At 39.6% G+C, this 71886-nt stretch overlaps 4 protein-coding genes and 1 long non-coding RNA gene across 7 annotated transcripts in view; 2 read left to right on the plus strand and 3 right to left on the minus strand.

The window, feature by feature from the left end:
* Nucleotides 1-1355: 1355 nt before the first annotated feature.
* LOC104107381 (beta-galactosidase 3-like) lies at nucleotides 1356-7447 on the plus strand. The gene is made up of 18 exons (XM_009616169.4): nucleotides 1356-1894; nucleotides 1979-2074; nucleotides 2156-2268; nucleotides 2387-2453; nucleotides 2747-2839; nucleotides 3049-3192; nucleotides 3423-3511; nucleotides 3599-3704; nucleotides 4192-4279; nucleotides 4377-4495; nucleotides 4857-5021; nucleotides 5392-5570; nucleotides 5646-5755; nucleotides 5856-5965; nucleotides 6196-6306; nucleotides 6382-6495; nucleotides 6797-6999; nucleotides 7092-7447. Exons 1-18 carry the CDS (start codon nucleotides 1736-1738, stop codon nucleotides 7207-7209), a joined length of 2184 nt encoding a protein of 727 aa, XP_009614464.1. The 5' UTR covers nucleotides 1356-1735; the 3' UTR covers nucleotides 7210-7447.
* A 12429-nt stretch (nucleotides 7448-19876) lies between these two features.
* Nucleotides 19877-26766, plus strand: LOC104107380 (chromatin remodeling protein EBS-like). 2 transcript variants are annotated; one of them, XM_009616167.4, is made up of 5 exons: nucleotides 19877-20222; nucleotides 20322-20667; nucleotides 21247-21315; nucleotides 25601-25736; nucleotides 26342-26766. In XM_009616167.4, the coding sequence occupies exons 1-5, from the start codon at nucleotides 20150-20152 to the stop codon at nucleotides 26366-26368; spliced, it is 651 nt and encodes a 216-aa protein (XP_009614462.1). In that variant the 5' UTR covers nucleotides 19877-20149; the 3' UTR covers nucleotides 26369-26766. The 2 variants fall into 2 exon arrangements, with proteins under 2 accessions (XP_009614462.1, XP_009614463.1); XM_009616168.4 differs by having other exon boundaries at nucleotides 19920-20222; nucleotides 26321-26766.
* A 220-nt stretch (nucleotides 26767-26986) lies between these two features.
* LOC104107378 (uncharacterized) lies at nucleotides 26987-36023 on the minus strand. Its single transcript, XM_009616166.4, has 12 exons — nucleotides 35663-36023; nucleotides 35211-35320; nucleotides 34007-34076; nucleotides 33585-33741; nucleotides 33366-33503; nucleotides 30911-31050; nucleotides 30459-30506; nucleotides 29275-29385; nucleotides 29004-29185; nucleotides 28789-28910; nucleotides 27460-27536; nucleotides 26987-27362 (listed from the first exon to the last, which is right to left on the minus strand). The coding sequence occupies exons 1-12, from the start codon at nucleotides 35870-35872 to the stop codon at nucleotides 27252-27254; spliced, it is 1476 nt and encodes a 491-aa protein (XP_009614461.1). The 5' UTR covers nucleotides 35873-36023; the 3' UTR covers nucleotides 26987-27251.
* A 1047-nt stretch (nucleotides 36024-37070) lies between these two features.
* LOC104107377 (purple acid phosphatase 2) lies at nucleotides 37071-41224 on the minus strand. Its single transcript, XM_009616165.4, has 9 exons — nucleotides 40980-41224; nucleotides 40161-40361; nucleotides 39911-40022; nucleotides 39229-39458; nucleotides 38453-38591; nucleotides 37843-38063; nucleotides 37590-37711; nucleotides 37311-37494; nucleotides 37071-37204 (listed from the first exon to the last, which is right to left on the minus strand). Exons 1-9 carry the CDS (start codon nucleotides 41151-41153, stop codon nucleotides 37187-37189), a joined length of 1401 nt encoding a protein of 466 aa, XP_009614460.1. The 5' UTR covers nucleotides 41154-41224; the 3' UTR covers nucleotides 37071-37186.
* A 26098-nt stretch (nucleotides 41225-67322) lies between these two features.
* The window catches only part of LOC104102483 (uncharacterized), a 7864-nt gene continuing 3300 nt past the window's right edge, over nucleotides 67323-71886 (minus strand). For both annotated transcript variants that reach the window (XR_001970497.2, XR_687710.3), the window contains one exon: nucleotides 67323-67708. This is a non-coding gene — a long non-coding RNA (uncharacterized lncRNA). The remainder of the gene's footprint in view (nucleotides 67709-71886) is intronic.

Here is a 71886-nt window from a genome sequence, read left to right on the forward strand (position 1 = left end):
CCAAAGTGTATAATGCAATAAATAGTGGTAAAGCATTCATGAAAGGACATACTCAAAGTAGAAGTGCTATTAATTTGGAATTGGAACTTTTTAAATACTTCCTCTCGTTCATTTTAAGTGATTTTTTTGGCTATTTTTACATATATTAAGAAATTCACCTTTTAACAATAATTAACAATAAAATTGACCATATTAACCTTAATTTGCTCATTAGAAATATAACAAACTACTCATAGGCTCTTTACTCCAAGGATAACTTTGAAAAGAAGAAATTAATTCCTTTTTGATATATAAAAAAGTCAAATATTGTGGACCATAAAAAAAAATCAAAAATTCACTTAGAGTGAACCGAAAAAAAATATACATTTTATTATTTTTTCTTTGAAAGCAGAGAAGGAAGATAAGAGGAAAAAAAGCTGGAATATAACTTCGGCACTACCCAAATGGCATAGCAGACTTAGAATAATAGGAGTGGATTGTATTGATCCAACAATTATATGTGTATGCGTGTGAAAATACTCTTACAAATAATGTAAATATTAAATTTTGAATTCACACTTTGGATGAACTCAAAACTTTAAATTTATCCAATTTAAATTCTAAATTCACCTATTTCGAAGGATAATATAGGATGGCTCTGAGCCCCTCTCTCTTTATCAAGCTCACTATAGAACACGCCTTTACACTTTTGAAAAGGGAGCATTTGCGTCTTTAATATGCCAATCAACACAAATTTGAATTATCTGATAATGAGTTCTAAATATTAAATGATTTATCAGCGGATTGAAGGCAAAAACATTTGACGGTTTCTTTCTATTTGTCCAAGTTTTGACGGACAAAATTATGAGATATTTATTGCTAGTTGGAGGTGTCAAATATCTCGTAGAATTAATCTATGTACACCAAGGTTATCAAAGAAAAAACTAAATGATTTATGCTAAAAGGACATTAAACTCAACTTTGAATTTATAGTACTCCTAAGCGACCTTAGTCTATGAGCTAGGATTCTTGCTTGTTATAATTTATGCTAAGTTAAATTGCCTGAATAATTTTACTTGAAAATTTTAAAATACAACAACAACTCAGTATAATCCCACTAGTGGGATCTGGGGAGGGTAGTGTGTACGCAGACCTTACCCTACCCTGGAATAGATAGACTGTTTCCGATAGACCCTCGGCTTCCTCCCTCTAAGAACTTCTCACCTTGCGGTGTTCACCACTAGAGCAACACACTCTTGTCGTTAAAATTTTAAAATGTGAACAATAAATACTTTCATTTTCTTATTTAAGGTCTAGACATTAGTCACTAGACTAGGGACTAAAAAAACTATTTTCGGTTGAAATAATGCGAGGACAGCGAGCGAGGATATTATTTATCGACAAACCAGAAGGGAGAGGTCGGCGCTGGCTGTATCTATAAAAGATGAGAATGCATTTGATACAAAATACAAAAACCCAAACATTCATTAACATTTATGACCCATTGTATTGTTAAATGCAGTAACACAAAATCCAAAATACTGTTACTTTTTTCTGTGTGATTATCTGTCACAGACATTCTTAGCCTTTGAGGAGAGCTCTTGTCAGTACCTCATTGTTTGCACTTTTACAGACTCTCCCTCTCTCTCTCTTTCTTTATTCACATTTCTCATTTTCCACTTTGCTTTTTCCCACCATTGTTGAAGATAAAGCATTTTTTGCATATTCTCTCTTTCCACTTCTCTAAGTAATAATAATGAGTGCCAAATGGTTCTTGTTATGTTCCTTACTGTTGATTTTTGTTACTGAGTTTGGTTATTGCAGCGTGACTTATGACAAGAAGTCTCTCATTATCAATGGCCAAAGAAAAATTCTTTTTTCTGGTTCCATTCATTACCCCAGAAGTACCCCTGATGTATGGAATTTTCGTTCTTATTCTTTTTTCTTATTTTGGTATTTGGTATTTTGGTAAGTTTTGTTGACAATGGATAAAATGCAGATGTGGGAGGGGATTATACAGAAGGCAAAAGATGGAGGATTGGATGTTATAGAAACCTATGTGTTTTGGAATCTTCATGAACCTTCACCTGGCAATGTACTTTGCTCTTTACTCCCTTTTTTATATTTATTAGTTCAAAAATGGGGTATTAATGTCTACATTTTTGTGGGTTTATAGTACAACTTTGAAGGACGTAATGATTTAGTTCGATTCATAAAGCTGGTTCAGAAGGCAGGGCTCTATATGCATCTTCGAATTGGGCCTTATATTTGTGGAGAGTGGAATTTTGGGTAAGTTTGATTCTTTTTTGTTTAAATCAAACGACAATGAGCTTTGATTTCCGATAGTGTTTTCTTTCTAATGCTATATATGCTCTGTATAATTTTCTTTTTTGATTTCTAATTGCAGTGGTTTTCCTGTATGGTTGAAGTACGTTCCTGGTATCAGCTTCAGAACTGATAATGAACCTTTCAAGGTCTCTCTCTCTCTCTCTCTCTCTCTCTCTCTCTCTCTCTCTCTCTCTCTCTCTCTCTCTCTCTCTCTCACACACACACACACACACACACACACACACACACAGAGCCTAATGTGTAGTAGAAATTTGGTCAAAGAAAAAGTAATAATTTTGCTCTATTTGGAAGTTAAATTACAGTAGACTGCCCTTTATCCACGGAGTTTTGAACCGTGCTCAACTGGTTCTGGTTCTGGGGGATTTCTCGTTATATGAAAAGTAAAAAATAAAGCTTACTGCTATTTTTTATCTTGCAGAGGGAAATGCAAAGATTCACACAGAAAATTGTCCAAATGATGAAGAATGAGAAGCTATTTCAGACCCAAGGTGGTCCTATCATTCTCTCACAGGTATGATTTTGTACCATTCATTTCATGAACAAGTAAGTAAAGCTACTTCCTGTGGCATCTAGTGTGTACCTTAAGCAATTTAAAATTAATGATATGTGAGAAAGCTCATAGACTGGATCATCTGTTTTGTGTTCTCAGCCCATGTGCAGTATGGTGCTTTGCAATGATGAAGCATCATAGATACTTATGTTTACAAGTGTTTGATGCAGATTGAGAACGAGTATGGGTTAGAAATAAAAAAATATGGCGCTCCTGGTCATGCGTACATGACTTGGGCGGCTAAAATGGCTGTTGAAATGGGTACTGGGGTTCCGTGGATTATGTGCAAAGAGGATGATGCCCCTGATCCAGTGGTAAGAATTTTTTCGCCACTAGACAAGATAAGCGTATCTTCATTTGTTAAATAAACTGCACACTGAACTCGGTTCTTTTGGCTCCTTATTTCAACTTGTTATTTCCATTGCCCCATAGTTACCAGGATTGGAAAATATTCATATAGAAAGTCAATTATATAGAAAAGCTGATTTTAAGTGCTTGGGATTATCTAACGTTATGCTAAACCTAATATTCATTTTGGTGACAGATAAACACCTGCAATGGTTTTTATTGTGATTACTTTTCCCCTAACAAACCTAACAAGCCAACGATATGGACAGAGGCATGGAGCGGCTGGTAAATTCATGATACTTTGGTATTTGCAGTGTGATTAATACTTTTCCATGTTGGGATGCTTTTGCTTACGTTTCTTGATGTATAAAGGTTTGATGATTTTGGCGGTCCAGTTCATCATCGACCAGTTGAAGATTTGGCCTTTGCAGTTGCACGGTTTGTTCAGAAAGGAGGCTCCTTGGTGAATTATTATATGGTCAGTAACCAGCTTTTAAAAACTTGTTTATAATGGAACTTAACCGATAACTAGCTCTCTGAAGTTCTACATCGGTTGGAGATATGCCTGTTGCTCAAAAGTGCTTATCTACTAATCTGATATATGAATTTTTTTGAATCAAGATTGTTTGAATCTTAAAATTCTGAAATACTCGGTAAGTAATAGGAGTAATGAAAAATCTGGTTGGCTTAGGAAAAAATCTTGTATAACTATTTAAAATTTTCATCTTGACCTGTCACCAAGTCTAAACTGTTAAGTTCAGTGGCTATTTATGTATTTCCCATTCTCCCCAACTTACATATTAAATTTCCGAGGATGCCTGTTTGATGCTTTCTTAGGTAAAAGGACTCTTATCAAATGAATGAAAGGAAATAATATTAAGAGTTTTACCATCTATGGGATCCATCATGCCCAACTTGTAATGCTACTTTGTCCTTAACCGACATTCCTTTTTCTTTTTGAACAGTATCATGGGGGAACCAACTTTGGAAGAACAGCTGGAGGGCCTTTCATCACTACCAGCTACGATTATGATGCTCCTATTGATGAATATGGTCAGAGACTGAGCTACGACCATTTAAAGGAACAACTTATGCATGTAATGCGACTTTCCTCGTATATACTAATTAGCTCTCCATGCTTATTTTATAGGCTTGATTAGGCAGCCAAAGTATGACCATTTGAAGGAGCTTCATAATGCTATCAAGTTATGTGAACCAGCACTTATTTCTGCTGATCCTACCATTACTGCCTTAGGAAACTATGAACAGGTACCTTCCTATTTTTTTCCCTCTTTCCGTAAACTCTTTTAATTATCTTGTTTTGGGGGTAGGGGTGTTACTACGAGTAGACACGGATCCAAAATTTTAAGCCAGTGGTCTGCCAGTGGATGTGAGTACTACTCCTTTGTGGAAGTGGGTGGAATTTAAAGGGAGTGGGTGCAGGCTCACTCCCTATTTTGCATCCACTCTGACAACGAGGACGAGTATTCAAATTAAAGTTAGATTTCTAATGACTATAGATTATCGATAACTCTTTGTTCTTTCTTACACTACATTGATACGTTCTTTTACATATTCGATGCATCATTCTTTGGCCTTATAAAATTCTGAAATCTTCTCCATTTTGCAGGCACATGTATTTTCTTCCGGCTCTGGACATTGTGCTGCTTTTCTTGCAAATTTCCATTTGACTTCACCTGCGAGGGTGACATTTAGGCACAAACATTATGATCTGCCACCTTGGTCAATAAGCATTCTTCCAGACTGTAAAAATGTTGTATATAATACTGCCAGGGTATGTTATATATCAAGATAGTTACTTACTCCTGTTGTATATCTTCTTCTTTTATTCATTGGTGCTGAAGAGTCATTCATACATAAATGTTATCTTTTTTTTATCTCCCCGAATCCTCTTCTACATAGCTAACATTAGGTTGTAATCTTTCTTCACATACCATCCACTCCCTACTTTCTAACCAAATAATTCTATAGAATAAGTTGACAATATTGTGTCTGCTAAACAAGCCCTTGGTTTTTTCTTCCCATTTGACATGATCTACTAAGATGAGAATTGAAGCTAAGCTATGTATGAAATACGCAGTTGCCAACTTGCAATCTATTTACTGAAAATATTTTGTGATGAAGTCTTTTGCTCTTCAAATCAGGTTGGAGTTAAGACATCCAATGCACAAATGCTGCCCACTGACGTACAACTGCGCACTTGGGAAACATTTAGCGAAGATGTATCCACCATTGATGCGGATTCAAAGCTCACTGTTGTTGGTCTCTTGGAGCAATTAAATGTTACCAGGGATAGGAGTGACTACCTTTGGTACACCACTAGGTATGAACAAAAACATTTTTATATTCCTGCTGACAAATGTGTATATTCATTTGACCATTTCGTTAAACTTTTCAGTGCTGAGATAAGTTCAGCCGAATCATTTCTACATCAAGGACAACATCTGACTCTTACTGTGCAGTCAGCAGGCCATGCCTTACATGTGTTTATTAATGGACAACTTTCAGGTGCAAATTGCTTCTCTTTTAGTAAACTCATGGTAACTTTTTAATGTTGAGAAACGTCAAATGTTGGATTCCTTCTAAGAATTCTAGGGTCAAATTACAGGTTCAGTTTATGGAAACCGAGAAAACCGAAGAGTTACCTTCAGGGGAGGTGTTAACCTGCATGCTGGAATAAACAGAATTTCCCTACTCAGTGTAGCTGTTGGATTGCCAGTTAGTCTCTTATTCCGACTCGCGTTATCATTTTAGAACTATCACGTGTGGGGAATGAATGGATTTTTGTTTTACGTATTTTGGAATAAACATTAGTAGCAACAACTTGAGTTGGGGCAGGGGTGGTGGGGAGATATCTCTGGATTTGTGGATCTCATAAATAACTAATCATTTTCTTCCTTGGCAAAAGTGGTATTTTCACCTTTATGTCTTGGTTTTTGTATTTGAAGAACAACGGAGCACGTTATGAGACGTGGAGCACGGGAGTCCTTGGACCAGTCGTTCTTCACGGGCTAGACAAGGGACCAAGGGACTTATCGTGGCAGAAATGGTCATACCAGGTGCATGTCCTAATTTCTTATTCATGCTTTGGCATCTTAGAGGTCCTTACCGCAACTTTGAATGTTTTTACTCAGGTGGGGTTGAGAGGTGAGGCGATGAACTTGGGTTCTCCAAATGCAATTTCTGCCGCTGATTGGGTGGGCGGCTCTTTGATAGCAAGGCAGCAACAACCTCTTACATGGTACAAGGTATATATATTTGCTTCAGTCTATATGGAGGACAGGACAGAAGAATTTTCAATTGAATTGCTTCACATATGATTAGTAACAAGGAAAAATGTAATAGGAAAAGTTACACCCAAACTGATTGAAATCACTTGTATACTATTTGCTGTAACTTTTGAAACATCAGAATTAATGACACTTCTCAATATTAACTCGAAGATAAGATTGATATTGTCGCATGGAGCTGTAATAACTAATAATGAGAAATAAAAAGGTGAAATCTTGATCTTGACCATAAATACTGAAATTTCCATCAAACTTTCAGGTATACTTCAATGCACCAAGAGGAAGTGATCCATTAGCGCTGGACATGGGTAGCATGGGAAAGGGTCAAGTATGGATTAATGGGCAGAGCATCGGACGATACTGGACTGCTTACGCCACTGGTAACTGCAGCCCTTGCACTTATATAGGGACATATCGACAAGGAAAGTGCCAATCCGGTTGTGGCCAGCCAACTCAAAGATGGTATGCACATCACAGTCGTTTTTTTGACCCTTAGTTGATAAATAGGAAGATTAAAATGGTTGCTAACTCTTTAACCTATTGGTTTCTTTTAGGTACCACGTTCCTCGATCTTGGTTGAAACCAACTGGAAACTTGCTGGTAGTTTTTGAGGAGATAGGTGGGGATGCATCAAAGATCTCTCTTGTCAAAAGGTCAATTACATATGTATAGAGATGATATTATTTAAGAGTAAAATTTGGTGTGAGCAGAAAGAAAGGGTTCTATGAAAAGCTCTTATGCTAGTGTTTTTTTGGCCAATAATTAGCTTATTTGCTTTCCTATCATCTTTGTTCAAAATGTGGCTGCAGTGCTACTGCTCGGCTTCCTCATCGATGTATATATCTTAGAAGTTATTTTTGGAAAAGAACTCTATTTGCTTAATTTCAGAAAAGAGAGATCGATTTTTCAATTTCTCTTACGCCCTTTTAATTTCAGAAAAGAGACATCGATAATAAAAGGCCCTATACCTCCCGTCTTTTCAAATTCACGTATAACGCCCTTTTAAAGGACACTATATCTTAACGGGCAAATGGCGTTTAAGGTATAGCGCCCTTTAAAATGACGTTATATATATTTTGATCACTATGTTTTTGTTTCTACACTGTTTACCCGAAAAAAGGGATAGAGTTTAATTTATGTGCAGTTCCGAAAATACATGGTACAACTTAATACAGAATGCTAGGATAAATAAAAGTATGAATATAGATTGGAGAAAAACGTAATCTAGGCCAATCAATTATGAACAGTGAAATTTAGGATTTAACAAAAATAGAATCAATCTAAGAAACTAGAAAGATCACTCTTGCTTGTAGAGGGGATAATACAATTTGTGATAGTGTAAGTCCTCCAATAGATCCCTTACAAAAATGATAAACAAGTCCTTTTATAGTGAAGGGGTTTGGCTCCAAGCATAATAAAATAAACATTCAGTGGGAAACCCATAATAAATCAGCTTTTCCATAATTTCTGCCAAGATTCCCTCTAGTGGGATTACAACGGCTTTTGTCTGCGAGCCCGATCTTGCTTAGAACCCTCGATTTTGGTTCGAGCTTGATTTCGGCTCGAACTTGTGATCTTGACTCGAGCTCGATCCCGGTTCGAGCCCTCGAACGGATTCCTGGTCGATGTAGGTTGGTTTTTGGATTATCTGCACGATAGATCTACCCGCGCCATGGTTCGATTCTTGTTCGAGTTTGATTATGATATCGATCTCAATACGGACCGGCCTTCCCAGGCTCTAGATTAGTTCGTGAACCCCCCCTCCCCTTCGGGATCTTACTTCGATATATCACCCTTCGAACCGTACCGGACATGCCAAATCCATTTCGACCGTATACAGATAGTCCCCTCGTTTCTCAGAAATAAATACGGCGAGAAACGATATGATTTTCAACAACTCGATCGGATTATATTCTGTTGATTCCATCAGGTTCGATCATGACGCACATGATAGCTGTCATGTCGATTTAGTCTCCCAAGGCATTTAATGCATATCAGGCGGTGGTCGGCCACTGCTGATAATGAACCGCCGTCGCTTTGAACCTATAAATCACTCTCACCTTTATCTTTTTACCAATTTTACATCTTCAATCTTCTAAAATTTCTCCATCTCTTCTTACAAAAAAGCTATGATTTCTTTCCGAAAAGATCCCTCAATTCTACCAAATCTCTATCACCTCCTTCTGCTTCTTATTTTTGAATTCAAAAATGGCGAAAACATCGCAAACAGTTTCTCAGAAAGAGAAAGCTTCATCTTCAAAGTGTATCGCCGATGAGACACCGGTGGAATCACGGTCAGAGGAGTGTGTCCCCGGGGCGTGCGTCCTTACTTCAGATTTTAAAGTTGATAAAGGTTCATCGGTCCCTGGCCGGTATAAGCCGGTATCAAGGTACATATGTTCGATTACTGAGAAGCACCTCGATCTGTTAAAGAAGGACTGCAATTGGGGGGAAAAAGAAGTGATAATACCTACCCCTGACGAAGACATTACTTCTCACGTGAAAGAGTTTTTGAACGTATATACCTATCCTTTCACTTTGGGTCCCCTCGATTCCGTCGTTATCGACTTCTGTCGACAGTATCAGGTAACCTTAGGCCAGGTCCATCCTTCTTTGTGGCAGATCGTTATTCTGATCCGATATTTCGTGAGCAAAATTGAGGGGATGTCGTTCACCCTTGATCATCTTATCCGGCTATACCGTCCCCGACTTTTTCGGGGAGGTTTAATAAAACTCCAGCGTCAGGCTACCAAGGCTTTGTTCTCGAATATTGATGAGGACAGGGACCAGGGTTGGATGAGCAGGTTCGTTCGAGTAAGGACTTCGGACCTGATCCCGACCGAAAAGATGCCCTTTCCCGAGGAGTGGAATTTGAAACGTAAGTGTGATTTTGCTGTTGTTTCTATTTTGTTCTTTCATTTGTTCTCTTATCGACACTCCCCTTTTCGTGATGTAGCGGTTCCCTGGATGCCTGGAGCAGTTCTCGACCTCAAGAATTGGGTACGGGCTCTTGTTTCGACTTCCACATACGTCGAGCACTCATGGCGTGATTTGTCTAAGGGTCAGTGGGAGGCCAAAAATCACGGTAAGCTCATTTCTCCGAATCTGACGAGGCACTTCTCGATATATTTTTGACAAGGTTTCCCATATGCAGGTTTGGGTAAGGATGCGGTCTTGAGACCTCTGTCTAATGAGGAGGATGTCTCGACCTTCGTTCCAAAGCCTGTGAAGGAAAATAAAAAGAAGAGAGCTTCGTTGTTCGAATATCCAAAACCGAAGAAGAGGACGGTTCGTAAACCAAACAAGAATGTCATTCCTTTGACCGTAGAATCCGTTTTGCGCCTAAGGGATGAAGAAGAAGAAGAATATAATGAGTCCATGCTGGCGGTCCGGACGAAGAGAGCCACCGATGTTTCAATGCCGGCTGGATCGATGATGCCCTATGGGGCTCCGTCTCGAACTGAAAATATACCGGAGAGTGGTTCCGGCAGAGTCCCCTAACTATCGGATATCGAAGACACCTCTCATCGGAATCAACCCGCAGGGGTTACAATCAGGGAGCCCTTCGAACCCCTCCGAGCCGAGGTGAATGCTCCGAGCGATTCACTTGAGGCAGCAGCGATCGAGGACTCGCCTCTCTTTCCCGCTTTTTCGCAGGGGTGATTCGGGAAGCTCAAGCTCTGGGGGCCCTTAATCTAGATAGGCCTCACGATGAAGAGGATCCGTTTCGTGACCTGTTTACTGGTATCGAGGACGTTGCCGGTGATGAATCAGATCTTTTTCACGGTTTGTGGCAGGCTTTGGACCAAGTGAGTCTTTTGAAAACCTTTTTGTTGGTATTGCCTTTATGTTCGTCTTTCGTTAACTTCGCTCCTTGTTTCTTTGTAGGCTGCGACAGTCCATCGAGAACAATGTTCTCGTTCCCAGAATGAGCTGCATCGATACGCGGCTGACCTAAAAGGCGTTATCGATGAGAGGAACTCTCTCAGACTTTCCTTAGGACAGAGAGAGGAGGAAATAAAAGATCTCCGGGCCGAGCTGTCCAAGGCTTATCGAGACCAGAATGATTTGTCTGAGCAGGTAACGATACTTTTGAAAACCTATGGGTTCGATACCGGAACGGTATCTAACATTTCGGTCTCACAGCTGCAGCAAAAAATCGAGATGATAGGGAGGCTGCGTGAGGAGGTCGATGTGATAAGGATGGAATCCTTGCGGTGGAAAGAAGGTATGGACCGCTTTGCTACAGAAAAAGAGACCGCTCGAGCCCAGTTATCGTCTTCTGAAACCCAACTTCAGAAAGTGAAGGAGAAAAACCTGGTTCAAGCAAAGAAAATCGAGGAGCTTGAGGCTCGGTTGTCCTCAGTACTCGCCAAGGCCGAATCTGATGCCTAAAAGGCAAAGACTTATGCGGATGCGCTCGTGGCCGTCTATCGGGCTGATGCTGAAGCTGCCCAAGTTCAGGAAAGAGAGGCAGCCGAATCCGCCGATGGTCGGGCGCATTGGGTTGCCGAACTTGCTAAGTACCGATCCAGGAGAGAAACCCTCGAGGAGATTCATGCTCGCGGCTTCGATCTCACAGAAGAGATAAAAAGGGCAAAAGAACTCGAGGCTGATATCGAAGCTCTGGTTTCCGATGATTATGATGACGACGATGGGAGTAAAAGCGGATCCGAAATGGGGGGAATCTAATAAAGAAAAGACCGCTCCCATTTTAAATTTTTTTTTTTTTTTTGCTGTAGCCACCCATATAAATAAATTTTGTGTATAAGCCTCTTCTTTTGCCAACTTGCTTTTGATTCTGTTTCCTGGGTTGCTGTGATTTGCCTCATGAATATTTCCATAATGTTTTAAACCAATTAATCAAACTCGAACCTCGCAGTCTCTTCAACCGAGCGAGTGTCTACTTGTGCTCGATTTAATCGTCAACGATTCGATTTTGAAGAGAATATAGCCCGCGGGCGTGGTGGTCGAGCGAGTGTTTGCTTGTGCTCAAATTAATGTAGACCGTAGGCTTGGTCGAGTGAATGATTCGAACTCGAATTAATGCATCCCGTAGGCTATTTGGTCGAGTGAGTTTTTGCTCGAACTCGAGATAAAAAATAGCTCGTAGGCTTGATCGAGTGAATGATTCGAACTCGAATTAATGCAGCCCGTAGGCTATTTGATCGAGTGAGTGTTTGCTCGAACTCGAATTAAAGAATAGCCCGTAGGCTTGATCGAGTGAATGATTCGAACTCGAATTAATGCAACCCGTAGGCTATTTGATCGAGTGAGTGTTTGCTCGAACTCGAATTAAAGAATAGCCCATAGGCTTGATCGAGTAAATGATTCGAACTCGAATTAATGCAGCCCGTAGGCTATTTGGTCGAGTGAGTTTTTGCTCGAACTCGAGATAAAAAATAGCCCATAGGCTTGATCGAGTGAATGATTCGAACTCGAATTAATGCAGCCCGTAGGCTATTTGGTCGAGTGAGTGTTTGCTCGAACTCGAATTAAAGAATATCCCGTAGGCTTGGTCGAGTGAATGATTCGAACTCGAATTAATGCAGCCCGTAGGCTATTTGGTCGAGTGAGTTTTTGCTCAAACTCGAGATAAAAAATAGCCCGTAGGCTTGATCGAGTGAATGATTCGAACTCGAATTAATACAGCCCGTAGGCTATTTGTTCGAGCGAGTGTTTGCTCGAACTCGAATTAAAGAATAGCCCGTAGGCTTGGTCAAGTGAATGATTCGAACTCGAATTAATGCAACCCGTAGGCTATTTGGTCGAGTGAGTGTTTGCTCGAACTCAAAATGAGAAATAGCTCGTAGGCTTATTTGGTCGAAACAGTTTTTGCTCGAACTTGAGATAAAAAATATATAGCCCGTAGGCTTAATGGTCGCATTATATCTTAATTCTTCACATGTTATTACACGCCTGGGTTCGGGCCAACTTATACGAGCATGGCTCGCTTCGATCATTTGGCTCTTCACAGTTTTCCTATCGGGACCCTGTTGCTGTGAAGTAACTCTCTTACGGGGCCTCGGATATTATCATAAGTGCTGCACGACCAATGGTTGCCTTATTAAAAACCTTGCCGAAAAACCCATTTGGGATAAAAACCGGTCTTAAGGCAAAAAGAGTGCAACGCGTGCTTTCTGATGAGAGAGTCGTCCCCTGTTCGGACTTCTGCAGGGGTCAGTTTCGAGATGTAAACGAATATGGAAAGGTTGTACCTTAACAGTGGTACCATTTCAGATGTGATACATTCGAGTTGCTTGATAACTGTTTGCCGTTTATAACGCCGATCCTGTACGATCCCTTTCCGATGTCCTCGAGTACCTGATATGGTCCTTCCCAATTCGGTCCTAGCTTCCCTTCATTCGGATTTCGGGTATTGATGGTAATTTTTCTTAACACTAAGTCCCCAGGCTTGAAATGGCAGAGCTTGGTTCTTCGGTTATAATACCTTTCGATTCGTTGCTTTTGGGCGGCCATTCGGACGAGGGCAGTTTCTCGCCTTTCGTCCGATAGTTCGAGGCTTGTGTTCATAGCCTCGTTATTTGATTCTTCCATCGAGAATCGAAATCTGGCACTGGGTTCACCAATCTCGACTGGTATTAATGCTTCGGATCCATATACTAAGGAGAATGGGGTCGCCCCCGTACTGGATTTTGATGTTGTCCGATATGCCCAAAGGACTTCGGGCAGGATTTCTCTCCATCTCCCTTTAGCATCGTTCAACCTCGTCTTTAAGTTTTGAATGACGGTTTTATTCGTTGATTCGGCCTGCCCGTTCCCACTGGGGTGGTACGACGTCGACAGTATCCTTTTTATCTTGTGGTCTTCGAGGAATCTTGTTACTTTGCCGCCAATGAATTGCTTTCCATTGTCACATACTATTTCGGCGGGTATCTCGAACCGGCATATGCTATGATCCCAAATAAAGTCTATAACTTCTTTCTCTCTTATTTTCTCGAACGCCTGCACTTCAACCTATTTAGAAAAATAGTCAGTCCTAAACAAAATAAATTTAGCTTTACCTGGGGTCGATGGCAGAGGGCCGACGATATCCATTCCCCATTTCATAAAAGGCCACGGGGATAGGACCGAGTGGAGTTGTTCTCTGGGCTGGTGGATCATTGGCGCGAACCTTTGACATTTATCACATTTACGAACAAATTCCTTCGTATCTTTGCCCATATCGATCCAATAATACCCTGCTCTGATTATTTTTTGGACTAATGTGTCGGCTCCAGAGTGATTTCCGCAAGTACCCTCATGCACTTCCCGTAGGACATAATCGATATCCCCCGGACCCAAGCATACAACCAATGGTCCGTCGAACGTTCTTCGGTACAGTATTCCATCTGAAGCCAGAGTGAATCGAGCAGCCTTGGTCCGTAGGGTTCTGGACTCTTTAGGGTCCAATGGGAGTTTTCCGTTTTTCAAATATTCGATATACTTTTTCTCCAATCCCAAGTTAAGCTTGTAGAATTTATTTCGGTGTGTCCTTCTTCGACTACCGATCTCGAAAGTTAAACCACATTCCCCAAGCCCATATCATCTAACTTGACCGATGACCCCAAATTCGCCAGTGCGTTGGCCTCATTATTCTGTTCCCGTGGTACATGCCGTAAAGTCCATTGTTTGAAATGGCGCAAAGTGATAAGCAGTTTATCTAAATACCTCTGCATTCTACCTTCTCGAACTTTGAAAGTTTTGTTTACTTGACTCACCACCAGCAAGGAATCACAGTTGGCTTCAATGATTTCTGCTCCCAAATTTCTAGCTAGCTCGAGACCTGCAATCACGGCTTCGTACTCGGCCACGTTGTTAGTCAATCTGATAGTTTTAATAGATTGTCTAATAATGCCACCCATGGGTGGTTTCAAAACTATGCCCAGCCCGGACCCTTTTACGTTTGAAGCCCCATCCATAAAAATGACCCATACCCCCGATGATGTACCTGATTTCAACAATTCTTTTTCGGCTTCGGGTATGAGGGCTGGTGTGAAATCGGCCACGAAGTCTGCTAGGACTTGAGACTTGATGGCCGTACGGGGTCGATATTCGATATCGTACCCACTGAGTTCGACAGCCCATTTGGCCAGCCGGCCTGATAACTCGGTTTGTGCAAAATATTACGAAGCGGGTATGTAGACAATACGCATATGGGATGACATTGGAAATACGGCCTTAACTTCCTTGAGGCGCTTATTAGTGCAAGCGCCAACTTTTCTAGGAGCGGATATCTAATTTCCGCCTCTCCTAAGGTTCGACTTGTATAATAAACTAGGAATTGCGTACCTTGCTCTTCTCGAACTAGGACACCGCTTATGGTGACTTCCGACACTGCTAGGTACAAGCAAAGTTTCTCATCGATTTTTGGAGTGTGAAGCAATGGTGCGCTTGACAGATATCGTTTTAGTCCTTTTAATGCTTGTTGGCACTCCTGGGTCCACGCAAAATCGTTCTTCTTTTTTAGTAGAGAAAATTTTTTATGACTTCGATCAGATGACCTTGATATGAATCGGCTTAGGGCAGCGATCCGACCCGTTAGTCTTTGCACGGCCTTTATGCTGTCTACGACGGTGATGTCTTCAACAACCTTGATTTTATCGGGGTTAATCTCTATTCCCCGATGTGATACCATGAAGCCGAGGAACTTGCCCGAACCGATACCGAAGGCACATTTTTCGGGGTTGAGCTTCATTTTGTATTTCCTCAGAATCTCGAACGTTTCCTGCAAATGAATTAAATGGTCCTCTGCACGCAGGGATTTGACTAACATGTCATCAATATAAACCTACATTGATTTTCCTATTTGTTCTTCGAACATTTTATTCACTAGGCGTTGGTAAGTGGCCCCTACGTTTTTTAGCCCGAAGGGCATCACATTATAACAATACGTCCCATATTTGGTGACAAACGAGGTTTTCTCCTGGTCCTCTGGGTTCATCTGTATTTGATTATACCCGGAATAGGCATCGAGAAAAGTGAGGATCTCGTGGCCGGCCGTGGCATCGATCATGCGATCGATGTTGGGCAATGGAAAAGAATCCTTGGGGCATGATTTGTTCAAATCTTTATAGTCCACGCACATCCTAAGTTTGTCCCTTTTTTTTAGGGACTACGACTACATTGGCTAACCATTCGGGGTATTTAACCTCCCGAATGGACCCTATTTTGAGAAGTTTGGTTACCTTGTCCTTTATGAAGGCGTTCTTTCTATCGGACTGAGGTCTTCTTTTTTGCTTCACCGGTCTGAACCGATAGTCTAAACTTAGCTGATGTGTCGTTATATCCGGCGGGATCCCTATTATATCTAAATGGGACCAGGCGAAACAATCGATGTTATTGATAAGAAATTGAACGAGTTTCTTCCTGAGTTCAGGGCTCAGCCCCGTTCCCAAGTATACCTTTTGCTCGGGCCGGCGCTCGATTAATACAACTTGTTCTAGCTCCTCGATCGTTGATTTTGTGGCATCAGAGTCATCGGGAGTTATGAAAGATCAAGGGACCCTTTGGTCTTCATTCTCTTTGACTTTTTGGTTGTCAGGCTGGGTTGGAGTCACTGTCTGGGATTGCTATTTTGTGTCCCGTTCTCCTTCCGGGCCTGTTCCCTTTATCGGCGAAAGTGAGGACATTGGTTTGGCTTCATCGACGGCGAACATTTCTTTTGCGGCTAGCTGCTCTCCGTATACCGTTTTGACATCTCCTGACGCCGGAAATTTGAGGACCTGGTGCAGGGTCGAAGGCACGACTCTCATGTTGTGGATCCATGGCCTTCTGAAAAGGGCGTTATACCTCATATCGCCTTCGATCACGTGAAACTTTGTTTCCTGGACAGTTCCGGCCACGTTTATTGGCAAAGCTATCTCCCCTTTGGTGGTTTCGCTTGCCATATTGAACCCGTTTAGGACCAGAGTTGCACGCACGATCCAATCCTGCAGGTCGAGCTGCTCTACTACCTTTAATCGGATGATATTGGCCGAGCTACCTGGATCGATCAACACACGCTTAATCTTAGTTTTATTTATGAGTACGAATATTACCAGGGCGTCGTTGTGAGGTTGGATGACCCCTTCTGCATCTTTATCACCAAAGGACAAAATCCCCATGGGTGCGTAATCTTGAGTCCGAGATCGCTTTTCCCTCACCATTGATGTTTTAGTGCGCTTAAGCATCGGTCCCCGGGGGTATCGGTGCCGCCGATGATCATGTGGATAACGTGCTGTGGTTCTTCTTGCTCGTTCTGCTTGCTGACATCCCTACTTCTAAAATGGCTCTTTGCTCTATCACTTAGAAACTCCTGAAGGTGCCCTTTGTTAAATAGGCGAGCTATTTCCTCTCTTAGTTGCTTGCAATCTTCCGTTCTGTGGCCATGGGTTCCATGGTATTCACATGTTTGATTGGGATTTCTCCAGCCAGGATTGGTTTGCATTGGTCGGGGCCATTTAGTGTCTTCGATGTGTCCGATGGCCGATACGAGAGCGGATGCGCCAACGCTAAAGTTATACTTTGATAATCAAGGTGCTTCTATAGGCTCGGCATATTTGTCGAAGCCGCTCTTACTCATAAGCCCCCAAGAATTTTGTCCCCGATCAATTCTTTGACTGTTCCGAACTGCGTTGCGTGTTGAACCATTGTTTACTCGATCGGTGATGTATGGTCGATATCGGTCTTTGTTTGACCTTTGTTCTCTGTCGATCTGCTTTTGATTAATAACTGTCATGTTCTGATGAACAGGTCCGTACGGGGTCCTCGACTGATCGTCCTCGAACCTAATTTTTGATTGATATCGGTTATGTACATCTGTCCAAGTTACCGCCGGGTACTCAATCAAATTTTGCTTCAGCCGATGTGATGCTATCGAACTTAGCTCGTTCAATCCTTGGGTGAAAGCTTGTACGGCCCAGTCGTCGGTGACCGGGGGTAATTCCATGCGTTCCATTTGAAACCGGGATACGAATTCCCTCAGCATTTCTCCCTGCCTTTGCTTTACTTTGAAGAGGTCTGATTTTCTTGTTGCGACCTTTATGGCACCAGCATGTGCTTTTACGAACGAATCTGCCAACATGGCAAAAGAATCGATAGAATTTGGTGGTAGATTGTGGTACCAAATCATAGCTCCTTTCGAGAGGGTCTCCCCGAACTTTTTTAATAGCACGGATTCAATCTCGTCATCTTCCAAATCGTTACCTTTTATGGCACACGTGTAAGAGGTGACATGTTCGTTAGGATCGGTCGTACCGTTGTATTTGGAAATTTCGGGCATACGGAACTTTTTGGGGATTGGCTTCGGTGTCCCACTCGATGGAAAAGGTTTTTGCATGAATTTTTTTGAATCAAGCCCTTTTATCATTGGCGGAGCTCCCGGGATTTGATTGACCCTGGCATTATACGTCTCCACCCTCTTGTCGTTGGCTTCGACTCGTTTCGTGAGTTCCTCGAGCAGTTTAGTAATTCCGGGATTAGTCCCCGATTCCTGCTCGTTAGATTTTACTATGGCAGGCTCTGTTCTGGGGGTGACCTCTCGAGGTGGGTTGGAAACCGGCCTGCTTTGTGCACGAGTTTGGCTCTGTAGCTGAGCTATTGCTAATTGTTGGGCTTGTAACATCTCGAAGATCATGCGTAAGCTGGCCCCGATCTCCTCCGGGTTTTGGGTGTCTTGGGCTACGGATCGAGCACTGCCCTGAATGCTTCTTTCAGGTTTGGAATGCTGGTTTGCTTTCAAAGCAATTTGTGAATTGACATCTAGTGGTATTCCGGCTCGAATCTCGGGTAGTGCCAAGTTGTTGGTTTCATCTTGAAGGCCAGCTTCGTAATCGGTCGGCGAAGCCATTTGGTCGGCGGCTATTCGTAGCCGAACCTGAATTGAAGGTTGTTTTCGAAAATAAGTGACCACTATTATCCTCGGCCCCACGGTGGCGCCAAACTGTTTACCCAAAAAAAGGGATAGAGTTAAATTTATGCGCAGTTCCGAAAATATATGGTACAACTTAATACAGAATGCTAGGATAAATAAAAGTATGAATATAGATTGGAGAAAAACGTAATCTAGGCCAATCAATTATGAACAGTGAAATTTAGGATTTAACAAAAATAGAATCAATCTAAGAAACTAGAAAGATCACTCTTGCTTGTAGAGGGGATAATACAATTTGTGATAGTGTAAGTCCTCCAATAGATCCCTTACAAAAATGATAAACAAGTCCTTTTATAGTGAAGGGGTTTGGCTCCAAGCATAATAAAATAAACATTCAGTGGAAAACCCATGATAAATCAGCTTTTTCATAATTTCTGCCAAGATTCCCTCTAGTGGGATTACAACGGCTTTTGTCTGCGAGCCCGATCTTGTTTAGAACCCTCGATTTTGGTTCGACCTTGATTTCGGCTCGAACTTGTGATCTTGACTCGAGCTCGATCCCGGTTCGAGCCCTCGAACGGATTCCTGGTCGATGTAGGTTGGTTTTTGGATTATCTGCACGATAGATCTACCCGCGCCATGGTTCGATTCTTGTTCGAGTTTGATTATGATATCGATCTCAACACGGACCGGCCTTCCCAGGCTCTAGATTAGTTCGTGAACCCCCCTTCGGGATCTTACTTTGATATATCACCCTTCGAACCGTACCGGACATGCCAAATTCATTTCGACCGTATACATACACATTTCGGTCGTTTGAATCCAAAAGAACCATCTTTTGGTTCCGGACTCAACTTGAAACAGTATTTTTTTATCTATCGCATCAGCTCAAGGGGCAATCAAGTAGAAAGAGTGCTGCAGAAAGATAACGATTTGCACTCTTCTTTACCACATATAAGAAGGACAATATCGCGGGTGTTTACATATATATATATATATATATATATATATATATATATATATTATTTACTTAATCATAGTTAAATAATATATATTCTCACTTTAATTTGGAGTAATTTTAAAATTAAATTATTTATTTGATGTTCATATCGAAGCGAGTAAAAGTTAACTGAAACGTCATTTGTGTCTAGCCTCGATTCATTCACAAAATATTTTTTAAGTGTTTTCCTAAATAATAGTCCTTTAAATTGAATGAGCAGTGAGCGTGTTGCATCCCAAATCAAATGTAATAAATGTATCTCCTTAGTCCTCAGTAATACATTAAAATTTTAAATAAAGTTATCCCACACAAAAAAAAAGAAAACCGCTGCAAATTTGAGTCAGAAACCAAAACGTCAAAACTTTTCAAAAGAATCATATTACTGTGTAAAAGGAAAAAGAGAAATATAAGTTCTTTTGCCAATTTTTGACGTCATTTTTGGTTCCGGACTCCTGTAAATTGCAAGTTTTCAACAGCTTTGATCCACAAAACTGCAGCGTACCAGAACCAAAACAGCAAACCATCGCTGGCGCGCGAAGGCGCGAAACATACTATCAAGTCTTTCTCCTCCAGCAGAAGAAAAAACAAAAACTCAATATAAGAAATCTTTAAAAAAACAAAAAGCACCTGTGAGTTGTGAGTTGTGACACGCTGGCTCGTCTCTCTCTCGCTCTTTAACTCTCCTATTTCTCTCTCTAGAAATTTCAGGCGCATGACTTTTGTAGTGAGTCTTGTTCGTCACACTCTTCCTTCAGTCCATGGCTAAAACTCGCGCCAATCGTCGAACCCTAGATTCTTACACGGTTAAATCCATCAACAAAACCGTCCGAGGTAAGTTCAATTCCACACACTTCTCCCAATTTTCCTACAAAATATGCAAAAAATTTTGCCGGAAAATCTAACTTGCGCCACCTGTCGCCGTTTCCTCAGCCGGAGACTGCGTGTTGATGCGACCGTTGGAGTCGTCAAAGCCGTCGTACGTTGCTCGAGTTGAGAAGATTGAGTCCGACAGCAGAGGTAGCAACGTCAGGGTTCGCGTCCGGTGGTACTACCGGCCGGAGGAGTCGATCGGCGGTCGACGTCAATTTCACGGCTCAAAGGAACTGTTCCTGTCCGATCACTACGATAAACAAAGCGCCGACACAATTGAAGGCAAGTGTACGGTCCACACATTCAAGAGCTACACAAAACTCGACGCCGTTGGCAACGAAGATTTCTTTTGCCGATTCGAGTACAATTCTTCTACTGGAGCGTTTAATCCCGACAGAGTTGCCGTGTATGTTTAAAGCTTGATGAAAATCCTGGCTTTTTTGCTTACAGTAGGACGTTGTCTATTTAATTACACTTAAAGTTGGTTATAATAGTAACTTGACCTCATTTTTCGCAATTGAATAAAACTATCTGGCTACAACACCTAGCTATGTGGTCTTATTACAACTGCAAAAAATTATTTACATAATTAGGTCAAATATTATGTTATTGTGACGTTTCTGCTAACAGTTTCAATTTGATTACATCTAAATGTGGTTATAATAGTGATTTAACCTCATTTTTCGCAATTGCATAAAAATATCCGGCTTCAATACCTAGCTATCTGGTACTATTATTTACACAATTAGCTCACTTATTAGGTAATTACATGTAAATCTCTTGATAAACGTTAATTGGTAATCTGTCAAAGATGGTAAGTAACCGGCTGTCATAGGTTAAAATTCACCATTAGTGGGACTGGCGGTGTATATTACTTAAATCATTAGGAAATATGTCTTTTTCTTAACAAGTTCTGCCACATAATTGAATTGATTATTAGCCTGAATTTATTGGTTGAGTGTTCTCCCTGGTCCAAATTTTGCAGGTATTGTAAATGTGAGATGCCTTACAATCCGGATGACCTCATGGTTCAATGCGAGGGCTGCAGTGACTGGTAAGTCTGATTCCTTACATTTTTATTGTGGTAAGTTGTATTATAATATAATTTCATGTTTAGCTATCAGTTGCACTATGTTTCAAATCTTGTTAGATTTTAAAGTTTCTACTAAGAGACAAACTAGTGCCATTATAGCAGCTGATAAACAGTACAGTTTATGCATTAGTTTCCATTCTCAAAGCATATTTCTATGTTTTATTGCATACTACCTCTTTTTGGGGGATAAGTCAAGATATTGTGCAAAAACTAACTCAAAAAGAAAAGTGGCAATTAGTTACTCCAGGATATGCGACTCAAGCCGTTCATGATTATCTGGAATTCATGTATTTGTATTGTGTTTCAAATAATCTTGTTCTTAGCAGAGTTACTTCGATATTTCCTGCTGGAGGATCATGATTCCTTTTAACACGTTATGTGCTGTCTGTTCAATGTTGGGAGCAAGTATACCCACACATGTGAGGAGAGGTTTTCTCTTGTACATTCTACGTTTGTGATTGAGTTGTAACCAATCATCAGAGTCTAGTGAGCTTTCATGACACGAATAACGTAGATGACATTGGTTTACTTCAAGAAGGTAGTGATTCCTTTAAGTTTTATCTAGGCCGTTAGCTCATGAAACCGGGAGAAAGCAACTCTCCCTTTCTTTTGGTTGATGAGCGTTTCTAGTTGCATGATGCAATGCAATTGATGTCCTATTTGGAAACGCTCTTCTCCTTCTCCTTCCTATTTGTGTCAGAAAAAACTTTCCTCAAGGTGATAGTAGTAAGTGCCCTGTTACAAGGTCGTTAGATCTTTGTATTATCATTTGTGTTACTGGTGTATTTTTAATTATGTATGCTGATGTGTTACGCATATTTATATGGCTTGTGAGATTTGGATATTTAGTTTATGAAGTCTAATAATGGATGGAGGATTTATATTGGTGATATTAAGGTACTTATTAAAAAGAAGATATTGGTGATATTAAGGTGATCACCATCATTACAACAACAACAACAACCCAGTATAATCCCACTAGTGGGGTATGGGGAGGGTAGTGTGTACGCAGACCTTACCCCTACCCCTGGGATAGAGAGGCTGTTTCCGATAGACCCTCGGCTCCCTCCCTCCAAGAACTCTCCACCTTGCTCTTGGGGTGAATCGAACTCACAACCTCTTGGTTGGAATTGGAGGGTGCTTACCACTAGAGCAACCCACTCTTGTGGTTGGAAGTGGAGGGTGATCACCGTCATTGCATCTGGAAATCTGTAAGAGGCAGAGCAGAGCTATATCTGGAGCCCTCATTTTGAAAATCAAAATTTGCATTTGATCTGATACACATCCCTCTTTCCAATCATAGTGCTGCCTGACACATCCCTGTTCCCAAATCATAGTGCTGCCTGACACATCCCTCTTCCCAAATCATAGTGCTGCCTGGTCTTAAATGATCAGTTGCAAACTTCTTCGTTTCTTTTATTGGTAATTATTTTTGTTTACCAGAGGTCCAGATGAATGATTTTCATTCACTAATATATGTGGTCATACGCGTCTCTTATGGCTATGCAGCTATGATACTTGGTTCACTACTTGTATTGAACTTTTTCTTCCTATCTATCCGCAAAATAGGTTGGGCCAATGACTGAACGTAAGAAGGGTAATCTTCATAATTCTCTGCTCGAAATGATATAATCAGTTCCAATGCAAAGATGTCATTATTTAAGCTTCTTAGGTTGTCAAGCCTTTAATAACGCTAGGTATGCACCGGTCACGAAAAGATTGTGGAACCAAAGTGACGTGGAAAATTGACAAAAGAACCATATTATATGTAAAAAAGATAAAAGAACTATTCTACCTATAGCGCATAAAAAATGTGCATTATGTAGATCCACGTGCATACTCAAGGGTTTTAAATTGGCGCACATGTGTGTCCTCTGTTCTTTATGCTTAGGAGCAACCTTGTCATTACTCTTTATTATGTGATACTCAATTGTTTTTAGAAACTAAAAAGCCACGAACATAGTTGGAAATGGATGGCTGCAAGAAGGCTTCGGAAATTGTGTTACTCTACTCATTTTCATTCTTGTGTTCCAAAACAGTTATTTTTAATTATTTTCAAATATTAAAGTTATAAAATCTTATTAAATCCCAGTGGAAACGAAAAATACTAGGTAATTTCTTCCCATCTGTCCATGCGTTGGTGGATAGAGTTAACTGGTACCTGTTGTTGGAGGGAGGTGACAGGTATTCCGTGGAATTAGTCGAGGTGCGCACAAGCTGGCCGAGACATCATGGTTATCAAAAAAATAAAAAGAAAAAATTTAAAAAATTATAAAATCTTATCTTGATGTTTTTCTTAATGATTCCTATGTAACAAAAAATTTAATTATTAATAACACATCAAAATTAGTTTAACAAGTGCCTCCATTTTCCATTGTATATTATAAGTAAGAATATCTAATTGAGTTTATTTCCATCCGGAATTGCAGATCTCACCAAATAATTTTCATAGAAAGCTTTTCATAAAATTTAACAGCTTGTGACATTCCTTGTAGTATGCTAATCTAATTAGGACTTAGTTCAAGCTAACCCAATTCTTATATGAAAAGGGAAACACTTCTCCAACCTGGTTCATAGCTCATACGAACTATTTTGCTCAATTACAATCAAAATAAAATTACTAAGACTATATTCTCAAAATAATTTAACAAGTACACTTTGTTTGTTGATCATCAAAATAGCACATGTTGATACATGTACACTACGACAACGAATTTTGTTACTTCTTTAACATAGATCATATTAAGACGCTTAACTGGGAGGCACAAAATGTGCTTTTTTCGTTTTTGTAATTTAATTTGTGATGGAAAAAGTAGGAAGGAAGCAATGGAACTCGAACTTGGACATTTTCAGAAATATACTCCCACCAATGACTTTGAATGAGATTTTCGTGGCCACTGATCATGAGAGAATATGATTTAAGTTATTTGCCTCCCATCTCTCTTTCATGTTTAGTTCTTCCTCTACCGTTGGAAAAGTATATTAGAGGTTGTAGGCTTTTACATAAATATTGTATCAGTTGAAATTGACCTGCACGCACTATATTAATTTTCATGTGGATATGCTATTGAATTCACTCGATTAACCTCTGTGAATTTTACCTTTTTGGTTGTATATTTCAAGAACCGAATTTCAAACATGATACCTTTTTTTGTATGTTGTTCAGTACGAACAATTTATTTAGTAAAATACCTTTATCATGCCAAGGAAAAAGAAAGAAGGAAGCAAAAAAGAAAGGGGAGTAGAAGAAAAAAGATACGACATATTCTTTAGCATCATCACTAAGTCATTAATCATTGGCACTAAAAAGTTTGCAAGAACATGTTTCTTCCTAATGACTTATTTACTGGTGGTCACTATAAGGGGGAGGAAGTTTTCAACAATAATAAGTATTATATGAGCTTTCTTAAGGGAAAGCTTATTGAACGGGCAACAGTTTCATAAGGGAAAGTTTATTGGTCACTTAAAATTCTTGAACTTTAATATCCGAAAATAATTAAAGCAATTGATTTGGAATACATGAATGAAAATGAGTAGATGGACAAGGTTGCTCCCTTTCGTGGCCTTTTTAAATCAATAAAGAGTGATGACAAGGTTGAGGAAGAGAGGACCCACATGTGTGCCAATTTAAACCCCAAAATGTATGGCACAGAGAAGAACAACATAATGCATTATTTTGCGCTATATGCGTCCGTGTCCCTAGTAACGGACGTTAACTTTGAGTACGCACTTGGATCTATATAACACATATTTTCCATGTGCGGTAGAATAGTTATTTTTTTTATATATTGTAATATGGTTCTTTTGCCAATTTTCCACATTACTTTGGTTCCGGACTCTCAAAATGTTTTTCTAGATATGTACTTTTCCCCAGCGAAAATCTGGCTCTGGAAGGATGCCAATGTGTGGGAGAGACCTTTGAAGGATAATAGTATATTCAATGCTAGTCAGGGTTAATACAGTTCATAAACATGTGACAGACTTGCAGCTTAAATTTCAGGAGCTGAATGCAGCAGATTCTTGATCAGCTTTCCTGGGTGGATTCAAATGAAAATATCATTTTTGTTTCAGCTAGTTTGAGGGCTAAACCTGCCGTCAATTAAGTTTTCTCCAAGCATATTTGCATGATTCAAAGTCATTAAAATAGGAAGATTCTTAAGCAAAAAAGCATATTCCTAGTAACATCACTTGTATCTACTTGTAACATCTGGATGACTGTTACCAACTGTCTGTGATTTTAATCCAGGTTCCACCCTACTTGCATAGACATGACGCCTGAGGAAGCCAAGAGACTTGACCACTTCTTTTGCCAAAATTGTTCCTCTGAAGATCAGAAGAAATTGCAAAATTCTCATGCTACTTCAAGACTTTCAGATACAAAGGTGAGCCGATTGCTAGATTAGCACGTCCACCCTGGTTACATTTCTGTATCCATCTTTCCACAATCCAACCTCCTTTCAGTTGACGTATCTTGCTGTATTCATTTGCAAACATGTTGGGGGAAAAACAAAGGCAAAAAAGAATGATTTTTGATTTTACATGCTTAGTAAAGCTGCTTTATCATACCGTTCGTTACATATGACGGTATGGTAGGAGCTTTTGTATGTTACCCTGTCATTTCTTGCAACATATTAGTAATGCCAAAGAAAAGTAAATACCAAATGTCGTTAGGGAAAAAGGGGTGGGGTGGGGGGTGGGGTGATGTGCTGAATAAACTAGCAAAAACAGATGTGCCTTATTCATTGGTTTTTGTTACCAAAAAGACATTTTCTGTAAGAGTAAACAGCTCTTACCTGGAGTTTTATAGATTTATTTAATATTTTTTGGGATGACTGATCATTTTCAGTGGGAGTGAACTGAGAACTCTGACAAAATCAGCTCTTAGCTGGAGTTCTGTAGATTTTATTTAATATTTTCTTTGGTAGTTATTGTCCTATAGATATGTTACTGAAGCCTCAATTTTCAGAATTTGACCTGAGTATTTCAGGTTGAGTCCAAACGCCGACGGAGGTGATACTTCTGCATATGCTGGAGGAACTGTAACGTTTCTCTTATTTAGCCAACGGATGCAAGCAAACATTGAGGTTATTATAACTGCATCAGAAGGAACTCTCATGTGGACTGATGTAAAGGGAAACTGGGTGAAACTTAGTGTTGTCTACTGGTTTGATAGGCATGCACCTTTTTCCTTTAAGTAGGTCGAGGAAGTGTTTGGCTGTGTGTAATTATGTATTGTAGGTTTTCTCTTCTGTTCTTCCACGTTGGAGAATATCTTAATAGGGTGTTTATAATAAAAGTAAAGTAGTTTAGTGTAAATAGGTGCTGGCATTTCCACGAGCAATAGCCCTGCTGTTAACAGCTCCCTTATGGAAACTACTGTTGGGTGTTTGGTACATGTGAAAGGTTCATATACCTCTCTTTTCTTTTTTCTTTTTTTTTTGGCATTTTCTTGGTCATTGCGTGCTGTGTTTCTTCATTTTTGCTGTGTGTCCCCAGCTGATTAGTCTAGCATTCTCACTTCACTTGTTTAGAATCGGTATCAAGGTTCCTGGTATACACAAACGTGTACGACCTATACTGTTGGGCATCACTTTAAACTGGGGAAGCATTTGACGTATGCACTGAAAGGTCGTTTCTGACTGAAGAAAAAACCTTGTAATTCCTTCCAATTCACTGACATACAAATATACTCATTGTACAAAGTCAGTGGAAAAATTGATATACAATTGTGCTATCAGCATACAAAAGCCTGATATTGCAGTCGGAATTTCTCCTGATAAACTTTCAGTTAGCTACACTGATATGGCTGTGTAACAATTACAATTCCCACAAATTCCACACCAAAACAGAGCAGATAAACTGCTTTTAGCTCATCTGCATAGAGCACGACTTTGATATTAAACGTTTTTTGCTCTCTTCCATACTATGACTGTCCCGCCAAAATCAGAGGAAGCTAACAAGTTCTCTCCATGATTCCATGCAATACCTATGACCGGATAGCCATGACCCTGCAATCAAATACATCAGTGTGTTAGTTCCTTTTTCCTTGTGAGGAGATTGATAAAAGTTTGGAGAATCAAATTTGCTCAACACTTTTTTTAATACCTGAAGCTTGTTAACACATGTATTCCTTGGCCGAGTTAAATCATAGAAGTAAACATTTGCATCTTCACTTCCAGCAACTTCAATTGTTAGAACAGATAACTAAGTCAGTTGGGAGAAATTCATAAATGGCAGACTGAAAACTTGTTTACATCCATGAAGCTGTAGGGAACACAAATGTTACCATAGCACCCCGAAGAAGCGAAACACTATAAACTACCAGCTATGTCCATTTATAAGTAGCTTATTACAAAAATTGGCCAATTCATTAAATATTACTAATATTAGCCAAATGTTATCAATATTAGCCAATTAGCTATTTGTAGCCAAACATGGTCAAATTTTTGCTTTCTTTTGAGTGGGTGTTATTAGAATAAATCGGGTAATCTTAAGAAGTTTGAATCTCAGTTTTGGGATGATTTGGCGGAGTTTTGAGATGGTTTGAATTGAAAATTCGAAGTATAAGATGAAACCTGAAAAAAAATATGTGTATCACACTGTGTATCATTTATGTATCACATATGTATCATATTTGTATCAAATGTGTATCACATGTATATCCATGTATACCTGTGTGTGAGATACATGCGTGATACACGTTTGATACATGGGTCGCAGAAGAATTTTTTGACTCGATATTAACTACGAATTTTGATACCAAATCAGTCCAAACCACCTCCAATCTTCCTCAAAGTTTGTATATTGACTCATCTATATGCTTTCAATCAATTTCAACCATACCCATTGAAAAAAGTCCTTTTTTGCTTAGATTTTTGGAATCTTGTATATATATTTTTTTGTATTTCATCACCTTGTTTGCTATCTCATCTATGAAATTTTCTTTCCGTTTGCATCTAATGTTGCCGATGACGCTTAAAAATATGGAAGGAGATCTTTGCGTGTGATTCTTGGAGAGAAAGAACCTTATTTATTTGGGTTTTCAATTTTTATGTGCTTGGCTAGTTTTGGTAAGTTGGAACTTATTTGGGACATTTATATAAGATTTCCTATATAAACTCATTGGAACTTTCTTTCTCCAAAAAATAAGATGCATGTAGGAAAACTCAGACAGTCTTTAGAACTTACTTTCTTCTCTGTTATCTGCTTGAGAATTCTTAAATAAGCTGGGTACCTACGAATTTCTTTTTCTCTTATTGTAAACTCCTCTCGCTATTTTCTTCTTTATTTTGAGTATCTTCTTGATTGTAAACTAAACTTCCAAATGACTACAGTTTTAGGACCTCAGGAGGAAAAAAAGGCAAGCAGAGGTTTAAAAATTGGAGGCAGCTTGTAAATAGATTCAATTTTTTTATTGACAAATCCGATACATACCTATGTACTCTCCCTTTTCAAGGGAAAGTAAAGGACAGAAAGAAGCACGAATGCTGTGTAGCCGTGGAGCCAGTTTCAGTGAGCACCTAAGTGTCAAATAGCCTTTCATCTCCAAAGAGACTCTGCAAGCCCATAATACACTTCAATGTGACTTGAGAAAAAAAATTCAGAAGAAAGAGAAACCAAAACAAGAGACAAAAATATTTCAGTTTGACCTGAAAAAAGACAAACTTCCATCACGAGTAAAAGCCAGCAAGACAGGGCCTCGTGCAAGCAGAGAAAATGTCCTGTACTGAACAGTTGTAACAGCAGATCTATGCTTGCTGCTACTTCTATTCCGATGAGTTCGAGATAGCACACCTGTATGGGAGTTCATACTAATTGTGTAAATAGATCCCTGTAGATAATGAAGCTGAAAATAGTAAGCCTTAGTGCAGAGAGGACTAGAAACTGTAATGAAAGAAGAATTGGCACAAAGCAGGCAACCTGACCATCACCGCAGAAAATAAGCTGACCAGTGTGGTCATGGTCCATGGCAGTGACTTCACCATCGACAACAATTTTACTCACTGTTCTCCCAGTGCTAAAATTGAACACCTGAATGTTAGTTTAAAGGTTTAGTGCTTGATGAGGTGAGAAAATAAAGTGTGAAATGAAGGCTGTGACATATTCTATATGGCGAAACAAATATATACAGAGATAATTGAACATGTGTATGAGTCTACTAACATGAAGGCTGTGACATATTCTATATGGCGAAACAAATATATACAGGGATAATTGAACATGTGTATGAGTCCACTGACACTGTTTCTTCAGGGGTGTAAGTATGAAGTAATCTACTTTTCAAGCACACGATATCCAAATCCTAATTTAGAAGCAAAAGTAATACTTTAGTAGGTTAGAATGTCAGCCTGAATAAAATTGTACGTTTTCTTGATTCATAAAATACAAGCTTATGGTCAATCTTTGCTTCATTGTGTAAGCCACCATGTGATTTATGTGCTTCTCAGAAAATGTTATAACAACTTATGATACTCCAGTGAGGATTCAAGTCAATGACTGCCACATTTCATCTGAATCTTAATAATCAGCAGGTTTCATCTGTTCACTTTCAGTTCGATGTAAACTGCTTGTTTTGTGCTGCTTCATGAAAAAACTATTGTATCTTCATTTTAGACAGTGGTGTCCTGGTCAGCTTGCGTCCACCTCAACCACTACAGCCCACAAGCACAAATGCCAGATCAACCTGCACAGCATGGCTTGGGCACTGTTGTGATGGACTCGAACCTAAGATCTCCAGATTATTACTCCTATGCCTCAACAACTCAGCCAACACCTCGGGGATGAAAAAACAATTGTATCTTAATGCATTGTGTTTCAGAAACGTCATCTCTCTCTAATCATCTAATCATGATGACTGCTGTGCACATGGAAATATCCTTCCCTCCTTTTGTTGCTCTATTCCCTTTCTTTGGAGGTTAGATAAATGTTTATCGTGCGCCCTTAGCTATTAGTTTTTCCTTATAAAAAAATATTTATCGTGCACCCATGAAGAAGTATTCTCTTAATTAATGCAAATAAATCTAACAACAAGGATAAGTACAGTAATCTATAGAGTAAAATCTAAACAATTAATATGCGTACAGAAAAACAGAAAGGATAATTACATTTATTTCTTTCTTTGCATTGCCGGCAGAAAGAAAGTTATTGTTCACCTGTAAAAGAAGAGAAAAAGCAACAGAGAAAGAACCAATTTTAGTCAGTTGTTTAAATGCATATAAATGCCAAGCCAGCTGAATAAAAAAAAAGAAAATTTTATAGGTGCTTTGATGCAACAAGTCATACAGTCTACTGAAGGAATAACAATTGCAAAAATATAATAGAAAAAAGAAAAAAGCTGAAAAGCACATGGAGTCAAGAGAGACGTAGATGGTCTAGTGTTACTGCCAAGCACGAACTGAGGAGGACATGCATGCAAATACTCATCCACAATAACACAAGAAATTTGCATGCAAGCATGTCTTCCGAAAACCGATCAAGAATGTCATTCAGGAAAGTCTACTCTGGTGGTTGCAGAAAATGTTTACCAAAACAAAAAAGTACATCTTTGTCCACTTACAGGATGAAATCGAATGCAAAGCTGTGAAGAGACTCCATATATCACCCTAATGCAAAGTCCTCTAGAAATATCCCATACTCTGACAGTTTTATCCATTGAAGATGATGCAATGTACTGATTGTTTGTTGAAAAGTCAAAATCTGGAAAAGGACAGATTTGTAAATGATAACAAGGCAAGACTCCACCTTATAAAGAATACAATAAAATAAATAAGGCAAAACTCTGATATTCGCCACCACAATATCAATAGGAGCAGAATCAGCAGTGCTAAAGCCAAAACATCAATCATACCATCCAAAATGGATAAGAATTCAAAATGATTGAGGGACAATTTATACTTATAACTTTCATCAATAAAAGAAGAAATTTTAAAAATGAATTTAACGAAAAACTACTTAAGAAAAATGATGGAAACAAAAAAACATAGAAAAACCTGTTCTTGAAAGTACTAGTTCGACCTTGAAAAGTCGAACAAAGGCATCGCAAAAGAGACCATGCTATTAAAAATCACAGTGGTATAGAAACAACTACTGCAGGTGCTAAAAACTTCCCGTGAGCAAAAGAGCTACTCTCTCCATCCCAATTTGCAATTTGTTTTGCCCTTACTACAGCACAGAGGCGGACCTACATGGGCAGTAGAGGGGTCACGGGAACCTGTTAGCCTCGGCAAAAATCATGTATATATATTTGTATATACGACAAGGACCCCTTAAATAACTTGGATGTGCCCCAAAACACAAAAGTTGGATTGGCTCCGCTGGTTTAGCATGCCGCATTTGTCTCCTCGTTCACTACATGACCAGGGTTCGAGAACGCAACGCTAGCGCTTTCTTTCATTCATATTTTTTCTCTTTCAATTCAAGATAGATTAGTATCTCCTGTATTTAGTGCTCAACTTGTTTTTTTTTCTTTATCTTTTCTAAGTTCATGAACAATTATTTAGCACTAGTACATAATAGTCAACTTCTACACAAAATAGTCTCAAACTCTTTTTGAGAAATATCCTTCTAGACATCGAAAAGGTAATAGAGAGAGACATAGAAAAATATTAAAGGAAATGGGAAGGGGATAAGATATACCATTAGCAAGAAGCCAATCATCTTCTTTATCCTAATAACTAAGTTTATAAGCATTACCATTTTCTTGACATGTATAAGAATAAGTAATTCAATTTTTCCCAAAAACAGTAATAAAAATAATTCCAAAAAAGCTTCTGCCTTCAAGGATCATTTCGACAAAGTAGCAGACGTCCATCGATTCAACGAAAGTGACTGAGACTCTGCTTGGACTGCTTTACATACCTTCAATCTTGATCTTATTAGACTAAGTTTTTGATATTTTTGAACATCCTTTTGGTCACTGACTCAAAGTCACTAAGTTTTTAAGGAGTTAACATGTCAGATTTTGTCGTTACTATCTGACATATCTATATCAATAGCGGTGCCCCCGCTGCACTCAAATCCTAGGTCCGCCTCTGCTACAGCCCCCACTACATACAAAAACAAATAAGTATTTTGGTATTAAGCATACTTTGGTATTTTTTACAAATTTATTTTGTGTCAAAAGCATTCTTTTCTTCCTTAAACTGTGTGTCCAACTGTCCATATCCAGTCAAATCTTGTCTATGCTTCTACCAACTTAATACAACCAATACTGGAAGATTCATTTCTCCATTCCCATACCCCTAACTCTTGTAGGAAAAAGAAGAAACTACTCCAATGACAATCATGGACAATGAATAGAGTTATCAAAGGTGTGATTGAGACTTGAAGCATGAAGCAGAGCAGGGCTAAGCTTCACATTGCTTAGGTGGTGCTTCAACGATGGTGAACGACGTGCACCTTAGCAAAAACTAGCAAACCAAGAATCATTGAAAAACTTTAGTTGATTTCAGGAACTCATCTTGTAAGATAGAACTAAACAATAAATACAGCCATCAAAATGATTAGTACTCACACGGAAACATACTGAATGGATAAGTAATGGATTAAAAATAGGAAATTAGAGATTTCGATTATGAAAACTTAGGCACTATACTGAATTAGTAACTTAACATTTGCATCTCATCAAAGATCTATGAGAGTTTTTGAATTCTTCCACATGGTTTGATATCAATACTTCACCAGTTACATTTTTTAAAATTCTCCTACCCATAAAATTTTGTGTTTATAGATCTTTATTTATTTTTAATATTAGTTCTTCAGCACTTCTTTCATTAAAGACCTGAATTGAGCTTTCAGTTTAAAACACCGATAGATTTTGGTGCTTTTCTACACTTTTTGCATTGGACAACATTGACATCTCACTCTGATTGCGACTTAAATAAGACTATGGCTACAAATTTAAGCCACTATTTCTAACACATTTAACAAAGGAAAAGTACAACTCAAACAATTCTGATATATGAATAAGAAGTTAAAGACAAGACTGCAGAATCAATACCAGTTAATCCAACCTGTGACATCTTTTGAATGCCCTATTAACTGCTTAATGACTGAAGGGGGCATGGAGACATTGCACACTGTCAAACTGCCATCTGATGCTCCATATGCAAGTAGATCAGAACTCATATGCCCAAACTTTATAACCGTAACTAAAAAATTAGATTAGTTAAGTTAATAATAAAGTTTGATGAAGAAAGAGGTCGACTGATTCTGCTTTGCAAAATAATTACCCATGGCCTTGCACTGGTCAAAAATGCAATGCATCCCAACAAAGGAATATGCAGGTTCCGATCTTCTACGTGGCCGATCATCAGTATCACTCGCATTTGAACTGTAACTGGTAGTCCGGCTCAATGCTTGACTTGCTTGACTGGGACTCCGTAAATCCTGCATAAACATGAGGTGGTGAAAGGTGTGCTAACAGAATTCTCATTTGTCATGCAACTATAATGTCCAGAAAGAAACTCTTCCGATCTTCTAGTTGAGTCACAAGCCAAGATCACTTCGCATATGGCTGGTGTGGACCTAGACTCGACTAATTCATTTGGCACTAACCTTAGCATCAACCCTTCAAACTTAATTCATAGCCCATAGGGCTAAAGTAAAAAGTATGAAAAAAGATTAGTTATAGACAACCAAAAGCTGCACATACCTTGAAAGAATTCCAGCTATCCGACTCGAGCAACTGGGAAACTGGACTTGGTGAAGGCATCCATCGCCCACTGATGCATCAACCAGTAAATTATCCTGATGTCAGATTGTATGCAGTACGAACTTCAACAAATGACATAAAAAAGATAAAATAAATAAATAAAATGCTTCATCTTGGTAAAGCTTTGCATTCCCCAAAGTTCCATGATGTCAAAACAACTCAAAAGCAGTAGAAAAGGTACATGCAACAAAAGATAAATAAATCATGTTGCCTCCCTCCACAATCAATAATGGGCATATAAAAAGGATTATTCTCCCAACATCTCATGCTCTTATAGTGCCTAAAGAGCTGAAAATTTATTAATAACCAGTGCTTCAAGCAAATAAAAAACACATTCTTGGTCCCCTCCTGTACAGTGATAAATTCATAGTCTGACAGTTCCAGATTAAGAAGCAACGTCATCATATTCTCGTCAGACTTCTGTGCAAGCCCTGGTATAAGGCAAACATGATGTTTTATCGGTTTTCTAGAGACAGCTGAATTGATGTATAGCCCGTGTACATAAAGGCTATGAATTCGAAACTTTTTCCAAATTTTGCTTATCTGTACAGGTATAAAAGCGCAGCCCAGTGAGGGAGAAGGGCCGCACCCCAAGGGGTGTGATGTAGACGGACTACTCTAAACTCTAAAGCAAGCAATAGTGGCTGCTTACACGGCTTGAAGCCGTGACCTATTGGTCACACGGAGTTGCACCAAGGTTCCCCTTCCCTTGCATCTGAAGCTTCACGAAGCTTCAGATGATATTATTCCAATCTGTCCAGGTACCTCTACATGAAATTCAACTGAAAAACTCTAGGCTTCATATGATGGTATTATTCCAATTGAAGCTTCAGATGATGTTTCTTACTATTTCTAGTTTCAAAAGCCACTGCTTGCTAAGTATTGTTAACAAGACGTCCAAAATACAGATCTGTGGAGTTCTCAAAGCCGCGGACATTTAAGTCAACTGAGTAATTCTTACTAGCAAGCTTAAGTTTCCGAAACTCAACCTCTCAACAGTATTCTTAGTCATTTAACACAACAAATGAAATTTACACAAAATATAATAAGTACTAAGTAAACAACCAAATATGAGTCTTAATCACGCGCCCTAAGCACTTGAGGTTGCAACCTACTAGAGGAAATGAAGATAGATCTCAACCACCTGTTCCCTGGGGTGCTCGAGCGGCTTGGTATTTGCAAGTTCTCCCAATTCCTTGGCCTACTAATATAATTTCGATAAGCCACGTATCCTTTTCCATTGTATCTCCAGTCCTTCAACAAGAATTAAAGTCCAATCAGGTTACTTCTTAACTAATTGTAACAAATACATAGATCCTACTACCCAAGTGTTCAATGAAATTGCATCTCGTTTTACATCTAAACCAGAAAAAGTAATTTGAACTATGATAAACTGAATAAATATATAGAAGCAATCAGATATACGTAATATTTTTTTATGAAAACCATAAAAGAGGCAAATATGCGCATAAAAATGTAAATACGTACAATAAGTATGTATACATTTGTAGTGAAATCAGATCATGCTCACAGCGATGTTGCAGTTAAATATAATCATGATTCAAGTATTAGTGAAAACGCGTGAAATAAGTGCACCTTGCGGCGAAGTACACCGGATTCGGCTTTGCGATGAAGAAGGAATCGGCGAATTGCAATGTAATTAGGATCCGAATTGGCAGGAGATGGCTGAAGCATACAACTGAAGAACTCAGGATTTGCAGTTGAGTCCTTTTTCTTCTCAATATTCTCCTTCAGTTCATTATCATGATCTTCAGGCGAGCTCTTCGAAATTGTCGGTTCCGCCATTTCGGGGAAATTCAGGTGAACTCTTCTTCATCCAAAAAAATAATATCGCCTCCTCCGGCAATCAGATCGTGGAGGAAGCGTTTTTGAAAAAAAAAAACAACCAGGTAATGGATGAAAATGGAGTTGTGATAATGTGAAATTGTGAAGACTGATGAGGAGAAATGGTGAATCGAGGATCTCGTTTCGCATGTGCAATTACCAGTGTCCGTCAACTGCGCCATTTTTTGGTGATGGTGCATCTTATAAATATTTTAGCTTGTAACGAACAACTCCCTTATCTTTTTGTTATTACCACTTTCTCCCCAAGTTTCTAAAATTATTAACGAAAACACACCCTTATCTTTATGTTCTTACCACATTATTCCTACAATATATCAGTTCTTTGTTGCCTTCCAAAAACTATTGCGAATAAGCGCCCTTTTACTCGTCCCAAAATCTCATTTACGCCCCTGTGGCATTCAAATGTCTCAATCTTTTATTAACTGACGCATGTACAAAGTTTGAGGGTTCAATTAGACTAAAAAGGGAAAAAAAAGTGTGTCGTTCCAATATCAAGAGTACAAAAGGAATTTAAGTGGAATAATTTTTGCAATAACATTTTGGGGAGTTGTAAGACAACACACAAAGGGTTTGTGGTTTCGAGCACCAACTTTTTTCCTAAAAATTGAATCTCCATCCTACTTCTTTCCTTGTTCAATTTCCTTTCCTTAAATTTCAATCATATAAGCATTCACAAGATTTTAGAACTTCAATAATAGTTTCTTAAATATGATTACTTTTCAAAACTAATTCTTCCAAATCAAGTCTAAATAGATACAACTTAAACTCAAATCCAAACGTCAATTTCCTGACCTGTTGAAATTTTGCGATGAATCCGAAAAGTCTGGTTTTTGTTCGACATCTTTGAACTATTGGTTGACAAGAAGAACCTTTAACGTTGTAAAGGGGAAATAGACAGTTACATTGTAGCCTGTAGTATAAAATGAAGCACTATTTGGATTTCATGCAAGAAAGAAATGTTTTGCCACTTAGTATTCTGATGTTGCCTTTTAACCCTTACCGGATATTTTTTCTACATATGGAAATTGTACACACAACAGCTTGCTTTGCCTCTACTATATGTCTCATTTAGAAACACATTTGCAAGGCTTAGGATTACGTTTGCAACTCAAATTTGACAACCTCAACCACATTCATGTTTGGAGAAGTGAGTAACTATGAATTAATATATATCCTTCAATTTTCATTTACGACATTATTTTGTTTTCCTCACAAGGCCTCGTCTGCCACATCCCAGGATGGACATTGTACACATTATGAAACAGCAAGAGCCTGAAATGGCAAAAGTTATTCGTTACAGACCAAGGCATCAATTACACAATGCTGACGAGGAAAATGAAAGAAGAAAATCTCTTGTATATCATCATGATTTGTATACCATGGACTCATCAACTGGATTCCAAATACGATTGTTAACCCATATCTTATCAGCTTCCACAGCATATCCATCCTGATTACGGTGCCAACTATAATAAGCATGAGTTCTATTCTTGATAGCAAGAGTGGCATGTCCAAAACTAGCCTCGCGGAATGCAGAGTAAGCTGGCTGTGGCTCTGTCATGCTGAAATTAGCATACAAGATATCTGATTATTAGTTTTCTGACACAAACACAGATACAATATATACGACAAATTTCTACAATTTGATTAATCTTACTTGGTGGCGAGGCCTTCCAAATTTCCTCCATCTCCGATAGTTACATAAATTGGGGCAGACTGATCACGAATAGGAGTGCATTCTCCATTGACAACGTTGTAGGCCACATTAGATATTCGTTCCTGAAATACAATAGAAAATTAAATCTTTTTATAAGAGTTGCCACTACGATTATCACAGTAGCTACATCAAACTCGGTGAGATGTTTAAAGATCAAATGAAAAGAAAAAAGAACTGTGTGATTTGTGCATACCGTTCGCTCATAAGCATGAACATGACCTGCAAAAACAATATCCACTTTGTACTTTACAAACCATGGTTCATACATTACTCTCATGGTTTCCCCTTCCATGTAGTGATAGTTGTAGCTGTTATACCATGGAGAATGTAGTAGAACAATCAGCCATGGAGTCTCGGTCCTGTTAACTTTTGGTAGCTCTTCCTCAAGCCATTTGTATTGAGGAGTGTATTTACCTAATAATTGGAAAGAGAAAAGGAACTTAGAGAAAATAGATAAATCAATGGTCCTGAACTTTCTAAGTAATTGCCTCTCCTGATAATCTTTATCAGAGACCAGTAAAATGCACTCACGTATAATTGGGAAGCATGGTGGATGCGAACACAAGTTAGACATCAATAAAATGCCATTATGACTCTTCGACTGGAATTTGATACTATACTAATGCTACTCTTAAGATGCATGTTAGAAGAGGACATTCTTCAAGAACTGGAAAAGTAACAGACTGTAGATCATGTTTTCTGGTCCAATACTTCTATGTCCACGCTAAAGGAGAGAGAAAGAAAGAGCGAACAGCAGTGCATAACAGAATCTCGTATCACTCACAAGAATGCCATATCCTTACCATATGCTGAATATGAGGATAAAACAATGATATATGCTGAAGCTCGCTTGATTGAATACCACAGGGGAGATGTACTGTTTGATGCTCTGTACGGCACATGATACCGATGAGTGTAGGGCTTGAAAGGTTTTGTTTCCCCCTGCAGGCAGTATGAGGATGTATTCAACAAAATTCCAGTACAAAACTATCTAAAATCTAGGACATTAAAAAGTATAACGTTAGAAGTATGGAAAAGCACAAACAGTCTTTTTTGCTGTGGAGCTCAATTAATTAACTATATAACCATATCAGTTCTCTCTAAACTCTAAAGCATGGATTCTTGCTCATTATTAGTCATTCGGAATATTTTGTAATTGTTTAGCATGCAAGATGAATCTCATGCCACTTCTATTGCAAAGCTGGCCAAATGTCTTTTCTCCTTTTTTTTTTTTTTTTTTTTTTTTGTGTGTTGAACAGACTGAGATGCCAGGTTCAACAAACTCAATGTACTCAAACTAGCAGAAGAGTGTTGAATCTCAGGCTGAGCTAAGATAAACTAATTATTGTGAAGAATGTTGAATTCAAGCAACTAAGTATTCTTTCGGTTCATCCACTAAAACAAGAGTGTGTCAACACACAGTTTCTGGTTAATCGGATGAAGGTCCAGAATGAGCTAATATTTTTAAGTTTGCCGTCAGTAAATATGTATATCTAGCTGAAAATATTAGCTTAAAGCATCCACGAAATACACTAGAAGACAATTTAAGCAGGAAGAGAACTAGTTCAGCATCACTTACAATTTCAGGAGCAAAATCTATCTCATGATTTCCTGCTGTCCAAATCCAAGGTTGATAAGCAGTACTTCTCTCTACAAACCTTCCCCATGTATCCCATCTTACATTATCATGATTAGGATAGTTATCAGCATATGATAGGTCGCCTACAAACAACACCGCTTGCCCCTTGATTGGATTTAATTCATAATGTGTGAGTGTCTTGTTTGAGTCAAAACTCTGACCAAGATCCCCTGTAATAAAATGCAGGTCGACTGAGAAACGCCAACAACTGCTAACAACAACATCAATGCTTTTTATCTATTATTTTCCTTTTCCTTTGTAAATATGCGAAGAAGTTTTCATTGTACCACGTTCAACCGAAGAAGAAGCATGTTATACGTATGATGTCCATGTACAAAGTTTATGTTACATTTGGATAATAACCACACCCCCTCCCCCCCCCCCCCGTCCTCAGAAATCTGCTGTTTCACACAATTAACTAGAGAGTATGCTATCTCTCAATCCTAGATGTAGGGTCTAGATCATACTGTAAATTGTATATCAACATTCTTCTTTATTCCCTCTTTATTATATAGTACTCTGTGAGAAAGCACAGTATGAATGAAACCTCAAAAGCAGTGGTAATATAACCTAAGCAGGCTCCAAGAAGTTCCAATAGCAATAATTTGGTTGAAATTGTTACCTATAAGACCAAATGTATAGGGTACGTCGGGGCCAACTGGTGGAGGAGTTACAAACCAGAAGGTTCGTGCCGTGTGCCCAATCCCAATCTTATAGTAGTATTTGGTGTTGAACTGCAAAAGAAGTATTACATCCATCGTAAGTTTCAACATAATCTCAGAGGGTTAAATAGTTTACCATGAATAACAATGAGCAAGGAGCCAAAATTATCCTCAGAAATAATAAAAAGGAAAGAAAGAATGAATGTTCACCTCCAAATGCCTAATAGTGGAGTGATGGATGTAACCAGAAGTGTAGTTGTAAAATTTGTATGTAGTAACCTTTCCCTTGGCATTATTCTTTTGCTTGCTTTTCTCACTCCAATATAGGACTGTACTTGAACCAGGTTCATCCATAGTCACCCATGAAACAATTACGGCCTTTCCCTCGTGATCTCCTTGTGTTATGTGAACCTTATACAGAAACCCCAACAGAATCAATTAGCAAATAAACCAAATTCCATGAATGAGACAAGCATAAACAGAACTTGTTACATCTGATAAAACTTTATACACTATCCTCGAGCAGAAGCGGATGCAACATTTGTCGGTTAATTTGAACTCGGTATTTTCTACACTTATTTTTATGTGAAAAACTACTAATATTTTGACAAAATATTCAATTTTGAATAATTTCAATTTCAAGAATACAATTAGTTCATTACTAACAACTTTAAGGTTGAAACCTATCAAATTTAAATTGTGATCAGCCTCTCTGTCCCAAAAATATCCACTGCGTTTTTGTCTGTCAAAGATATCTACTTTTCTACTGTACTTTTCTTCTGACCCCTCTCGCCCATTAACAAAATCATAAAGTAAAAAGGCCACAGTGAATCTCATTAAATTAAACAGAAAATCAAAAGTGAAAAGTGCATCAAGATATCCATAAAAAAATCAAAAGTTCATAGCAAGCTCAATAATGCATCAAAGATGTTCGTTAAAAGCTCTATAATGCAGCAAAGGTGTTCGTTAAAATCTCTAACTGAAAAAAAAAACATATAGAAAATAGAAAACGACCCACTTTAAACATACTTGTTGAGGCGCATTATAACCAGGAGGGGCACGGAAAACATCACTATCCAGAGGCATATCGATTGTCTTCTCAACTTTCCTAACAAAACTACTGGTGACTCCACCGTTACATAGAAGTGACTCATTGAGAATTAAACCCAGAACAAGAACGATGCAACGCCCGAAAAACTCCATTTTTGACACACCCACTTTTGCACAACAAAAACACAACTTTCACAATTTAGGAGCTCGTATATATATATATATATATATATATATATATATATATATATATATATCCAAGGAGTATTTAGATACCAGTATTCGAAGGATATACGTCTAGAATTACGGGGAATATTCTGATTTTGTACGATAAGTATCAAGTCAACGATTTAAGTAGTCGACAATAGACATTTGGATTGGGGTTTATCTGAGATTTCACATGTAAACGAGTGGGAAAACCAGAAAAATAATGAAGAAAAACTATGATCATATATAGTAATTCATAAACGGCAATAAATTGAGAGGAAAACCAGAAAAATAATGAAGAAATAGTATGATCATATATATAGTAGTAATTCATAAGCGACAATAAATTGAGTTGACTTCTCCACTAACGAGAAATTCGGTGTATATCACATTAGATACGTCGTTTGAAATAATGTGCTTGTGCCCTCCGCACAAGGCGGATCATCTTAAACCAAGAGAGGTTCCAGCCATACAAAATGATTCGATATATCTAATAGAGTAGTTGACATAAAATTGTTACGTGCATGTGTTGGTGAAATAATAAATACTCATCCCAGCAAATTAATTGAGATTAATCACACTGCCATAAAAAGGAAAAAGGAAAGTTTTCAGGAGAGGTTCATGTTTTTTGGTTTAGGAGGGAGAATCAAATCTTTTTAAAAGAAAATTTATACAATTAATCAACAAGACTACTCCTTAAGCCTACTACTTGAATTTCATATATTAATTGAGCTAAACATAGTTAGTATCAATTATCAAACCCAAATAAATAAATATGTAAATTAACATCAACTTACCATAGTCTATTAATAAAACTTAAATCGGGCAAAAGTTTGAGTACGAATTTCAATTGTCAAATGCAACGTGATGTCAACATTTTTTGTTGAAACGAATTCCTTTACGGCGTTTACTCACATTCTTAAGGCTGTCCCACCTATAAACGCAACTCGCACCCTTTTATTTCTTTTTGCAATTATTGCTATTGTGCCGTAAAGTATAAGTCGGTGATTAACTCGTTGGCTGATCATATGATAGTAATATTGGACCGTCGTTTTCTAGCAAAGTTCATTTTACATAATTAAAAAGAAAAGAATTTGGAAGTGTTCTGTTGGGCCACTTTTTTCGAAAAGTTTTCTTTAATTGAATGTTTCTAAACTAAATTAAACGGAACTAAATATTTTTTTCGAGAAGTCTCTTTCAGAACATCTCTTCCAAAATATTTTTTCATAATTTTTTTCAGACAGGTAATTAGTTGGAGAAAGAATTGGTCTGGTGAAGCACTTCCAATAAGATCCAGCTCGTAATAAAGATTTATTAGAGCTTAGAGGAAAAGAACTTCTTGACCCCAAATAAAAAAAGAAATTGAAAACGTGGACTTCTCTAACATTGTGATTTTTAAATTTTTTTAAGTAATATACGTTGTTGGGTAAGGAACTGCTTAAATGCATTGTCAGTATATAAAACATAAGATGTTTTCCAAACAGAAGTTTAACTTAAGTCTTTAATACATTGGTATTGACAATTTTATAATACAACGGCAGTGGGGAACGCAGAGGGTTAGTTAAGGATTCATTCAAATTTAATACTTAGCTTTGACTAATGTCATTATTAAAAATTTATTGAATAAATATAATTAATTTTGAACCCAATAAATCAAATAAGGTATATGATAGTTATTTTGGTCATCGTTAGTTCGTATTTTATTTATTAAGATATATGATATATTTGCCTTTTTCTTTTTTCAAATGCGTGCACTAGCATTTTTTAATTTTTAAAAGAAGTTATTAAAGGAACATAGTTTTGATAAAAAAAATGTTGTTAGTTTGTGTTTAAATGATAGTTTGATTTTATTTTGATTTAAATTTTTTAATGAACTCCTTTATCGAAAAAATACTGTCCATTTTTCAAATGTTGAAACCGCTGCGGCTATCAAGCAACCAAATCACGGAGGCATTGAACACATATCGATAAAACAAAGTTAATTAGACGGGCAATTACTTCTATTAAAGTGTTCCATTTTGTACCATCCAAATATATTATATTACTCTCTCTATCTTAATTATGCGGCACTTTTTGCTTTTTAAGAGTCAATTAAATTGTTATTTAAAACTAAATAGATTAGATCAATTCAATACTTTAAAATTAAAATTTAAATAGTTAAAAACTATAGGAAGGTATTTATCGTAAAGTAACCACGCAGATCACAACAAATAATTGCTAAGATCGTACGTCTTCACTAACAAGCAAGTAACAATATTAGACACATTCCAGAAAACTGTCAAAGAGGGTGGAATATTGGGTCGATAATCACTCAACTATTTAAAATTATGGACTAAAGTTATTTTTTTTTTTAATTTGTAACAGGAAAGTCACTTAACTATTATTTAAAACACGGATCCACTCTATACTTTAGAAACCATAGCTCATATATATTACTCTCATTGTTTCGCCTTCCATGTAATGATAGTCGTCGCTATTGTACCATGGGCAATGCATAAGAACAATTAACCAAGGAGTCTCCTTTCTATTGACCTTTTTTCAGCTCTGCCTCGAGCCAGCGGTACTGAGGAGTATATTTAGCTTGGAATTATAAAAAGTGTATATATATTAGCATTCAATTATAAAAATTTATACTGAGTAAATTACCAATAATTCATCGAATTGATTAATTATATTGGTTCGCTAGCAACAAAAGTAAACATCTTATTAATTTGTACAAATACAAAACACTCTGGCACATATAAATAGAAAAGAATTCAAGATATTAAGTTAGTGAGTACATTTATTTCTAGCAATATTGGGGGCAAACTGGTGAATACCTTGGTGTATACATCGCTCTCTATTATATATCACCACCAAAACGGCAGAAGTTGTCGTCCAGTGGTACCATCGTGAGTCTCTCACACAATACGTATCGGTTCAATTTTCGCTATCCCCTTCTCCTTTCACCTTTCATGATTCCTAGTCTAGTAAATATCCGTTCAATTTTCGTACTATAACCAATTGGTGCAGCCGCAACGTACTACACCTTTGTTGTGTCAAGAGTACTCAGAAAAAAAATGACATCTTCTAGCTTAATCATTTGGTATTCAAAATTTATTGACCTGACTAATTTGAATTTGCACAAGATAGGCCCAATAAAGTGGGTAAAGCACTCTGTATATGTCGAAATCTAGCATAAAATATTTAAGATAAGGTACGCTAAAGGAAGAGTCTTCAAGCCTTCACCAGTCGAGGTCGACCAGGAAGCAGCGAGATTCGTGGCCGAGATGTCAACAAGGGTCGAGGTAGAGCACCGTTGGCCAAGCTATAACAACTAGTTTTCGAAATAGGACATTAAAAGAAATATTCTAGTGAATATTCTCTACACTGGTACTATTAGAGTTTGTTAAGAAAATGTCTCATATAAATAGAAAATGAGACAATGGTGGAAGGCATGTGACATTCATTATTTGACAAGAACAGACTTTTGATTGAAGATTCTTTCTCTCTCTTACAAAGATACAAACACTACATTTTCATCTAGATTTTTGTTCGTATTATCCCACATCCTTCCATTAGATCCGAGAATAATTCGAACATTCTGGATTTGTCTGTCACTCATCATTGTCAAGAGGGATAATCAACTAGTTCATATTTTATTGGGTGAATCACTCTTTCTATTTACTTAAATGTCATTTATTGTTATTTATTGCTAGTTATTGCTACATTATTGCTCATACTTTTTGGAATAGTTAATGCTTATAGTTGTCAATCCTTCACCAGATCTGAACAACATTAGTCACCTTTTTGGAAATAACATCTAGTGATATTATTATTAACTAAGTCTAACCCATTATTATATATATTAAACTGTTTAAACCGAAAGTTACACTTTTTGGTCAAAATATTTGGCACCGTCTGTTGGGATTTCTTAGTTAAGCTTTTAGTTTCTTCTAGATCTACAGCCAACGCGAGCCTCTAACAAAAAAAGAGAGAAGTGAAAGCAAAAAACAAGATCTCATTTCTTTGTACGTACAAAATCCTAACATGGAAGGTAACCGAGAAGAGAGGGCGAGAATAATCAATGACCTCTGAACTAACCTCATGAACGTCATCAACGAAAGTTGCGAATCGGCAGATGAAGGCGCAACGCCCAATGCCTCCCCTAGGCGAGATGGGTCACCGCCTCCTCATTGTATCATCACAAAGACTCTTGGTAAGGGAGCCTCCATATTTACGGGGAGGAGATGCCACCAGCTATAAAAGCGCTCCTTGAAGCGTGGCTAACCGACACGCTAACCAATATGCTCAACAAGCCCGCCCGGGATGCAGCCACAGAATATGCAAGAACTTGCGTTATACAACCAGCAGACGAGCAACACAACCAACTCCCTCCTCCTCCCACAACAGGTATTACTCACAATGTCGCTAATGGTGCAGGCGACGACACTCTTGCTGCCATTTTAAAAAGGATGGAGGAAATGGAGAATGAGAACAAAGCACTCCGGGACCAAATGAGGGAACACCAAGAAAAGGTCGATAAGATATCGAGCGCCCCTAAGCTTTTGCCGAAGAGAGATGCCAGTCGATTCGTCAAGCAGCCTTATAGTGATGCCGCCGCCCCACATGCCATACCAAAGACCTTTAAGATGCCACCCTACCTCAGGATATATGATGGCACGACCGACTCTGGAGATCATGTGACTCATTACGTCACCACCGTGAAAGGAAATGACCTCGCCAAAGAACAAGTATCTTTCATTTTGTTTAAAAAATTCTGTGAAACCCTCACATGAGGAGCGTTAACATGGTATTTGCAACTACATGCGCGTTCCATTAAAACTTTCGAAGAGATGGCCAACAAGTTAGTAATGGCCCATGCTGGGGCCAAGAAGGATGAGGCGAGAGTGAACGACATATTTGCTATTAAACAGTTTTCGGAAGGGGGATTGAGGGACTTCTTCACCCTGTTTAACAAAGTAAGAATGACCTTGCCGAACATGTCAGAAGGGATGACGGTTGCAGCCTTCCAAAACAGACAGAGTAGGGATGGTTTGAGGGCGACTAGAAAGCTATTAAGTTGAATGATGAAGTACCCCTTAACAACTTGGGATGAAGTACACAACGCTATATTGTTCCGAGGTCCGAGCAGATGAGGATGACCTCAATAGACCAACTCATCGAATGACCTCGGTACAGGCCGAACCCAGAAAAGATCGAAGAAATGATACCAGAAGAGATATTGCAGCTCCATGACCCAACAGGAAACGACATCAACCATATGTCAGAGCTGCCATCGCGCCCCCTTCCCGCCACGAAGAAGGCCCGCCTAGATCAAGGACAGGGACTCACCGGAACGAAAGAGGTATGACCCCTTTATTATCCACTCACAACTTTTGTGTGTCACCTACAAAGATAGTCTATGCCCTGGAGGAGCTCGGACCAAAGGTGAAATAGCCACAAAAGATGAGGTCATATCCGAATACCAGGAAGTCGGACGCCTTCTGTGAGTTCCACCAAGAACAAGGGCACAAAACCGAAGATTGCATCGCCCTAAGGCAGGGGGTTGTAAACATGTTATGACAAGGACACCTCAAAGAGTTGTTGAGCGACCGGGTAAGGACCAACTTTGCCAGAGGACGTGAGCAACATCAAGGACCGTCGAAACTGCCCTTACCAACTTGCACCATTCACATGATCATTGGTGGAGGAGACGATGCTTCCATCAACAGTGTGAAGTTCACCGCTACCCACAAGCTCAAACGGTCGATCACTCGCGAACGGCATGACGAATGCGAAGAGAGTATCATCTGCGATAAGTCGGATACCAACGATTTGGCTTTCCCTCACTATGATGCACTTGTTATTACTTTACGAATTTTAGATACCGATTTGAGATGCATTATGGTAGACAGTGGGAGCGACGCATGCATTATATATCCTCGAGTACTTGCACAAATGAAACTCGAAGATAAGATAGTATCGCGTTGCATCACGCTAACTGGTTTTAACATTGTTGTCGAGCGAATATCTAGTGAAATCACACTCCCCGTTCTGGACGGTGGCATCACTCTGGAAATCACATTCCACATCATAGACCAAGACACAACGTACAACGCCATAATAGGGCGACCATGGATACACACCATGAGGGCTATCCCTTCCATCTTATATAAGGTCATCAAGTTCTCGACTCCATGGGGGATATTCAGCATATGAGAAGAACAACGCACATCCTGGGAATGCTACCGCATCGCCCTAGATAGCATGGTCACTCAGCAAATGAAGGACAAAGAAAAAGAGGCATGGCAATCAACAGGGTCGAGGTCAAAATATGACGATAGCGAGGACGTCATCAGAGACCCTGATATGGTCGAAGCCGCAGGATCAATCATAGAAGACCTCGAATGACGTGGTACGTGAAGATGTGGAAAAACTATTGGAGAATGGCTCCATCAAGGAGTCGAAGTACCCCCGGTAGGTCGCCAACGTGGTCATGGTTAAGAAGAAGAATCGAAAATGGCGTATGTGCATGGATTTCACAGATTTAAACAAAGCATGCCCAAAGGATTCGTTCCCATTACCCTACATCGACCAACTCTTCGATGTAACAGCCGTGCACGAACTAATAAGCTTCTTGGATGCTTATTCAGGTTATAATCAAATCCTCATAGAAGAAGAAGATCAGGAAAAAAACCACCTTCATCACCCACCAAGGGATGTATTGCTACATGGTCAATGCCCTTCGGGTTAAAGAACGCGGGGCAACTTATCGATGGTTGGTGACAAGGATGTTCAAGGACCAACTCAGTAAGACGATAGAAGTCTATATAGATGACATGCTGGCCAAGTCAAAAATGAAAGAAGATCACATCGACCATCTCATAGAAACTTTCGACATACTTAGGCGATACAGAATGAAGCTGAACCTCGAAAAATATGCATTTGGCATAGCCTCAGGAAAGTTTCTAGGTTTCCTGGTATCACAGAGGGGGATCAAAGTCAACCCTGACCAAATCAAAAACATTGAGGGGATATCAGAGCACTTCTCCACTAAAAAGTAGGTTCAAAGGTTGACTGGCCGGATCGCCGCCCTGTCAAGGTTCATTTCATGATCATCGAATAGATGTCACAAATTCTTTGCCGTACTCAAGAAGGATAACGACCTCCAATGGACTTTAGAGTGCGTCCAAGCCCTAAAGGAATTGAAAGCATACTTGTCGTCGCCACCACTGCTTTCAAAACCAAATCCAGAAGAACGTCTCCTTATGTATCTCTGTCACGACCCAACTAGAGGGTCATGACTAGCACCCGGGCCATACTTGCCGAGCAACAACGTACATTTTATCTAACCTTCCTTATTATCTTTAAGGGCCGACAAGATCAATATAAATAGTAGACATGGATCATGAACATCCAACAATGAAAGATAATGTCATGAACATACATAACATGGGACGATAAGACTGTCAAGAAACTATATATAAGGTACGAGCTACCATGATGCCATGAAAGACTATACAACAAAAATCAGCCGACAAGGCATTCTAAACCATACATAAGTCGACACCTGTCTATGAGCCTCTAAAGGAACATAAGTGCTACAACATTGCCGGAACAGGGCCCCGACATACCCATAATGTCTATAACAAAAATGCATACCAAGACCACGGCAAGTCCGGAGAAGGGATCTCGCCAATAACCGCTGAACTGGACAGCCTACTGTGGTGGGGGAGCTACGTCTACCTGTCTATCAGGACCTGCAGCACGACATGAAGCGTCCACAAATAAAAAGGACGTCAGTACGAATAAAGTACTGAGTATGTGAGGCAAGAAAGCATAAGTAAGAACAGTAATGTAAAATGGGATAGAGAATATACAACCTGTGACATCTGGGTACCTCTGAGGGCTACTGACATGAAATACATGATACATACATATATATACATAAACTTTTAAAACATACGCCTTTGTGGGCATCACCATCATCATATCGTACCCGGCCATAATAGGCTCGGTAAAACGTACCCGGCCATCATAGGGCTCGGTAGAATCGTACCCGGCCACGTGGAGCTCGGTAAAACCCAACTGATCAGTGGTTGCACAATAGGTGCCATACCCGGCCGACTATAGCGCGGCTCGGTAGAGTAAAATAGATACATATATATGATGCATGCTGGACTCATTGGAATCACATTTTGAACCTTTCGGAGTGACGTAAGGTCGGTATCCTTCGTACACGTTATTAGGATTAACTCTTCATCAAGAATCTTATAAGAATCAGGAACTACCAACAACATTGATAATATAAGAATAAGAGAAGTAACATCAATATCAATCGTTTCATAAGAAGGGCAGCAATGTAAGTACTGCTAGCTTCTAAGAGTAGAGTATCTTTGGGAGCTCGTTCATTAAATTATGTACAATCGGAGTCATGCAAAAGAATGAAGGGGATAGCCTCACATACCTTGTATATACTGCCCAACCTCAAGCTATGCAAATGTCACGACTCCTTAGTCTACAATAAGACAAATGACACTATCATTATCGTTTAAGCGTCGTAACTATTATGTATCGACCACAACCTATTTTACGATGAAACGGACAACACCTCCCCTATTTATATGACTTCCCACAAGTCAATACAATCACCAAACAGCCCAAACAACATCATTAATAATCATATTGAGCCTCCAAAATAGTCCACCAACCAACAACATTACTACCAAGCCTTTCGATATATATTTCACAAGTTCTAGCTTCAACGACTTAGCTGCAACTTGGATAATCTTAAATATATATAGAGTAAGAGGTTCCTTACCTTTAAACAGAAAGAACAACTCCAATTTGACCTTAATTTTCCACGAAATATCCCTTCAATTCTGCCACAAGAACAAGGAAGCGAAACTAGCAATTAATTCGGGTTTTTCGGCACTAGAATTACTTTAGAAGACTTGAAATCACCTAGGGTTGATATTAAAAACTTGAAGGTGTATTTACAGGACATAAAACACTTAAAACAACCTCCCACACGAGCTGGAACAACACAAAAATCAGCAACAACAAGAAGAACAAGAAACTTACTAGCGCCACGGGATTCCTGACATTTGATTTGTGTTGTTTGCCCTTTGTTTGGTTCTTGGATCATGAGAGAACCTTGAGAGACTGATTTTAGGGTTATAAGGTCTGAATATACTGAAAAATAATGACTTAAAACGGGGTTGAGGTATCTTATATATGTCCATATGTCTTAAACCGCCTTTGTGGGCCCCATAGAGTAGCTTGGCGCACTCTCGCAAAAATGCGAATATCTCTTTATTCCGAGATCGTATCGATGAACGGTTTAATGCATTGGAAACTAGACTCATAGATCTTCAATTTGATAGGTAGATCACCCCATAATTCCAAGCACATTGGGAGAAAAATGCAGTAACATTTGACCTAAAGTTTAAGTAAAATTATAAACCTAAGTTGCGACAACTTTTATCGACTTTTGTTTCATAACTCGCTTGACTTCAAGACTTATGATGCGGATATTATATGATTCAAATACATTAAAACAAGACCTCTTGGGACAATTAATCACCTCTAGTGTTACCCGAAAATACGGGTTACAACATCCTTGATTCGTTTAACTTCAAATACTTGTTAACCACTCTTATACACCCTTGTATCGTTTAAGACCAATAGGATTAACTTCTTATCATCTCAAAGATAATCTCTTCTTGGATTTACGTCGACTAACTTACGGCGTGATCTATGGTATGCGAATTTGGGTTGTAACACCCTCTCCCCCTTAGGAACATTCGTCCTCGAATGTAAGGGTTTATGGGGTGTCTAACTCATTGTGGATTCCGACGGAGATTTCCGGCTGAGTTTCCCCTATAAAATGGACACTAGCCAAACTTGCAAGCAGTTAAACCTAACCTATGGCCTTACAAGACTATACAAAGCATTATGGATATGTACATTATCTGCATATTACCATTTTGTATTAAAAAAAAGAGTATTCACAAGCTATTGCTTACCTCATAGAGCCGTTTCACCTTATAATGCGTCCTTTTTTCCCCCGGCATCCTCGTTATCTTCACTCTGGAATAGGTAAGGGTATTTAGACTTCATCTCCTCTTCTGCTTCCCATGTCATTTCTTCTATATTCTTGTTCCTCCATAATACTTTCACGGAAGCTACATCCTTTGTTCTCAGCTTGCGGACTTGTCGATCTAATATAGCCACTGGCACTTCATCATATGATAGATCCTTTGTAACTTGTACATCTTTGATAGGGACGACCCGAGAAGGGTCTCCAATACATTTCCTCAACATAGATACATGGAATACCGGGTGGACAAATTCCAATTCAGATGGCAATTCTAACTCGTAAGCAACCTGTCCAATTCATCGAAGAATTTTGTACGGCCCAATATACCGCGGACTCAACTTACCCTTCTTCCCAAAACGCATAACACCCTTCATCGGCGAGATCTTCAGGAAAACCCAATCACCAACCTCAAATTCCAGATCACGACGTCGGACGTCGGAATAAGACTTTTGCCTGCTTTGTGCCGTCCTCAGTCGCTCTTGTATCACTTTCACCTTCTCAATGGCTTGGTGAATCAAATCTGGCCCATATAATTCTGTCTCACCGACTTCGAACCATCCAACTGGTGATCTACATCTCCTCCCGTACAGTGCCTCATACGGGGCCATTTTAATACTGGAATGGTAGCTATTATTGTAGGCAAATTCTATAAGTGCCAGATGGTCATCCCAATTCCCCTTGAAATCTAGAACACATGCTCGTAGCATATCTTCAAGCGTCTGGATGGTACGTTCAACCTGTCCGTCAGTCTGCGGATGGAATGCAGTGCTGAGATTTACTTGTGTACCTAAATCCTTCTGAAAAGACCTCCAAAAGTTAGCTGTAAATTGAGCTCCTCGGTCTCATATAATAGATACCGGCACACCATGAAGCCTAACAATCTCCTTGATATATAACTTCGCATAATCTTCAGCCGTGTAAGTTGTCTTAACTGGTAGAAAATGGGCAGATTTTGTAAGTCGATCAACTATCACCCAGATGGAGTCAAACTTATGATAAGAGCGAGGTAATCCAATAATGAAGTCCATATTAATCACCTCCCATTTCCAGGTCGGAATCTCTATATTCTGAATCAATCCACTAGGTTTCTGATGCTCGATCTTTACTTGTTGACAATTAGGACACTGGGCTACAAATTCTGCAATAGACTTCTTCATGTTATCCCACCAATACTGCTCCTTAACGTCATGATACATCTTTGTCGAGCCAGGATGGATAGAATATCGGGACTGGTGAATCTCAATCATAATCTTCTCTCGCAACCCTGCCACACTAGGTACACATAATCGGCCCTAGTATCTCAGTGTCCCATCTCCTCCGATCTTGAAAGCTGTAATCTTACACTGCTGAATTCCCTCTCTCAATCTTACTAAGGTAGGATCTTCATATTGCCGTGCTTTTACCTCGGCTACCAAAGATGATTCTGCTGTATTCTGTACAGTAACACCTCCGTCATCAGAGTCCAACAATCTGATTCTCATATTGGCCAGCTGGTGAAGCTCTTTGGTCAACCCTTGTCTACCTGCCTCAATATGTATTAAGCTTCCCATTGACTTACGGCTGAGAGCGTCTGCCACAACATTAGCTTTACCGGGATGGTACAATATCTCGACATCATAGTCTTTCAGTAATTCAAGCCACCTACGCTGCCTCAAATTCAACTCCTTCTGCTTGAAGATGTATTGTAAACTCTTGTGATCTGTGTAGATGTCAACATGGACGCCGTATAAGTAGTGCCGCCATATCTTCAAAGCATATATTACTGCAGCCAATTCCAAATCATGAGTCGGGTAATTCTTTTCATGCTTCTTCAATTGTCTTGATGCATAAGCAATCACCTTCCCACGTTGCATCAATACGCACCCCAAACCTATACCTGAGGCATCACAATATACCACATAACCTTCTGTTCCTTCTGGGAGAGTGAGCACTGGCGCGGATGTCAATCGATTCTTTAGCTCCTGAAAACTATGTTCACAAGCATCAGACCACTGGAACTTGGTAGCTTTCTGTGTTAACTTAGTCAATGGTGCTGATATAGAGGAAAACCCTTCTACAAACCGCCTATAATATCCTGCTAGCCCCAGGAAGCTGCGGACTTCTGACGGTGTTGTAGGTCTCGGCCAATTCTTCACTGCATCGATCTTCTGAGTGTCGACACTAATACCCTCATCAGATATCACATGGCCAAGGAATGCTACTGAGTTCAGCCAGAATTCACATTTAGAGAGCTTAGCATATAACTTATGATCCTGAAGGGTCTGTAATACTATCCGCAAGTGGCCCGCATGTTCCGCCTCCGAACGAGAATACACCAGAATGTCATCAATGAATACGATCACGAACACATCAAGATAGGGCCTGAATACACTATTCATGAGATCCATAAAAGCTGCTGGGGCATTTGTTAGCCCGAACGACATCACCAAGAACTCAAAGTGCCCATATCTTGTCCGGAAGGCCGTCTTTGGAATATCCTTCTCCTTAACCCTTACCTGATGATACCCTGAATGCAAGTCAATCTTGGAGAAATACTTGGCACCCTGGAGTTGGTCAAACAGGTCATCAATTCTTGGAAGTGGATACTTGTTCTTTATTGTAAACTTATTCAACTGTCGATAATCGATACACATCCTTAACGACCCATCTTTCTTCTGCACGAACAAGACTGGCGCACCCCAAGGTGAAGTGCTAGGCCTAATGAAACCCTTATCCAGCAAGTCCTTCAACTGTGCCTTCAACTCTCGCAACTCTGTCGGGGCCATCCTATATGGAGGGATAGAGATCGGTTGAGTGTCAGGCAATGCATCAATGCTAAACTCAATCTCCCTTTCAGGAGGAAGGCCTGGGAGTTCATCTGGGAAAACATCTGGAAATTCATTGACCACGGGGATTAATTGTAGAGTAGGCGGCTTCGCCTCCGCATCCCTAACGCGAACAAGATGATAAATGTAACCTTTTGAGATCATCTTCCTTGCCTTAAGATAGGAAATAAACCTACCTTTCGGCGTAGCAATGTTCCCCTTCCATTCAATGGCGGGTTCACAAGGAAACTGAAACCTAACCATCTTCGTACGACAGTCAACATTTGCATAGCATGAGGCCAACCAGTCCATTCCCATTATCACATCGAAATCAACCATTTCTAACTCAAATAAATTTGCCGAGGTTTGATGACTACAAATCATCACAGTGCAACCTTTATATACCCTTCTAGCAATCACAGAATCTCCTATCGGAGTGGATACCGCAAGTGGTTTACTTATCAATTCAGGTTCAATGCCAAAATTATTAGCCACGAAGGGTGTAACATATGATAAGGTAGATCCTGGATCAATTAGCGCATATACATCATAAGAAAACAGAGACAATATACCTGTAACAACATCCAGAGATGACTCGAGATCTTGTCGACCTATTAGAGCATAGGTTCGATTTTGAGCACCACTCGAACTCGGCACTAAACCTCTACCTCTACCATGACCTGTCAACTGTTGAAAACCTTGTGCTGGAGGTCGAACTGATGAGGAAGAACCAGACACAGATCCAGTCGGTTGAGCCATACAACCACCTCCTCTGTTAGGACAATCCCGCATCATATGGCCAGGCTGTCCGCAAGAATAGCACGCATCAGAACCTCGATGGCACTGTCCAAAGTGGGCCTTGCCGCACTGATCACAACGAGGTGTTGGGGGTCTCGTCTGACTAGTATCTCTATGAAATTGTGAGCCTGATGCCCTCGAACTCTGACCTGAACCAGAATAGGTAAATCAATCATACCGAGGCCTCTGAAACTGTGGAGGAGCACTAGCTACAGGTGGCGCCGAACTCCTTGAAGATTGGGGCCTGATACTGCCTCTAAACTCATTAGAATACCCTGCAAATCTCGCCCTCTTATGCTGGCCCCTATCCTGCTCCCTATCTGCCCTTTGCTGGCACTTACGATCCTCTAGGGTCTGGGCATAAGCCTGAATACGGGAAATATCCATGCCCTCTACCAAGGAGGCTGTTGTGCACTCATTTATCAGATGTGGTCCCAACCCGTTCACGAACAGATGCACCCTATCACTCATCTCTGACACCATATGGGGAGCATACCTTGCTAAAGAATCAAACTGTATACTATACTCTCGTACACTCATATTACCCTGTCGAAGGTTCAAGAACTTATCAGCTCTAGCTCGTCGTATCTCAACTGGCAAGTAGTGATGAAGAAAGGCCTCAGAAAATTCCTTCCACACGGCTGGAGGAGCGTTCGGACCACTAGATCTCTCCCAACTATCATACCAGAAAATCGCTAAATCCCGTAACCGATAAGAAGCCAACTCTATTGCCTCCGTATCACTAGCATGCATAACCCGCAATGTACGATGAATCTGATCAATAAATATTTGTGGGTCCTCCTTGGGGTCTGATCCGGTAAACACTAGAGGGTCTAGATTAATAAAATCACGAACTCTCGCACTAACCGGTTTATCAGCAGCACCGGTATTCTGCCTCTGAGCCTGAGCAGCTACCAAGCTAGTCAACAATTGCACTGCACTGCGCATATCGTGGTCTGTAGTGCTAGACGGAGGAACTGGATGTACTGGGTGCCTCCTAATATCCTCTGGAGGAGACGGAGAGGTATGAGACGGTATCTCACTCTGAGCCTCACTTTGGCCTGCTCTGGCTGGAGGCACCTAAATGTTACCCTCTCCCACAGTTGTATCAAGCCGTTTACTAATCGCTTGCTTCCTAGTCGAAGGCATCGCTGAAAGAAAACAAGGTGAATATTAGATATGAACACTTACTACTCAACTCTACGCACGATCTAGATTCAGGAAGAAGGTAACAACCCTAGATGTCACGTAGCCTCCTGATTATAAATGTGGCGCGCTACACATCCATAATCAAAACTCTACTAGACACGGCTCATAGACAACCCCTAGGACAGACTTGCTCTGATACCAAGTTTGTCACGACCCAACTGGAGGGTCATGACTAGCACCCGGGCCATACTTGCCGAGCACCAACGTACATTTTATCTAACCTTCCTTATTATCTTTAAGGGCCGACAAGATCAATATAAATAGTAGACATGGATCATGAACATCCAACAATGAAAGACAATGTCATGAACATACATAACATGGGACGACAAGACTGTCAAGAAACTATATATAAGGTACGAGCTACCATGATGCCATGAAAGACTATACAACAAAAATCAGCCGACAAGGCATTCTAAACCATACATAAGTCGACACCTGTCTATGAGCCTCTAAAGGAACATAAGTGCTACAACATTGCCGGAACAGGGCCCCGACATACCCATAATGTCTATAACAAAAATGCATACCAAGACCACGGCAAGTCCGGAGAAGGGATCTCGCCAATAACCGCTGAACTGGACAACCTACTGTGGTGGGGGAGCTACGTCTACCTGTCTATCAGGACCTGCAGCACGACATGAAGCGTCCACAAATAAAAAGGACGTCAGTACGAATAAAGTACTGAGTATGTGAGGCAAGAAAGCATAAGTAAGAACAGTAATGTAAAATGGGATAGAGAATATACAACCTGTGACATCTGGGTACCTCTGAGGGCTACTGACATGAAATACATGATACATACATATATATATACATAAACTTTTAAAACATACGCCTTTGTGGGCATCACCATCATCATATCGTACCCGGCCATAATAGGCTCGGTAAAACGTACCCGGCCATCATAGGGCTCGGTAGAATCGTACCCGGCCACGTGGAGCTCGGTAAAACCCAACTGATCAGTGGTTGCACAATAGGTGCCATACCCGGCCGACTATAGCGCGGCTCGGTAGAGTAAAATAGATACATATATATGATGCATGCTGGACTCATTGGAATCACATTTTGAACCTTTCGGAGTGACGTAAGGTCGGTATCCTTCGTACACGTTATTAGGATTAACTCTTCATCAAGAATCTTATAAGAATCAGGAACTACCAACAACATTGATAATATAAGAATAAGAGAAGTAACATCAATATCAATCGTTTCATAAGAAGGGCAGCAATGTAAGTACTGCTAGCTTCTAAGAGTAGAGTATCTTTGGGAGCTCGTTCATTAAATTATGTACAATCGGAGTCATGCAAAAGAATGAAGGGGATAGCCTCACATACCTTGTATATACTGCCCAACCTCAAGCTATGCAAATGTCACGACTCCTTAGTCTACAATAAGACAAATGACACTATCATTATCGTTTAAGCGTCGTAACTATTTTGTATCGACCACAACCTATTTTACGATGAAACGGACAACACCTCCCCTATTTATATGACTTCCCACAAGTCAATACAATCACCAAACAGCCCAAACAACATCATTAATAATCATATTGAGCCTCCAAAACAGTCCACCAACCAACAACATTACTACCAAGCCTTTCGATATATATTTCACAAGTTCTAGCTTCAACGACTTAGCTGCAACTTGGATAATCTTAAATATATATAGAGTAAGAGGTTCCTTACCTTTAAACAGAAAGAACAACTCCAATTTGACCTTAATTTTCCACGAAATATCCCTTCAATTCTGCCACAAGAACAAGGAAGCGAAACTAGCAATTAATTCGGGTTTTTCGGCACTAGAATTACTTTAGAAGACTTGAAATCACCTAGGGTTGATATTAAAAACTTGAAGGTGTATTTACAGGACATAAAACACTTAAAACAACCTCCCACACGAGCTGGAACAACACAAAAATCAGCAACAACAAGAAGAACAAGAAACTTACTAGCGCCACGGGATTCCTGACATTTGATTTGTGTTGTTTGCCCTTTGTTTGGTTCTTGGATCATGAGAGAACCTTGAGAGACTGATTTTAGGGTTATAAGGTCTGAATATACTGAAAAATAATGACTTAAAACGGGGTTGAGGTATCTTATATATGTCCATATGTCTTAAACCGCCTTTGTGGGCCCCATAGAGAGCAGCTTGGCGCACTCTCACAAAAATGCGAATATCTCTTTATTCCGAGATCGTATCGATGAACGGTTTAATGCGTTGGAAACTAGACTCATAGATCTTCAATTTGATAGGTAGATCACCCCATAATTCCAAGCACATTGGGAGAAAAATGCAGTAACATTTGACCTAAAGTTTAAGTAAAATTATAAACCTAAATTGCGACAACTTTTATTGACTTTTGTTTCATAACTCGCTTGACTTCAAGACTTATGATGCGGATATTATATGATTCAAATACATTAAAACAAGACCTCTTGGGACAATTAATCACCTCTAGTGTTACCCGAAAATACGGGTTACAACATCCTTGATTCGTTTAACTTCAAATACTTGTTAACCACTCTTATACACCCTTGTATCGTTTAAGACCAATAGGATTAACTTCTTATCATCTCAAAGATAATCTCTTCTTGGATTTACGTCGACTAACTTACGGCGTGATCTATGGTATGCGAATTTGGGTTGTAACAATCTCGCTGTATCCGAAGTAGCTGTGAGCGCAGTCCTAGTTCGAGAGAACAAAGGTACGCAATCCCCCATCTATTATATTATCAAAATATTAGTCAACCTCGAGACGAGGTATCCTCACCTCGAAAAGCTAGCCCTGGACTTAGTCGCAGCTTCGCAAAAGCTTAGACCGTATTTCTAGTGCCACCGCGTCTCGGTCGTCACAACCTTTCCCATGAGAAATATTTTGCATCAACTCGATCTATCGGGAAGGCTAGCCAAATGAGCCATCAAGATGAGCGAGCACGATATCACGTACCAGCTGTGAACAGCGATAAAGTCACAAGTGCTCGCTGGCTTCGTCGCCGACTTCAGCGCAAAAGTAATGCCCGAAGTTGAGAGAGAAGCCTCTCAAACTTCCCCCCAAACACAAGACCTCTGGGTCCTATACACCGACGGTGCATCCAACGCGTCACGGGCCAGACTGGGACTCGTACTTGAAGTCCCAACAGGCGTAGTGATTTGCCAGTCCATAAGTTGCCCGGTGATGACTAACATCGAGGCCGAGTGTGAGACTATAATCGCAGGTTTGAGGCTAGCACTCAAGAACGGGGCAAGACGGTTGACGTTTGAAAATACGTTGAGATTCCCAACTCGTAGTCAACCAAGTCATAGGGACTTACCAAATAAAAGAACAAAGATTGCAAAAGTATCAGACTGAAATCTGCAAGCTGCTGCCCGAGTTTGACGAATGTCAGCTCGACCAAATTCCCCGAGCACAGAATGCTGAGGCAGACGGCCTTGATAAATTGGCCACAACCACCAAAAACATCGCAACCGGAGACAAGAACATAGTCCACCTCCTCAACTCAACGATTGATCAAATTGAGGCAAGAACCATAAGCTTAACTTAGGACTGGCGCAATCATACAATTATATGTTTGCAGGATTGCACACTCCTAGATGATAAAAAAGAAGCCAAGAAACTGAGAATGCAAGTGTCCAGGTACAGTATCATCCACAACGACATGTATAAGAGGACTTACGACGGCCCTCTAGCAAAATGCTTGGGCCCAAACCAGACGCGACGCATCCTTGAAGAGGTCCACGAGGGCCATTGTGGATCTCACTCCGGCAATCGGGCTCTGGTCAGATGCCTCATACGGGCAGGATACTACTGGACCACCATGAAAAATGATGCCACGGACTTCATGAAAAAATGAGAGCAATGCCAAAAGTATGCCCTGATGATTCACTAAGCGAGCGCTCCACTCAGTCACCTCACTTTGACCATTCATTAAATAGGGAATGGACATCGTGGGGCCCCTCCTGGCAGAGCGAGGTAACATACGATTCCTTTTGGTTTTAACTGACTATTTCTCTAAGTGGGTGGAAGCAGGAATATTCGCTCAAATACGTCAACAAGAAGTGATTGCCTTTAAATGGAAAAATATCATATGCTGGTTCGGCCTCCACAAAGAGATCAACAGCGACAACGGACCCCAGTTCACGGGAAAAAAACCGCCGAGTTTTTTGAGAAATGACATATCAAAAGGATACTCTCGACGCCATATCACCCCGCGGGCAACAGGCAAGTAGAGTCCTCCAACAAGTTGATATTTAACATCATGAAGAAAAAGCTTGAAGACGCCAAGGGACTGTGGATAGAAATATTGCCAGAAGTAATATGGGCCTATCGAACAACGCCAAAGACGAGCATAGGAGAGACGCCCTACTCTTTGGTCTATGGGACCGACGTAGTAATACTAGTTGAGGTTAGAGAGCCCAACCTAAGGTACTCCCATGAGAGAGGACCAAGGAATGACGAAAGTATAAGGCAGGAGCTCGACGAACTTGAGGAACAAAGACACTTGGCCTACAAAAGGATGATCGCCCAAAAACAACAAACAAAACACTATTATAACAAGAAGGCAAATGTCAGGCCGCTCAAAGTCGGGGAATACATGCTTAAAGTTAAAACACAAGTGAGCAAACACCTACGGGAAGGAAAACTAGGAACAAATTGGGACGGCCTAAACAAAATCACGACAAAAGCGAACAAATTGTCATTCCAACTAGAAACAATGGAAGGAAAGTTGCTACCAAACAACTAGAACATTACCCACCTCAAGTACTTCAACATTTAATAGATAAAGCGTCCCCCAAGTCGTACTCTTTTTTCCCTCACTTGAGTTTTGTCCCAATTAGGATTTCTTAAGGAGGTTTTTAACGAGGTGACGAAGGGAACACTTCAAGTCGAAATACACAAAGATGGGGCAAGGACGGTTAGTTCATTGCTCGACCTCTCATTCACTCACCAGGTCAACTAATGAAGGGACTAGATAGACTGGGACTGGGACTGGAACGCTAGCCAATACCCAAAAATTTGTAAACTTCTCCAAATGTATGACCAAAGCAACAATGCTTAAATTTTATGGTTTTGACAAACTTCGCACTTATCGGAATGCTTACTGGCCATCAGCCATAATTAAGCTTAGGTTATGTTCGACCTTGTTTGAACTAACACCTATTGGCCCTCGACTTAAAATTAGGTTATGTTCGACCTCGTCGAACTAATGCCTACCGGCCCTCGGCCATAATTAAACTTAGGTTATGTTTGACCTTGTTCGTACTAACACCTACCGCCCCTCGGTCATAATTAAAATTAGTTTATGTTTGACCTCGTCGAACTGATGCCTACTGGCCCTTCGGGCATAATTAAACTTAGGTTACGTTCGACCTTGTTCGAACTAACACCTACAGGCCCTCGACCATAATTAAATTTAGGCTATGATCGACTATGTTCGAACTAACACCTACCGGTCCACGATCATAATTAAAACCTTGTTCGAATAAACGCCCACTAATCTCTGGCCGCCATTCACCATTAAGTGATCACGATCATAAAATCATGGCAACCAAGCGATAGAATCAAAAAACTTACAAATACAAAAACGAACCACAAGAAGAGAATCAGGTACAAATAACGAAGTTGGTATTTCATACTTGAAATATATTTTACAAAAGCTTATGAAGACGCCACCAACTACAAGCAAATATATACAAAAAATCAAAAGAGAAACCTATTGGCCACCACAATCACAACCTTCGACATCCCCGCCGACTTGGCCCTCAGGATATGCAGCGTCATACCAAGTATTCTGCTCGAGCCGGTCCACACCTTTGCCTCTTCGTCCTCACCGATCTCTGGCGTAGCGGGGTCATACCCGCAAGCAATTCGAGCTTCGCGAGCCTTAACACTAGTATCTTCGAGGGCGGCCTTAGAAACAGATCCCGCCGTATTCAAATCTCGAAACACGTCTAACTGGGCCCCGACATAAATCCACTCCTCGTACAACTCTCGAGGAACATTGGACGGTTGTGCTAGTAATCGATCTTTCTCGGCCTTAAGGGTAGCAACTCGGTCGTAGAGGCTAGAAGTCTCTCTCTCCAACTCTCCAATCCTCTCATCAAGCCGCTCTTCTTTAAGTCTTGCCATTTTCAAGTCATTCTCTCGCTCAGAACACAGAGTCCGGATCACTACCTCAAGAGCCTCCTCCTTCCTCGAAGCCTCCGACCTAGCGAACTATGCCTTCTCAAGATCCTCCACCTTCTCGGCGACCTCGCCACTTAGAGCATCCGCTCTAAATTGACACTCCTTATACTAGGCACACAGCGAAACCAGCTGAGCTTGAAGGTCATTGTACTGGGCTTTGAAGTCTTCCTTTTTACCTCTCAATGTCCCTTCAAGGACACTGCATTTCTCAATGACCCTCACCAGCTCGTCGTCTTTCTCCTTTAACTCTTCACGAAGGGCCTGCAAGTTGTTGCCCTCGCTAAAATGCTTGTGAATCTCCCGGTACTCAAAATATTTGCGCTCGAACTTCTCAAATATTTTCTTATGCCTCTCCTCCCTTCGAGAACTTTCAATCTCTAGGATCATGGTGTGCAATCCGGCTCCTCAAAAGAGTGACATCGCCCAGCTCTTTGAGGGTTTCACCTTCCACTTCGGAGCAAAGAGGGCCGAGGGCAGGGACTACATTCTCCGTATATTTCAACAAATCAGGATCCATGGGGATCACAATGGTCCTCGTAGACCCCTCCAACCTCACCTCGAGTTAGGTAAACCCCTCATGCATCATCCTTAGTTCAGCGACGTCAACGTCTGAACCCGTTTCATAATTATCTTCGGTAACGCCTTTATCTCTCCCATCAACCGACAAGGGAATATCACCAGCTGGCTGCGAAGTCGACGACCCCTCCTGCCGTAAAGAAACATAAGCCCTTGCAGCCGGCCCTTCGGCCTCCGTCATCGCAAAAGAGCGAGACACTATCTTTGTCAGCCTCCACCGATCTCGAAACCTCAGACGCCAGCTCGACGTCATCTTCAAGGACAATGGTCGCATCTCACAAAGGACAAAATCATCCATCACAGAGTCTACGGTCTGGGAAACCTCATCGCCAACGTCCACTGACCTCCTCTTACGAGTCACCAAACCCCCGTCGCTTGGCAACGATTCCTCCTCTTCATCCAAAAGACAGTACAAAGGGGAAACCGAAGGTTCCACTGCCGAAGTATCTGTAGATAGAGAAGAAACTGATGTTGTAGCAGTGGCAGGTGGAGCCGAGGAGCGAGCAGGCTCAGTCGCGGTCGTAGAAGGGGTAGAAGCCGAAGAGGTAGTAATTTTCCTCTTACGGAATATAGGTAGAGGAGCTCTCGGCCTCTTTGAAGGCCTTCGGGCTGAAGTTGAGAGAAGCGCAAAAGAAAAGGTCAACCAGAGTAAACCACAAAAGGTGAGTAACCAAGAAGCCAAAGGAAAGAAACTCACCAGTCGAGGAAGGAGCAGGCCCAAACTTCTTTAGAAAGCCCGGCCACTCACGAATCCCCGCGATGTGAGGGAGGAGCCGGCCGACCCAATCAGAAATGTCCCTGACCAAAGGAGGGGGCGAAGTCTTGGCTGCATAAGAAAGGAGCAAGAGATCAGAACTCACGACTAAGCAAATTAAACCAAATGCCTCAACAAAGAAAGATTAGATGCTTACGAGTATAGTTCCAAGTTTTAGGGAAACTGGCTGCGTTGGCCACTACGTTCTTAGTTCTAACAAAGAAGAAGTTGTGCGAGAAATGGCGGCTAGCCTTGTCATCCATCTTCACCACTAGGCACTAACCCCCTCAATGGAGAAGGTTCAACATCGCCCCCTATAGAAACTAGGGGCGAATAAATGCGTTAGATGCCGAAGAGTGATCTCGACCCCGGCCAGCTCCGAATTTAGTAAGCATCCTGATGAGCTTATAGATATACAGTGCGAGCTAAGTCGGGCAAACGCCATAGAAACGACAAAACTCCTCCGCCAGTGGGAGAAGGGGAAGAGTGTAGCCGACGTGAAAAGGGTAAGCGTGTGATGCATAGTACCCAGGGTGGTGGACTTGTACCACATCCCGCCCGGCAGGACCAACTCGATGCGAGCGGGAATGCCGAATTTAGCCCTAAGCTCTAATAAATCGGCCTCCTTCATCGCCGAATCGGAGATTTCGTGTACAACTTCAGGCGCGCGCCTTTGTAAATCAGACCTGACTTTCTCAATACGAGGAACTATCTCCTCCACCGTATGGAAGTTCTCGTCCTCAACGGCAGCAGAGATGCCCGCTGCGTGAGGAGGGAAAACCATCTCTAAAGGAACCAGGTAACTTTCCTCGCTGGGACTAGAAGATACGTTAGACATAGTTCTAACGAAAGAGAAGGTATTCAAAGTAACGAGAAGTTAAGAATAACAGGGACCGCTAGGGCAGGGAAAGAAGATACATAACAATGGCATAAGAAGAAGAAGGCACAAGGTTTCGATATGGAAAATCTGTAAAACTTGAGTGTGTGTCTTCACATCCCTATTTATAAGAGCTCAGGCAAAAAAACCGAGAAATTAGGTCATCATTACTTTGCATAACTATCGAAGCGACATATCCAACCAACAGACGCACGCAAAACAACGCAACGCATCGGGAAAATACTCCATAATGACGTATGACGTCATGATGTCACTTTGATCCAGGAACAACGTAACCCCAAAAGTTGCGGCTCATGAAAGGCCACGTTGCCCACTCGTTCAATCATCTCGACTACGACGAGCAAAATCTGCTCATCAAGCCCGCCTGAGGCCGGCCTCAATAAGCGGAGGGACTAACTATATAGGTCAAAATCTGCCCTAGAATATTTAAGACAAGGTAACGCTAAAGGAAGAGTCTTCAAGCCGTCACCAGTCGAGGTCGACCAGGAAGCAGCGAGATTCGTGGCCGAGATGTCAACAAGGGTCGAGGTCGAGCACCGTTGGCAAAGCTGTAACAGCTAATTTTCGAAATAGGATATTAAAGAAAATATTCTAGTGAATATTCTGTGCATTTGTACTATTAGGGTTTGTTAAGAAAATGTCTCATATAAATAGAAAATGAGACAATGGTGGAAGGCATGTGACATTCATTATTTGATAATAACAGATTTTTGATTGAAGATTCTTTCTCTCTTTTACACAGATACAAACACTACCTTTTCATCTAGATTCTTGTTCGTATTATCCTACAACCTTCCATCAGATCCGAGAATAATTCAAACATTCTGGATTTGTCTGTCACTCATCATTGTCAAGAGGGATAATCAACTAGTTCATACTTTATTGGGTGAATCACTCCTTCTATTTATTTAAATGTCATTTATTATTATTTATTACTAGTTATTGCTATATTATTGCTCATACTTTTTGGAATAGTTAATGCATATAGTTGTCAATCCTCCACAGATCTAACCAATATTGGTCACCTTTTCGAAGATAACATCTAGATATATTATTATTAACTAAGTTTAACTTATTATTATATAAATTAAATTGTTTAAAACCGAAAGTTATACTTTTTGGTCAAACACAATTCTTAACGAAAATAAATTATGTTTAGAGCTAGAATACTACGTTTAATTGAAAGTTCCGAAAATTGAAATTGCATAGGAAGATCTTACGATTTCAGGAGCAAAATCGACAGGTTGATAAGCATTGCTTCTTTCAACAAACCTACGCCAGGTGTCCCATCTATTATTGTCATGATTTGGATACTTATCTGCGTAAGAATGGTCTCCCACAAATTAAACAGTTTGTCCTTCGGTTGGGTTCATTTCATAGTGAGTTAACGTCATGTTTGCGTCGTATGTCTGTCCAAGATCCCCTGCATACATTGCCGACTTATATTGTATACACTAACAGTTTAATTTTTCTTACGTGCAATTTAACTAAATAAAGCGAAAAAATATAGTAATGATTACCTATGAGACCAAATATATAGGATACATCGGCGCCTACTGGTGGTGGAGTAACAAACCAGAATGTTCGTCTCGAATGCCCAGTTCCAACCATGTATTAGTATTTGTTTGTCTCGCCAATATTGCTGTATTTGTAAATAATAATTCTGCAAAATATAAGTTATCGTAATGAAACAGTAATTAATTCGAGCCCACTGAATTCACAGTATTTCCTTAAGGAATTTAATCCCCCTCCTAGTACCCAAGGTAATGGATTATTTCCTCCCAGGATAGAACGAATCACACACTGGTGTAGCGGTACTTCAAACCCCAGTGTTTCAGCGAACACAAAGTTCGGTAGCAAATCACACTTACAGTTGCTTTGTTTGAAGTTAAAACAATGCAGAACGAAGGAGTAGAAACTCAGAAAATCGTATGAAAATGCTGAGAGGAAGGAGTGCAATGTATAGCCAAATCTGTTGAGCGATTTCAGTTTGTGTCTTGTGTGTTGTGTGTCTTTCTTCAACAGCTGCTGCACATATATATAGCAGCCAGTGTTGAAGAAGAACAATCGTCCACCCTCCATGGTGGAGCAAGCATTAGCTTGTTTGTGGAGCAAACACAATCATGGTGGGAAGAGCATTAGGCGGCTGCCTTGTGGTCAATACACGGATTGAAAAATATCCGTTACAAATGCGGATAATAATCTTACGTTAATATTTACTATTAACAAATAAATTTGGTCCAAAAAATTAATCAATCAATCATTTGACCAAAAATTTGACCAAATCCGGAGCTGGAGCCGAGCGAGCGACGACGACGACGGCGCGAGACTTGCTTTCTTCTTAACTCTTTAAGAGCTACAAGAAGAGCAATTATATATATATACCCACCAAAAATCTCTTCCTCTTCCAATATGGGACAATGTCTCATTGTCAAGAGGGGAAAACTTAAAATTTTACTCAAAAATTTCATTTTCCCTCCATTTCCCATTCACCCTCATTTTAAGAATATTTCATCTTAAAAACAAAAACCTCAACAGTATTTAGAGTCGCTTCATAGTTATTCTTTTAGTGTCATGAGTATTCTTTCGTTATTATATACTTATGTTGAGTATGATACTTTCTTATCAAAGTTAGGGATAAATTAGTATTTCTAGCTTTTAGTGGGTGGACTATTAATGATAGAGATTTATTTTGGTTAATTGATAAAGTTATTTTTGTTTGAATTGATATTAGGATGTTTGGTTGTTAATTTGATACAAGAAAGTTTTTGGATAGTCCAAAAACAGAGAAAGCCGATAAAGTTTACTGACATTAAGCGATTTTATCTCATAGAAAAGTAACCACACAGATAACAATATGTTTGACATCATCCATCTCCACTAACAATAGACACATATATTCCAGAAACCGCTAAAGAGGCTGGAATGTTACAAGGATGACATCCAATTTATTTATGTCTAAACACATAGAAGAAAGAAGGACATTTAAACCAATGATCGTTTAATAAGATTCATCAATTGGGTGCCAATAACGATTGAAAAACAAGAAGCTATCAGCTTTTGCAGAAAAACCATCCTGATTACGATGCCAACTGTAATAGGCGTGAGTTCGATTCTTAATCTCCAATATGGCATGTCCAAAACTTGATTCGCGATAGGCTGAGTACTTAGGCTGTGGCTCCGTCAATCTGAAAAGTGAAAATTATAACACCCACCATTAACTTTTCAGTTGGTGTATTAACATTTGTTGTAGATTTAATTAATAATCTGAGCAAAAGAAAAATTATAAATTGCACTTGAAAAAATATTTCACTTACTTAGTATGGGTTAACTCATATTCAAGTCACCCATTTGACACCTAAACCGTTTTTGACCCGCATGAAATATGGGCGGGTTGAGACCCAACCCAATTTTACTCAACTCATCCACCCAAATCCAACCCAACCCGCCCATTTACCACCACTAGGTCATATACTGATTATACACAATTATTGAAGCAGTCACATATACGGGTCCAAAAGTCATGTTACTGACCTACAAGTTAAAGACTCATGCGGTGATGTTTATGGTTTTGAAGTTTGACTCTGACCATTGAAGGGTTCTACAACTATGTTCTACTACATAAGTTGCAAAACTAGGAGGTACAAAAGCTACATTGCTGAGTCCGTGCTTGGTATGGACATTCCTCCTAGTACTAGTGAACTGGAAAAATTATCATTCTCTTTTGGAGCATGAAACAATCTAGGTAGCATTGTTTTGACATTCAAACAATCTATAAACATTGCTGCAGGGGAGTCTCCTTCGGGCCATCGACTTTTCTTCTTGTGGTCTAAAATCAGGAAAGCATTTGAACAAACTGGGAAAATGGGATTTGGGGAACAAAGGATACATATAGTTTGGAATCTCTTATGTAACAGGTGGTATACAATTATAATAAATTGGAAGAGATATGGTTTCTTCAAATCTCAGAAAGGAGTAAAACAGGGAGACCCTATATCCCCTTCTTTATTTATATTAGAAGCAGAAGTACTTTCTAGAAATTTAAATTCTTTATTTGATAATCCAAGGTCCAAAGGTTTCACTATGAATACTAATGGACCTAGAATTAATCATTTATCTTATGCTGATGATATTATTATTTTCTCTTCAGGAAAGACTGTATCTTTGAATCTGGTGATGGAGCAACTGGAAGAATACGAAAAGGCATCTGGTCAACTAATCAATAAGAACAAAAGTTGTTTTATGGTAGGAGACAACATATCTTATAGAAGGATATCCATAGTAGAAAACTGCTTGAACATTCAACGTAAAGAGTTTCCTATTACTTATTTGGGATGTCCAATTTATGCGGGAAGGAAAAGGGTCCATTATTTTACTGATATCGCCACTAAAATTGTTCGGAAGGTGGGAACTTGGCATAGTCACTTACTATCCGCTGGAGGGAAGATGATCCTGATTAAACATGTGTTATCAGCTATGCCAGTGCATCTTTTATCAATCTGCCAACCTCCAAAGACAATAATAAAACATATCGAAAGAGTGTTTGCCAATTTTTTCTGGGGAAGCAGTGAAGGAAAGCAAAAATACTATTGGTCATCCTGGAGTACATTATGCTATCCAACAAGTGAAGGAGGAGTTGGATTCAGGTCTTTACAAGACATTGCTGATACTTTTGCTGCTAAGCTTTGGTGGCAATTTAGATTGAGAGATTCACTATGGGTTGAATTCATGAAAGCCAAATACTCCATGAGGATACACCATATACCTAGGAAATGGTCTTACCTACATTCACACATCTGGAGAAGATTAATGGAGATAAATAAGAGGGTAGATCATTTGATTTTGTGGCAAATAAATGAAGGAAATACAAGTTTCTGGTGGGATAACTGGACAGACTTGGGACAACTTGCACAGTTTGGAGAGGTGTCTACATCAAATAAAATTCATGTCTCTTCATTCATGACCAACAGAGAATGGAATATGGCCAAGCTAGCTCAAATACTACCTGCTGGGATTGTACAACATATCCAGGGAGTTAAAATTAATTCTCTAGTGCTACATGATTATCCAATATGGACTTTATCAGAAGATGAAAAATTCAATTGTAGCTCTGCTTGGAATCATCTAAGAAGCAGAAAGAATACTACTTTGGTTAATAATTTGATGTGGCATAACAAGATCCCTTCAAAATTTCTTTTTTCCTATGGTAATAATTCAAACACAAGATCCATGTGGATGATAATATGAAGAGATTTGGACTCCAATTCCCATCCAAATATTCATGCAGTATCAACTCATGTATCGAAGATGAAGAGCATATTTTTACGGGGAGTGATATGTGCAGACCTATTTGGCATCATTTTAATCAAACTTTTGTGGTCTAGATGAGTCAAACCACAACTACTATTAGACAACATGTCCTTAAATGGTGTTTATGAAAACCTCAAAACCATTACTGAAATTGATCCACCAGTCTTTTCCTGAAATCATTATAAGGCAGATTTGGAAAACTAGATGCAAATGCAGATTTGAGAATGAGGGAATTTTCACTGGAAGAATTATTTGGAAGATACAACAACAAATTGGTATGATTGTTCATTATAAACGAATTCCTAAAGTGAGTCCTTATAATCTAATTGGGCGAACTTTTGTGATATTATGAATAATGCTAAGTTCTTTATCTCCTCTATCTATGTTAAATGGAATCCCCCAAATCTGGGATTTGTCAAGATCAATTTTGTTGGCTGCTCTAAAGGCAACTCACGCCTTAGTGCAGGGGGAGGGATTATTCGAAATCATAATGGTGAACTATTAGCTGCTTATGCAATCCCTTTTGGTATTATCACAAATAATATGGCAGAATCATTGGCTCTAAAGGCTGGATTAGATTGGTGTGTGGAGAAAGGATACAAGAAGATCATTGTGGAGATTGACTCTTTGTTATTTGTTAACTGGATGCTTGGAAAAGCTAAAATTCCATGGAAGTTAACTGATATAATTCTGGATTTGAGAAACAAACTTGAACTTATGGAAGATAGGATAATAGCACATTGCTATAGAGAAGGAAACAAAGTTGCTGATATCCTATCCAATTATGGCTTGAAAGTTAGACATATGACATGGTTTCACAATTTGCAACAACTATCAAAGGAGGCTAGAGGAGAATACAAAATGGACATATTACAATTCCCTTCATTTAGAATGAAACAATCCAAGAATACCATTTCTCTAGACAGGAGCCCGGGCAGAAGATATCAATTTAATATTCCTTGATATGTTTGTAATTATGCAATATAGAAGAGGGATTAGTAGCTCTCTCAATTCACTATTTTGTAAGCTATAACGGATATATGTATCCATCATTTTGTAAAGGTTTGAGGATGTTTAACCTACATAGTAACAGAGGTAAGGTGAAGTCCTCCTCCAATGTATTTATATATTTATGTATATATGTTTGTCCAGGCTCATGAAGGAGCTGGATAGCTTTAACCAAGAAAAAAAAAAAAGAAAACGAACAAACTCTAGCATTATCATCGTTATAACTTCAGATTGTCTTGTTGAACAGGGGAATATATATAAACATCTCCTGTTCTTTTTGAAGGATATTCTTATCCTTGTGTTGTAATCTTTGGAGGTAAGGACCATCCTCCTCCATCGTTTCAAGACTAATACAAACATCCCCAGTTTAAGTGGGAAATTAATTTTAAAAAAAATATAGCAATAGAAGGAAAGGAAAAAAGACAAGATAAAAGCTAGACAGTAAATATCCTTTCTATTCTTCTATTTTTGTCTTATTTTTTGCAAATAAAAAGCTTTAATTCAGGAGGCCTACTCATCTGTTCGATCAAATTGTGGTATAAATAGAGTTCCTCAAAACTCCAAAAACTCATATCATTGGGCACTAAAGAGAACCTATAATTATGGGCTAGACTTCCAATGGTTCAAGTATTCTCACTACTAAAAATTACTTGTTTACCGACGCAAATTACCGACGGACGTCCCTCGATAACAAGGCTGTACCGAAGGAAGTCCGTCGGTAAGTGGTAGGTAGATAAATCCTTCCTCGGTAAAATAAACCGACAGAATCCGTCGGTAATTACCGATGGAAAGCCATCGGTCCGTAGTTGGTCAAATAAGCAATAAAAATCAGCAGCAAATGCCAACAGAATTTGAAAACAGACACTCTCTTCGTTAAGAGGCAGTATGCGTATTGTCAAACTATTCAAGCAGTTGTCTCTATTTTTATTTTTGTTTTTGGCTTTGTAAATTCGAAGGAGTTCTTTATATTTTCCTCGTGATATTAAACCAAGGTCTATAAACTGTCTTATCATACATACTGCCTCTCAAAGATGAAATATTTCCAAAT

This window comes from Nicotiana tomentosiformis, chromosome 1 (assembly GCF_000390325.3).
Source record: "Nicotiana tomentosiformis chromosome 1, ASM39032v3, whole genome shotgun sequence".
In the NCBI taxonomy this organism is placed as follows: Eukaryota; Viridiplantae; Streptophyta; class Magnoliopsida; order Solanales; family Solanaceae; genus Nicotiana; species Nicotiana tomentosiformis.

Excerpts from the sequence above, each read along its gene's own strand:
- LOC104107380 (XM_009616167.4), top strand. The coding sequence starts at position 20,150 with ATGGCTAAAACTCGCGCCAATCGTCGAACCCTAGATTCTTACACGGTT. Across the intron at positions 20,223-20,321 it reads CATCAACAAAACCGTCCGAG|CCGGAGACTGCGTGTTGATG; the intron begins GTAAGTTCAATT and ends CCGTTTCCTCAG. Across the intron at positions 20,668-21,246 it reads AATCCCGACAGAGTTGCCGT|GTATTGTAAATGTGAGATGC; the intron begins GTATGTTTAAAG and ends CAAATTTTGCAG.
- LOC104107381 (XM_009616169.4), top strand. The coding sequence starts at position 1,736 with ATGAGTGCCAAATGGTTCTTGTTATGTTCCTTACTGTTGATTTTTGTT. Across the intron at positions 2,075-2,155 it reads ATGAACCTTCACCTGGCAAT|TACAACTTTGAAGGACGTAA; the intron begins GTACTTTGCTCT and ends GTGGGTTTATAG. Across the intron at positions 4,280-4,376 it reads TGCTCCTATTGATGAATATG|GCTTGATTAGGCAGCCAAAG; the intron begins GTCAGAGACTGA and ends CTTATTTTATAG.
- LOC104107377 (XM_009616165.4), bottom strand. The coding sequence starts at position 41,153 with ATGGAGTTTTTCGGGCGTTGCATCGTTCTTGTTCTGGGTTTAATTCTC. Across the intron at positions 39,459-39,910 it reads CTATACATTTGGTCTTATAG|GGGATCTTGGTCAGAGTTTT; the intron begins GTAACAATTTCA and ends ATTTTATTACAG. Across the intron at positions 37,495-37,589 it reads TTGGAAGGCCTCGCCACCAA|CATGACAGAGCCACAGCCAG; the intron begins GTAAGATTAATC and ends TGCTAATTTCAG.
- LOC104107378 (XM_009616166.4), bottom strand. The coding sequence starts at position 35,872 with ATGGCGGAACCGACAATTTCGAAGAGCTCGCCTGAAGATCATGATAAT. Across the intron at positions 35,321-35,662 it reads CCGGTGTACTTCGCCGCAAG|GACTGGAGATACAATGGAAA; the intron begins GTGCACTTATTT and ends TTCTTGTTGAAG. Across the intron at positions 28,911-29,003 it reads GGAAGTTTGTCTTTTTTCAG|AGTCTCTTTGGAGATGAAAG; the intron begins GTCAAACTGAAA and ends ATGGGCTTGCAG.